General features: G+C 33.2%; 2 protein-coding genes across 2 annotated transcripts in view; both read left to right on the forward strand.

Annotated features, from left to right (window-relative positions):
- Window positions 1-9,536: 9,536 nt before the first annotated feature.
- On the forward strand, window positions 9,537-51,708 carry vri (nuclear factor interleukin-3-regulated vrille). The gene is made up of 2 exons (XM_089649301.1): window positions 9,537-10,199; window positions 49,643-51,708. The coding sequence occupies exons 1-2, from the start codon at window positions 10,152-10,154 to the stop codon at window positions 50,897-50,899; spliced, it is 1,305 nt and encodes a 434-aa protein (XP_089505427.1). The 5' UTR covers window positions 9,537-10,151; the 3' UTR covers window positions 50,900-51,708.
- Window positions 51,709-62,867: 11,159 nt separating this feature from the next.
- Window positions 62,868-72,089, forward strand: part of LOC149409888 (uncharacterized) — a 19,820-nt gene continuing 10,598 nt past the window's right edge. The window contains exon 1 of the mRNA XM_089649215.1: window positions 62,868-63,000. The gene's annotated coding sequence lies outside the window, so the exon portion shown is untranslated. The remainder of the gene's footprint in view (window positions 63,001-72,089) is intronic.

The following is a 72,089-nucleotide window of genomic DNA, read 5'->3' on the forward strand; positions in this document are numbered from 1 at the left end:
ATGTGATTGGTCACAGTGTCTGGATGGTCATTTAGGGAGGTGTCTTGGCCGTTGATGTTTAATTTATTGATTGGTTGTACTGGGTGATCAGTGTTAGATATTTCTTTGACGATATTCCAAATTTGTTTGTTATTATTACCGACTCTGGACAGTTTTTCTTTGTAGTAGTTTTCTTTTGTGGTTTTAATGATATTATTACATATATTTCTGTACTTTTTATAAAATATTTGGGCTTGAATGTCTGGATTATTGAGTAAGTTTTTTTGAAGCTTGTCCCGTTTTTTAATACAAAAAATTAGGCCATCTGTTATCCATGGTTTCAGTTTTTTATTTTTTGAATTATTCACGTGGGATTCTTCAGTGACATCCTCAATATGTTGCAAGAGAGTTTCAGAGAAGGTATTAAAAGCAATGTCTACGTCTGTGGAGTTTAGAGTGGAGAGCCAATTTTCTAAAATAATTTTAGAAGTTAGTTTCTCGAGATTAATGTGTTTCTTTTTTATATTACTACGTGACGTTTCGGTAGTGGATATAGTTTTATACTATATTCTTCTACTTCGTGTGGCGGAGGTCAAAATGGGACGCCAAAGTTGTCTAGCCAGTCGACGACATCGAGAGTCACTTGGTTCAGCACAAATGTGCCTCGGGGAAACTGATGATGACATTGAGGAATATAGATAGAGCTAACATTGTTAAGGATGGGCCACAAGCATCGGTTAATTGTCCGTTGTGAGATTACGGGCATCAGTCGTTTACAAGCGCTCGTCAGGCACAGGTCTCCGGCGATAACTTCAAATATCGAAATGCACGCTGAAATTTTGTAGTCGTAATGGAAAAGACAGGAAAGCAGTGGCGGCTCTTCTAAGAAGATCATTTGGGCAATGACCTCCCAAAAATATGCTGCACTATTAATATTAAAAAAGGATTTAACAAACTATACAATTATTCATTTATTTTTTATTCGTGCAGATTCGTATGTTTTTTTTTCGATTCGTTCCAGTGCCATCTAGCGTCTAAATGAGAAGCTATTGCATGTCTTAGCGTGGGTCGCATTTAATTTTGTCCCAAACCAATCTCCTTTCTTTCTCTTTGCAATAGAGAGAAAGGAGGTAAACACTATCATGTCTGACGTATGCTTAGTTTTATATAACATTTATTTTTAATGTGTTTTCGGACATGACCGTGGTGAGATAGAGATATCTACGACCTAGGATTATTAAGGTATTAGAGGGAGATGTGTAAAAATGTCATTCTAAAGTTCTCATTGCTGACGTAATTTGCATGAAGTAATTTAAAGCGTCAAATTCTGTCGATATCGTATTGAAAGAAATCGAAAAAACCAATTCATTGAATCATGACAAACGTATTCAAATAAAGGGCCAATTATTTAATGTTACAAGAGAGAAAAATAATGAGGTTAAAAACGATATCTTAAAACGAAAAGTTATAATAATTTTTGTCAGTGGTTTTGTGGGTGCAATTAAATGAATGTATAGGTTATTTTGCTTTCATTGTTTACTTTTTAAGTCTACTTATAAACAATGGACTGAGTTTGGAGTTATTGATTTAAAAACTTTAAGGAGGAAAAGATCTTTCAAAGGAAAAAGAAAACATGAATTAGTTATATGTGTAAATTATTAGATAAATAATTTTAAATTAAACAATATTGTACTACCGGCTTCAGAATATGTAAGTACCGGTAATTTAATAACATACCTTGGCGTTTTTATAATATTCAATACGCAAATACATATTAACATTTCATACAAACTAAACTCTAAACCCTAAACCACACACTTCTTTATTTTTTTATGTTGACGAATAAATTTTCTATGACGATATAAAATGTGCTATTTTCGATTTTCCACCAAAGTGAAATGTTTGTTTTTATTCGTCGATTTGGCGGCGTTGACGTTGTGACATCCGTCACACCTTTATGAAGACAAAGTTACAGACCGCAATTTGTGAATTTTTTTATTCATTATTTAATATGAAACGACATAAAGTGAGGTGACGGTTATGTTCTTAATGAATTTTTCTAATAAAATAAGTGTATTTTCTTCTATATATTTTTCGTTATCAATAATTTTTGTTACAAAAAAGTGTGCCATTTCTTTACGTTTGCATTAAAAATTTTAATATTTAAAAAAACATATGTTTATATTGTTTTATCACCTTTCAAAAACAGTTTTTAGTTTTCAGATACGTTCAGAAATATTCCAATTATTTGGATTTTATTGCAAAGCGGAAATTCTCCAACCGTCTGACAGAATATGGCCAAGGCCTAAAGCAGCGTTCACACCAAAGCCTTCCACTAAGTTTTCCACAAGTTGCGGCAATTTGTTGCTTTTTCTACAAAATACAGCAACTTTTTCTGTCTTCCACTTGTGGAGAGACAAATCTTCCATTAAATTTTGGTTTCCCGCGGAGTGTCGGTAAAGATCAAAGAAAGTTGACAACTAAAAGTGGAAAATTTGTTGCTGCGCGCTTTGCGCTAGCAACTTGTAGGAAACTACTGGAGAATTGTTCCCCCTCCAAGCAAACTTACAAACTTCAAAAACAAACAGTGAAATGGTTGATTTTGAGATTTTAAACAAATAACCGAGACTTGTGTACGAATCACCAGTAGCCAAAAAACTTAATGTAACTGCTAGCTTTTCTTGGACAGGTACTGCTTTCCTGTAGTTTGTGTCACGTTTCTTGATTTTATGTCCGATCATTGAAATCAAATACTCAAAGTCACTACTGGTCATTCTCAGAAAGTTTTTGATACTCCCGTCGCACCTCAGCTCACCACTCAACGGATCAACGTCATCTTTTCGGAGATCAGCTATCATGTCACTTCCACTGTACCTATCCCTAGCCTTCAACGCGGGTCTCATCCAATATCTTCGGGGACCTCTTGTACAGTTGCTGGCTATGATGACACTGGCAGCCGCGGCAATAATTGCGTCTTCTTCGTGCGACATTCTTGACACTACTGCCTAATTATTGACACTACTCGCGCCAATTCTTTGGCAATAAGTTTTCCATTTATTGTTCTAAATTTGAGAAGAGCAACTTTTAGTTTTCAACTAAAAGTTGAAAACAATGTTTTTGTCAACTTTTAGTTGTCAACTTTGGTGTAAACGCGGCTTTAGGAGTTACCATAAAATAGGAAAGTTAATTAATAAATGTATTAATCAATAACATGCAGACATTGGAATGATCTATAACATTGTTATGCAACATGACTACGGAGATATGAATAAATCTAAAACTAAAATAGTATAAGTCGCTATCCGCCTCTGTCCGTTTGTACGCTTAGTTCTTCTTCGATTTTGATAAAATTTTCACCATCATTTAGAGAATTTCTTTCGGCAGGTTCACATATACAAAACATGTACATTATATTCATAAAAAGTAGAGAAAAGTCGATGTTTTACAATCAAGTCGTAAAAATATTTTTCGGACACTACTTTGTTAACGCTGGCTTAACCTTATGAGATACATCAAAATAATGTACTACGAAATTATATATATTAAAAAGACCTACAGAAGTACGCGATGGTATATGTCTAAGTCTTAAGGATAACCCCTAGCAATGCCGGGTACACGTCAGCAAGTAAATGAATAAGTAGGTAATGGGAAAGCAGTTTGTTAATTTAGTATGGTGTGTCTCACCCTCCGAATTAGTTGAGTCATGCTCGGTTTGCTTGAATAAACTATTAGACTCCTGTTTGCTATTTCATAACTTAAAAGTCACGTAAGAGGCAATTTGAAATGACGTAATCGACAGTCATTGTTTTAACTGTCAGCAATAATATTTAAAAAATTAGATCATGATTTCCGAGACATAAAATTTTCAAAATTGGTACATAAATCTCTTTCTAACAGTATAAAACGAAGTCGCTGTCCGAGTCTTTCTGTTGTGAGCTTAATTCTTCTAAACTACGCAACGTATTTTGATATGGTTTTCATTACCATTTAGAAAATTTCTTCCGTAAGATTTATATATATATAAAACATGCATATTAAATATGTCGAAAATAGAGGAAAGTCGATGTGTTGTAATCAAGTCGTAAAAAATATTTTCGGCACTTACATTGTTAACGCTGGCTAAACCTATTAAGATACTCACAATTTTTTATTATTATTATTATTTATTTGGTACAATATTTTTTACATTTCAAGTTTTCCAGTAATGTTGGCCTCACTGGGTGGCTTGCCCGTGCTGAGGCCTTCATTTTATAATATGAAAATATAATCTACATAATACATTTAAAGAGAAAATAATACATTTAAAATATAATCTTGTGTGTTTGTGAGTGATGTGTGTTTATATTGGTTTTGTGTGTTACGTGTAGGTTTTATTTTTATTTTATGCTATGACATTTTAGTAATTTTGTCTTTTTTGTTCTTCCATTTTGTAATTTTGTGTGTGAATTTATTTTTATTTTCCTTAATTTTAATTTCTAGTTTTACACTGTTGAAAGCTTTTATAGCATGGTATTGGTAGTGTCTTTGTCCAAAGCTTGAATTTAGTCTGTTAGTGTTATTTTCTGTATGTTGATTTTTTTTTTGTCAAAAATGTAGTTTAGTGGTGTTTTAACGTATAATTGGCGTATATCTAGTACGTCACAGCTGTTGAATATTTGGTCTGTATCAGTCAGTCTATGTATTTTTTAGTATTACCTTTAAGATCGTTTTCTCTGCGGTTTCTATGTAATTGATAGCCGAGTTTGTTGCACCTCTCCAAGCAATAATTCCATATTCTATTATTGATTGGCAAAGAGCAAAATATATTGTTTTCAATTGTTTTATTTTATATATGTTTCTTATGTTTAGGAAAATTTGTATTGTTTTGAGAAGTTTATTTGTGATTTGTTTGATGTGAGGTACCCATCTAAGGTTATAATGTACTACGGAATTTCATATCTTAAAAAGGCATACAGAAAAGTCTGTAGCGGTGTATGTCTATCTACTAAGGATAACACCCATCAAGTAGTCAAATTATTAAAAATCACGGGATTGTTTGTTTTCTTGACAATTTGGAATATGACACAATTATAATTATTTTCGTTTAAAATATTACATTACATGGCCACATTAGAAGCTACTGCACGGATAAAAGTGAATATTGATAATTTATTAAGAATCTCTACAATTTTTTGGGAATTTCGGTTAAAAGTGGGATTGCAGGCCTTACGAATGAATTAATAGGTTTCCTGATAAAATGTTAGTATATTACGAATGGTTCCATGATAACTCAACACAGTGACAATTCAACACACTTTTTAAAAGTGATATAAAGTCATTAGAAACGATGAATTTTTTTTATTTCACTTAACCTAACCTAACCTAACCTACTTAACCCAGTTAGTAAAGTTTTTGTTTCATCACTTTCCATGACTAAATATAACTTTTTAAAGATGTGATGAATTATCATTGTGATGATTGTAATGATCCGCTCACCATTACGAATATATATCAGTTGGAGCACGTGTTCATGCAAATCCGCATATTTTTGCATTACAACGAAAATTCTTCGTATCCTAGTGATACATTATCAAGTCAAAGCGATGCAACATTCTTAAATTGAAGTTTTATTAATAAGTCCTGTTCATTCATCCATGGGAAAAGCAAAAATCGATTTCTCTACGCGTATCACTTGTCTGAATTCTTCACCCAAGCATTACCATTTTTTAATTTAAATACCACACAAGAGTCCCAACTGCTCCCAACCGTCTGGAGCCAGTGAGACTATGGCATCACCAATTGGGATATATTGTGAGGCTGAAGGTAGCGGGGAGGGGAAGGATATGAGAAAGAGGAAGGGAGGGGATTACCTTGCTATTCAGATGTGCTCACCAAGTACGGCTAAAGCCATTTCAATTCTGAATGATGGTCTTACACCAGCGCGATACTGAGAGTATTTTCCACACTTGAACGTGCCGCAAGAATACTATATATTATATTAAATGAATAAACTATGAAATCAAACAAATTAATCAAATAAAATTTACTTGCGCACGCCGGGATTCGAACCCGCTACTTTCGGCTTGATAGTCAAGAACCTTACCCATCAACCACGGAGGCCGTCATTTTAAATACTCTAAACACTAAAATTCAAAGCAAATTTGAGTTCATTGAACCAGATTTTACGCAGGACTTACGCAAAGCATAGATATCCGAAATTAGTACCTATGTTCGATTTTTCCAAATCCAGACAGGCGATAAAATATCTAATTGTTATTTTAAATTATTTCTCATGATTAAGTTACCTATACCATTATTATTTATGTATAAAGGACTTCTTAGGTAAATAAAAATATGTTATCACGACACGACACGCATACGCCTCAGGGATCTTATTTCTACTAGTTTCAGGCTACTTTCGACATTTATTAATCTTCATTGCTATGTTTTCTCTCAGTATCGCCCTGGTAAAATACCACTATTCAGAATCGTTTGATCGCTTGGAGACTCGCTCTGAATAGCCAGGTATATCCCAATTTCCAACCTACCCCTTCCCCTTTCCATCACTTCCACACTCCCTTAATCATTTAAATTTAACCTAATAATTGGAGATGGCATAGCCCAACAACTGACTCTGGAGAATTAGGAGAAGTTGGGACTCTTGTTTGATGCTTAATGGTTGTCTTTTACCAGAACGATACTGAGAGTAAGAATAGCATTGAGGCTTGAAATTGTATGTGAAAGTAGCCTGAAAGTGGTATTAATAAGGTTCCTGAGGCGTGTGTGTGGACATGTGGCAATAATTTTGAATTAAGGTATCTAAACAGGGGGCTACGCAGTCCCAGAGAGAGGTCGAACGTGACGTCATCATTCCAGTAACTTCTGTCTCTTTTGTTTAATAAAAATGTGTAATAAGGAAGAGAATGATCATCGATAATGTACGAAAGACCCTCGGGGACTACAAAACTGCCGTCATAGGCAAAAAAGAAACTGAAAATTTTCAATGGTCACATTCTGATATACGAGACCTTTCATGTTTATCAAATTATTATAGTAAAAAGCATATCAGAATGTGACCAATGACATTTTCACGCTGCTTTTTTGCTTGTGACAGCAGTATAGACTGACTGCGTTAGTAACAAGAGAAAAAAATGTCTAGCATGTTGAAAGTGGAAGAATAATTCGTGGACGCCCCAAAAAAATTTCTGAATTTCGACAGATTTCAACTTCGACATTTTGATGTCATCTTCCATTATTGACATTCAATTTAATGCTGTTTTTCTCATTTTTGTTTGGATAAGGCGGTGAACCAACTGCTGTCCTTACGTTGACCTTATTGACTAGCCACCAACGATTTTAAATACGTAAAAGTTTAAAAAATCATTAAATGTGTAGTAAATATTATTTTCCCCCACCTTCGAAAACAAATCTCAATGAAAATGAAAATGCACAAATGAATATTGCATAACTAATTTTTATAATAATAATAAACAAAATTTGTCGCGTTTATTATTATTTATCAATACATAATACGTAATGCGTCATTTTTAATATAATTCAATTGCGCAACTTCAAAATACGTTACTCATACAAAATTTTAGCAGCACGTTTCAGAGAAAAGTGAATCATAAATACATCGCAAATCGTTCGCGGAAACGTCTAACGGAACTTTGAGAAAAAATTGCGTAAGCTCCGCCACCCAACCGGCGCCACGATCGGCGCACGAATGAGCGATTCACGTTTACGTTATGTGTGGTTATGTTGTGTGTGGTGTCGCAATACAGAACGGTGAACGAAGCTCTGCGCAGTGGGTTGTGCGCAAAGCAAATGAGTGGAGTATGGTCAGGTCTAGACGTTTTAGCGTACTATAGGGCGGCACCACTTTTGAAGCTTTAAAGACAGGAATTGCATTTTATCGATAAGTTAATATTGTCATTAATTACTGCAATCAAAATAATATTTATAATTTCATTGTAAACCTCGGTGATTGATAGAAATGTATTTTACTAACGACATCAGATGCTAATCAGAGTCTAATAAGAATCAAACAAAATTGAATGAAAAATTGAAAAATGTGTATCGTTTTTGGTAAAATTCTTGTAGAGATAGTTAGTTATCAGCGATTCTGAAAGAAAAAAAATACGTATCAGTTGTTTGTGTTCCAATTTTGATGTACCGTTTAAAAATTACAATTTTTCTTCACGAAAAGTACGCTTTATAATGTATATAGTTATTTTAACAATTCTCTTATAATAAATCAATATAGTAAATAATCTTAATTATACGTTTTAAACGTATAATTAATTCAAAAAAATTAGGAAAATAGATTTAAATTTTTTTCACCAAATAAATCTTATTTTGATAGTCATACCAATGACATACGACATTAATAAATTTAATTGTTTAATTCCGATAGTTTCTCATTGGTTTATAAATGAAAATACTAATTTCCAATACTGGTTTCTTTATTGTTTCAAACGTACTTTAAAATTATTTATTTATTTATTTAAATGAGTATATTTTAGACATTATATCTAAAATAATTAACAATGCTTTCTAATTGTTATGCTAATAATGGTTAATTTGAATGTGAGGAAAGTTATCTAAAGTTACCGAAATTAAACATTGCCGATCTGTCAAACGGCATTAAAATTTTGATACTTTAATTCCATCTCCCCCGATGTTAATAGTTAATGTTAACTAGCACTTCATGCAAACTATTATTTATCACTCCGTATACTAGCGCGATTTTACCGAACAACTGCTAATACATATATCTATACAGAATTTTTCAATGTATTTATATCCTCTCCGTTAAAAATCATAAAAAACCAAAATAATTATTTGAAATATAATGATAAAATAATAAGTGAATATGACTGATGTGTTTCTGCATTATTTTTGTAAAATTCTAAGTATTTATTTTATTGATACGTATTATTTGTATGTCTTTAAATGTTTGTAAATTTTCTGTATGTATTGTTTTTGTAAAATCCCCACGAACATTTGATAAATAAAATATAAAACTAAGCGTGTTCAGCTATCCTAAAAGATTAACAAAATTATTGTTGTTTTAAGTGATTTAAAAGTGTTCAAAACATGTTTAATTTTTTTTTCGCTATGATGCCGTTGTCATTGACTCAAGCAATATAAAAATGGACTGGCCCAACTGTTTAATTTGTTTTCGAGAAAATTTGCCAAAATGACTAGGAAAATTAAAAAATATATTAAAATGAGCTGTCCCAAGTGTGTTTGAATTTGAGATACCTCTCTACGAAATTTATCCAAATGATAAACCAGGGGGAAATATTGGAAGGATGATAATAAATAAATAATCAGTAGTCATTAGTAAATTCAAATTGCTATTTGATACAGTGATTTGGTTTTACTTTAACACCGATTTCCAATTTGGTTACAATATCATAAAATGGCGTACGATACCCGCCCACCTAATAACCACTTTTCCTCTTTTGTGGACGAAGCTCTTTATGTGTTGCAGCCTCCGTGGAAAACGTTCCCAACAACACGTTTTCACGCCGACAAGCCGCTCCGGCCACGGCCAGTCTCGTTTCAAACTTCGAACGTTTCGGTCGCTCTGCTGATTCCAAGTTCAAAATAAACAATACCGTATTTAAAAACAGTTCGCCGGTCGCAAGACCTCGAATCTGCAAACAATTTTCAGTCTGTCGCTAGACGCCGCATAGAGCGGACGTGTTTCCGAACTTGTATGAAATATACGCAATCTTCGCTAGCACGTTGTGGATGAAAATTATTACAAGTGTGAAATCATAACTATTATACAATCTTTGTTGTATTTTATTGAAATTGAGTGGAATTCATGCAACTTTTGTGAGAATACATTTCGTGAGTGACAAAAAAAAACATTGTGGATTTTAGTGGAAAAAAAACGTTTTTTCATGGATTATCATTTGTGATTGTGGATCCACCTTAATTTTTGAGTGACTTTACGTGCTGTAACAATTCAAAAAGGATTATTGATTGTTTTACGCTATAACAAATTGTGATTGTGATTTTGAACATTTTTTGCAATTTTGTGACATTTTCATGTGACATTTTTTGTGACAATTCTTAGCAAAAAGTGAGTCACCGGTGATTTTGATTCTGACAATACGAAGATTTAAAGAAATTTTTGTGACTCAACGGAATGCCCGTTGATATTGCGACCAACTTGAATGTGGGAAGGTCTTGATCAATTGGAATATCGCCGATTAGGAGAAGAGGTGAGTCTCCAACTTTTTTAAACTTTTCCCACCCACCAAAATTTTTCAAAATACTGAATTTTTTGCATTTTTCAAAAAATACAATCATTTCATAATCATAATTGACACTTCGCAACATAACACATTTTTCATTGTTGTGTATATTACCAAATAATTAAAAAGTTGTCAAAGTTTGATTTAACCTAAATAAACAATTTATAACAATGTATCAATAAACAATGGCGACGTCAAAATATAATTATATTTACTATTTTAATATAAAAATAATTTGTTATATAACTATTTATTATATGATTTCTTATTTTCACGACTAAAAGTATTACAGACGTTTATTTTAGGGGTATTATGCCGTTATGCTTCTTCCTTCTTTAGCCAGCATTACGGACAGAATTACAGTGTACATGATCAGGGCAGACACTGTAATGCTGTCCGATACCTTGGCTAAAGGAGGAAACGCAACACGGCATAATACCCCAAAAAAAAATCAGTATAAATATACTTAAGGCGAAGCTTAATGCCAAATCACTATTTTGATTAATCTTCATAACGAATTGGTGTATATTATGAATACCAAAAAATATGGTTTAGATAAATTGAAGGTTTTCCTATCGCTTCGCTTGAATAAAAAACAAAAAAAAATAAGTTACCTAATAAAAAATTTAAATGCAACTACTAAAAAAAATGAACGCGTAAAGGAAACAACTTTTAAAAAATACATTATTATAGCCAAGATTATCTATGACAGTTTCACTTGATTAACTTTTTTGCTTTCTTATAAAATTATTTACAAAATAAATAAAAACCACTTTTTTGCTTAAAACCGAACGTTTTTAGACTCATTTTGTCAAGCGATTTCAATGCCTATTACCTACGATATAAGGTATACCAAGAATATACACATTTTTGGCTTGTAGCTTCCTCTAAATGTTTGTACATATTATGTTAGAGCACATTTTGTGATCTAATAAAATTAAGGAACAATTTTTTTTTTAATGTATGTACTATGGAGGTACCTACTATTTGTTTTTAAATTTAAATTTTCACTTTTTTTTAAATTTCTTATAAACACGAACGTACGTGTTTTGTTTGCAATATGCAAAGTCTATCAGCGAAAATATTTACAAAGAACTGGTTTAAGAATAAACGTGTTGATGTTTTAAAATTAAACGCAATGTTTACAAGTCTTAATTTTTTACATATTTTACTGTTCAATTATTTTCTACAAGATAGATTAAAAGTTTTAAATAACTTTTTAAATTAAAAATTAATGCTTAAAACCGTCGCTAGGTACAATATGTTATTTTTTGATAAATATAATATTCTGTTGTTACAATGAAACTTGTTGCCTTATAGCTTCCTGTCATATGCAATGACTTATCAGTTATTTATAACCACCTTGTAGATGGCAAATTGTGGACTAAAAATAAATTTAAAGCTAATCTATTTATAGGAATAATTTGATGTTGTTATCATCACGGAATACATTCAAATTTATTTTATAAATAACGTTGCTTTGTGACACGGCCGAGAGATGGCACTATATTATTAAAAAATAAATATAAATTATTGTAGCTTGCTTAATTTGATCTGTAATCAAATTGCGGGTTGTCGGCAATACAGGAAGTGATTTTATAAGTCCATTGATGAGAAAAAATTAAAACAGATAGTTCATTTTTCCAAAGCAACAAAAGCAATTAAAATGGAATTTGTGATTTTGATTTTCTTTTAAAAATATTTATTGAGGAAGATATAACACAATTTTTATATTGTACTATTTTTTTCTAGAACATTAAAATTTACGCTGTTTTTATCAATACTTAGAATTACAACAAAAAAACAGTGATTTTCGGATTATTCATTTGGGAAGTTGCCCAAATTCTGTGAATTAATTCAACATTCTCAATAATTCCCTCCTTCTAGCACGATTGAGGAAGAGAACATATTTTGAATATTCAAAAAGGAACATGGAACAATGAACTTTTTTTTGTTACATTCTTATTTGGAAATTCTGTGTAAAAAATAATTAACCTACCCGCGTCATCTGATATCTTCGTCATAAATTAGCAAATAATATGTTTGTTTGTTTCAATCGAATCAAATCTCTAGAACAGTGAGCTCTGGCGTAATGAAATTTTTACAGAAATATCTGTAAAAAATTTTCAGATCAACTCAACAGTTTACAGCTCGTTAAATTCATTCCATCACGCGCTGGAGAGCTGCGAATTATGTGTTTTTATATTCGTTTTACCATTTTTATGATTTGTAATTTCTGGTACTTTGTGAAATGCATATAAAAATAGTATGGCAAATGAGGAATATTGCAGATTATTGATAAAAATAATTTTATATAATTTCTTTAATTTTCATTTCAAATATGTAAATATGAACTATTTTCTTGATATAATTTGAAAATTTACATTATAATGTCTTTGTTCGAATTTTCTTAAGCATTTTCACTGTGTTTGAAACACTGAAGTGATAAAACCATTCGAAATGAACACAAATTTTCTTAATTTCTGTTGAAACTGATCAAACATTTTGACTTGTCGAAATTTCGCAATTTCATTGGTCTGTCTGCGACCTAGAGGTCTGACTTGAATTTAAAAAGACGTTTTCTTTCATAATATATTATATCTCAACCTTCATCTCCCCCATCTCCTTAAGCCTTACGAAATATCCCAATTGGGAAGTTGAAACTCTTGCGCGGTGTTCAAATAAAAAATACAGGGAGTCTGGAGGTAAATTAAACAAACTTTGCGAGGTGATTCTAGATGATGGTATTATTTTTTAAACTATCTTAAAACGTTGGAATTTTGAAAAAAATGTACACAGAATCACCTCCTCAAGTTTGTACGCTTTACCCCCAGATACCCTGTAATATAAAAAAATAGCACAGATGATTTTCATTGGGTTATCTGAGGCTTATAAATCGAAATGCTGATATTATATAAATTAACAACAGCCATTTTCTTTCGTATAAAACTTCCATGGATTTTCTGTTCCGTTGTTTGAAAGAAGACCATTTAAACGACGTGTTAAATTTTCTTTGTTTCAATTTTCCTGGATAAACTTTGTTGAAACTTTGCCACGTTTGTCGTCTTAACGCGGAAGCTGAAAACGCTTTGTCTTTACGACGTAACGTCAACGTTAGAAGGTTTGTTAACGTAACGGTGCGTTTTGTGACACAGCACAATTTCATGCAGATAGAAGGCCTGCATTCCAAGTCAACAGTATTTGCGATAATAGGTTAACCTTACTTTGTTATGAGTTTTTACGCGAAACCACACAAGAATCCCAACTGATACCAACCGTCTGGAGCTAGTGAGATCGTGGCATCTCCAATTGGGCATCTTGTGAGTTTGAAGGTATTAGGCAGGAGGAGATGGGAAGAGGAAGGTCGGGAGGTATCTGACTATTTAGATCTAACACTGCCAATGACATTTCAAGCAACGTTTAGTTATGTCTTAATGTTTTTACATGTCAGTATTTTTACTTTGATGACTGTACAGTTTAGGGTTGTTGTAAACAGAAGTGGCGCCCTCTGTGATTCTCAAAAAGAACCGTCGAAGTTTTCAAACCGCGGCAGCGTGTTTTTATTTGCCAGTAATCATAAATACGCTATATTAATTGTATAATATTTTCGTTTAGCCTTCTGGCTTTTGAATAGTAATTTGTACAACTTGGAAATTATTAATAAAACTGTTAATATAAAGCATTTGTAAGACTGACGTCAGAGAATAACGATTTTCTGCGACCAATTTTAACGATAGATGTAAATTAAAAATAAGTTTAATGAAATATTTGTGACAACTGCACCATTAAATTTTTTTATTTTTGAATACCGCACAAGAGTCCAAACTTCCCAACGCCAGTGGCACTGTGGCATCCCTAATAAGGGTATGTTGAAGGGCTAAATGGAATGGGTAGAATAATTAAGTTTCTATGATTTAAGATTTTCACGGCCAAAAGTGTTTTTGTTATTTATTTTTGGGGTGTTATGCCGTGTTGCTCTACCTCCTTCTTTAGCCAACGTTTCGGACAGCATTGCAGTGTCCATCATCATCTCACACATCTGCCCTGATGATGGACACTGCAATGCTGTCCGAAACGTTGGCTAAAGAAGGAGTTAGCTCAACACGGCATAACACCCAAAAAAATAACAAAAAAAAAGTTTCTGATTCTTCAGATCTAGTCACTAAACTTGGCTAAAGCTATTTTAAGCAATGTTTTAATTTTGCATGGCGGTATTTCACTAGGGCGGTACTGAGAGTATTTACCAAATATATTAGTCATTATTCATTAATATTGACGTAATGCATTTGAATATTCTGATGAAATAGTTTGGTTGTGTTATACCTAGTATTATTCTTGAATAATTTGTAATGTAAGAAATACACATAATATAACCTTGACTATCGAAGGAACCAATTTTTTGCTCTATCCGTTGCACAACATAGTTGTTACATAATTCTGTAAATGTTAAATGTGAGCCAGGTGGCCTCGTAGTAACCCAATTGGTTCGTGATTTGTCCCAACTGCTCCCAATAGTGTGGAGCCTGTGACACAAAGGCATACCCAATAATTGGGAAAGGAGAGAATAATTAACATAAATTAATTATATTTAAGATACTTATTACTTTTGATATCTTAATATATATTTAAAGAAAATCAGCTTGCGTATGTTTGTGTTCGCAGCACTCGAAAAGTAGTCGACTGATATCGCAGAAAATTTCAAAGTGTGTTCTCATTAGTGCCAGGAGTGTTTAGAGATTGTTTGAATAATGATAAACACATTACGTACCATGTCTGCACCGGAATGATATACAGACTCGAATTAAAGTCCAGGTAATTACAGTTTTTTAAGGCGATGCACTACGTAGTAATAATCGTGTGTTTTTGGTTTAAAAATTTGGTCGCCTAGAAATGTTTCAGATGCTTTAATTAAATACTGCGAGTAGAATACATCTTGACCTTTGAAACAATCGAGTATTTTTTAGATAAGTCTTTTTATAAGTCCAGAAAAAAATAATGTATAGACCTATGAAAACTGCTTTAAAGTTCAAAATCTCCTACTTACGAACCCATTTTCGGATATGGTTTTATTGTATAATGTGGAAAATTAAGTTATTTATAAAATGATAGAAAAAAGTTTTTAATATTTCTGCCTGAAAATCCACAAAATAAAATAAAAGGCACTTTTTGGCCATGTATTTTTCTTGCATAAATCAAAACAGGCGGATGGTGTGAAGCGGGAATTTAAGCCTTATCGCCATCTACGCAAGGTGTGTTATTGAAAGTGGCTCGATTCAAAATATTACACTACGTAGTGCATCGCCTTAACAGTAATATTGTGGTATACAGTACTGAATGGTGGAAGAAGTTAGAGACGCCTGAGAAAGAATTAACAATAGCGAAGTAAGCCCGGGGTTTTGTATAAGAAAAGTATTTATTGATTTTAAAAAATATTTGTAAGTTAGGTGTGTCAAGCTGTATAAGGTTTTTAACCTTGTCCCTTTCCAGCTAAAACATTGTCTTGTCACGTGACAATCCGTGTTTCCTGGTTGGACGCTTCCCTTCTTCAAACACAGATGTCGTGTTTTGAAAAATAACACAGTAAATTTTCCGGACCTTCGGTGCTACAATGCCACTTCCGCTTCGTAGTCAACTACCTGCCACTTCCGCATTGCGAAGACTGCGCGACTGTATTAATAGAATTATAAATAATAAATATTATTTATTTATAATGAAGCAGGGAAACAATAAAGTTGCGGCTATTTAAAAACAAGGCCGACGCGTCTCTAAAGAGGTAGAAACTAAAATATACAAAGGATAATGTTAAAATCAAGCACAAAATACACATTTTAATGTTAACAGTTCGGTAGCAATGTGGCAAAGGGTAATATCTGCTGTTTACATAATTTTAAAGGAGTACAAAAAATCGGTTGGTTAATTGGACAGGGTATTTATTATCAAAGATAATTTCAAGCTTTATGTATGAAAACATGCGTTATTAACATTCCAACACAACCTCATTATTATTTTTCTTAATCATATTAAGGTTTTATTGTTATTTAATATTTTAAGCAGATACGGCTTTATGCCACATCTAAATTTTTCACAACTCGCATAAAGTTACCTTTTTGCTTCTATTTACATCTATTATTTGGCCACACTAATAAAACATAAAAGTTGGCCAATTAAAATTATTATTTTTGGGTGAGTTCATCAGTTAATATCTGTTAGGGCGAAAATATAGATTTGTTCTTTTGCCGCATGATGTTAAACGCATTTTTGCAAGTGGCATTAAGTGACATCTTTCAATAATTCACAAATATATAATTTTTCAGCTCTAGCCATATTAAATAATATACTGTTTCGAACATTTTCAAGGAAAAAAAATGACCAAAACTGCATCTATAATCCTTTGCCATATGTCTACTGATTTGCAATTAACGGTACAATAGCCCTTATTAGAAAACACAAACTTAAACTGAACCTAAGCTGTGTCTAGGTACAAAGACTTGAGTGGTAGGTAAATACTTTCAGTATCGCTCTGGTTGTATAACACCATTAAAAAACTACAGTTGTTAGTAATGTTTAGTGACTATATCTGAATGGTCAAGTACTTGTCAACCTACCTCTTCGCCATGTCTTTCCCTTCCTATTTCATTCACAGAACAACTATTTTTCATACTGGCCCTGAGCAGTTGAAATTTTGTGCGTAATTTACAATAACACAAACAAATAGGTACCTATAGCACAGACAAAGGATTTGAATTATATTATTATTATTGCTTATAATATTTTCATACCAAATCATTGTAATTAATTACAACGCACATTTTAAGGCGATTCACTACGTCGTGTAATATTTTAAATTGAGCCGCTATCAATAACAACCCTTACTTAAATGGCGATAAGGTTTAAATTCCCGCTTAACACCCATCCGCCTGTTTTGATTTATGCAAGAAAAAAACATGGCCAAAAAGTGCCTTTTATTTTATTTTGTGGATGTTCAGGCATAAATATTTAATTTTTTTTCGATCATTTTATAAATAACTTAATTTTCCACATTATACAATTAAACCATAATCGAAAATGGGTTCGTAAGTAGGAGATTTTGAACTTTAAAGCAGTTTTCATAGGCCTATACATTATTTTTTTCTGGGCTTATAAAAAGACTTATATAAAAAATACTCGATTATTTCAAAGGTCAAGATGTATTCTACTCGCAGTATTTAATTAAAGCATCTGAAACATTTCTAGGCGACCAAATTTTCAAACCAAAAACACATGATTTTGCATTACTACGTATGGCATCGCCTTAATGAGATTATTAAATACCCTTTGTCACTAGATGGCGCCATATTGCAATATGCACTTTTGTTTTTCCCCATCATATACAATAGAAAATAATGCTTGTCACGGATTCAAAACGTTGAATGGATGCCTTCGGGCAACATGCACAACAACAAAAATCAAAGTACCTACTTACCTACGTAAATAATTTTTTTGTTTTATACTTTTTATTTTTACTTCTAGAGGTTTATAAAGAGTTATGACTCTTCTAGTGTTATTGTATACAGTTATGTAAATCAGGAAATGCAGTAGAGGAATTCATCTGTCAAGGTTAGCTTACATCATTCGAGATACAAGCATAGCTTTTTTATTAAATCTGGATCGTAGTAGAAAATATGCTGAATACATTAATTATGTATGCATTACAAAAATATACATCAATTTTACATTACACGAGTACCAACACGGGTGAGCACCCGAAAAAAATTACCATCGTAAATTTATAAAGAATCTCTTCAAGTTATAGGTAATTCTGGTTAAATCGGGATTGAAGACCTTACTAATGAATTAACACGAAACACGTGTTCATGAAAATTCTTTTTTTTTTCATAGTAACGAAAATTCTCGATATATTAATATTAATAAGGCCTGTTAATTTATCATGAGAAAAAAAAATCGATTCTTCTCTGCGTGGGTACCGCAGAAGAGTTCTCAATGATCTCAATTATCTGGAGCCAGTGAGACTATGGGATCCCCAATTGGGATATGTTGAGGCTGAATGTGGTGGGAGGAGAAAGAGACGAGGAAGATGAAGGTAAGGAGAACATATATGTTCAGATCTGACACACGAATAACGTCATTTCAAGTAAAGTTTCGATTCTTATAAATGGTGATTTTTCACCAGGGCGATACTTCCGCTATTGTGCAATGGTGTAGGACTTCGCTAACATTGGAATTGAATTCAGGGCGCCAAGGTGGACCCATGACGCATTTGTCAACTCAGCTACTAACCAGTCAAACTTGTTTTAGTTATTGCGTAATATGGCCATAAACAATGAGAAATGATTCAGAATTAAATTAATGAAGCTTATGATACAAACGTCTGCAATATTACATCATTTGTGTTCGTGTCCATTGACATCAACAAGAACTAACGACCTACGTGATATTTTAACAGCCCAATTTTCAAAAGACGCAGATTCAAAAATAGAACACGGAAGAGAACGAACGTTTTTTTTTAAATTCTGAGTTCGAAATAATAAATCAAATCTTTTGCCAATTTTTTTTTTTCCACAGGACTAATAAATTCTAACAAAAGAGACTTTTATCAATTTTCACGACGCCAGAACTCTTGTCTTGTCTTGTTTAGTAATGTTTCAATTTATGCATTGCTCGTGATGTAATCTAAAACTTTTATTGGCCTATAGTTACATAGATGCGGACGGAAGAGATTTTTTTACAATTTTTTTTCATGACGTCAGAGCTCACAGCAATCAGACGACACAGACAACAAGATCAAGATTTTCAAAAGCATTTTTTTTTAAATCTGGATATCATGCAATAGTCAAACGGAGCAGAACCAGTGGATCTACGTCACCCCTGACATTGTGCTAAGTCGCCAGGTCTTATAACAAGTCATGTTAAATGTATGCAGAATTTTCTCCATATGCGATGTTCATTATTTTGATTCCGAGAATTGGCGCGCAATTCTGACGTTTAATTTCGCGCGCAATTATTCAATCGTTCTGAGAAAAGCGGGAAAAACACGCTTAAATCAAAATGATCCTTCATCCTTCTTGTTATTGTTATTGCACAAATACACAAACAAAATCGCAGGAAGATGACGTAATAACAATATGCAAGTAGATTGTTTTGCTGAGAGATGTTTTACTGCGTTTTGTTTAGCTGGGATTTGTTTTGCTGTTATTGGCGGCCATATTGTATCATTGTAATTGGCAGTTTGCGTAACCAGCGTGGTTATTAAACAATTGTATTATTGATGCCAATACAATCGTGCTATTGTTCCTGAATGCTTTTACCAATATTGTTATATTATCATTATGCCATTCTTCGATTGAAACTTTGTTGAACCAAATTACGGTAACATTGTAAAAAATGATGAGATGCTTATTCGGGTCACCGGATAAATGGATCATATATCAAAACACGATTTTGAATAAAGGATTTTCTTACTTATCCGATATTTCGCTTATGACAACAACTCATCACACGGTTTTTCGGGTCACCGAATAATTGAATCATAAAATAAAATACATAATTGTTAAGAGTATATGACAAAAACCCCTCATATATTCCAATTTTTCTTCACTACGTAACTGTCCTTGAAAAATCAACATGGCATAAAAAAAGTTGTTAAATTTATATATTTTATTTTCTGTTACATGATTATTTATGAGATACTTATAGATACATCGTAAATTATTAAACTTGAAAAACCGGCCCATTCGATATTATGTAATTTCCGGGCTAGATGTAGATATTTACATTTTCGGCAGTGATATTTTGTACACGTACAAGGTATGTGATATTTACAATACTAATATGTTACGTGTTGTATATATTACGCAGTATGTAACATGTAACGTAGTGAGAGATCAATAAAATTATGTAAATTGATTATTAACTCTACAAGGAAGAGAAGAACCTGTTTTATATACTACTGCGGCCTTAACTATATGAGCATATTGGGGCAAGTTGAAACAATAAGTATAAAACGGATAGATTCATAATGAGAGTGAAACGACATATTTGATGTCTAGTCTCTCTCCTGTTCATAATGAAAGTGCAAAGCTTCCAATATATTTTATTCAAGATGAAGATAAAGATGGATATGTATAAAAGTGCTCCATTTTTGACTCCAGGTGTTAATAGGACAGAAAAATTTAAAGGAGTATCTCGTTTCAGGAATGGAATGAATAATTTTCGTTTCCTCCAAAATACATAAAATGAGGTTACTACACATTTAAATATTTTTTTTACATTACTCATCAAATTCCGGTCGGTGGCCGAGTTGCGCTTAGGTCTCACTCGGGCATAGTGTGTTCAATTCCTCGGCTGGCTAAGTCCTCCATCACAACACAAGCAACATTTTCAGCTTACTGTGGTGGTAGTAGGAGATTTTCAAATATTGTCAGGTTATTCGTAACCCAGGAATGTTTGTCTTTCTTTAAAAAAAAAAATGGAATCAATCAATTTGATGAAATACTCTGAAAAATATATTTTTTGCTTACTTAAATATGTATTTTTAACTTTTTTTTGCTTAAGATTGTTGTATCGATTACTACTACCTCATTGTATGTATTTTTTTTAACTCCACTCCAATAACATGAAAAAATATGGTATCAACCAAGGATGTATACATTTTTTATTTTTGCCTCTTCCAATTTGCCCCTTTGCTCTCATTGCCCCACTCTGCCCGGCTGACACATGACCATGGTAATTCTAGTTACGGCATGTTTTGTGCCGCTAACCTTATGCGCCAATTACGGTGACGCCAGTTGTGCGTAATAAAGCAGACGTTCAGTACGTGAGCCCGGAATCGGAACTATTATCTAGCATCATCTATGTCTTCAATAAACAAACAGAATGCATTGAAAAGATCAACAGTATTTTTTAGCATGCCCGCTACCAGAGCTGTGAAGCCAGTTTTAAGAATAAAATTATTAAATAAATCACTTACAGGCCTCACTGTATTGAGAATTTTCATGGTGAGATTCCATAAATAGATAGTTACCCAATTGCGGGTTTACTAGTGTACGGAAGTAATATTAACTATTGATTCTTCATCCCAGTACCTGATAATTCAGATGTCTTCTTCCTGTGCTCCTCCTAAAAGAGATTTACTATCATTAGGGAATTAGCTGTGGCCCAGAATAACTCATCGAAACTGCACTCGTAACTGTCGGTTAGGTTTCGAACCGTGCTTTCTCTTCTTCTATTACGGCTTCCACAAATCTTCCCAGCGATTATCAATTTTTGAGGAACTTTCATTCCTCAACCTATAATCAAGATTTTTCAAGGCATTTACCAAAAATGCCATAAAATTTCATGTACTGGAAAGAAAAAGCATAATCTTTCATGATTTTGCATAAAAAAATATGAAGACAGTTGCGATAGGATCACTGGTAAATAATTAGCGACTAATCAATGTAATATTTAATCACATTAAGCGGCTAATTACATTAACCGGCGCAACCCATACAAACATTAGTTTATTATTGTTTTTTTTGGCAAAATTGTCATTAATTGTGTTGTTTTATAGGTTTATGTATGTATATTGTATACCTACTGACAGAGAAGACAGCAAAGTGATCTTTGGCACAAGGAAGAGTAGATTATAATAGGTTTTATAAAAACACAACCCAGAAATTTATTGGTGATGTTTGCAGAAATAAAATGTCATGGTAACTATTTTATTAACTTTTATTGAAGTAATTTATTTAATCACTCACTAACGCGTCGTAAATTAGGAAAATATATGATAGATTTAAGCCGGAATAATAAAATTAAAATAATAATAAATAATTTGGTATTTGTAAATATTAAATAAAAAGAGACGTCATTGGTGATAATCGTTAAAAAAGAAGAAGGTCAGAAAGTACCTGGATGTTCAGATCCAGTCACTAAAGATAGCTTTGGCAACTTTTGAGACACTTTTCCAATCAGAATATTGTTCTCCTCACTAGGTCGATGTAGAAAGAATATTTCCCACTCGGGAAAATTGTGCAAATTTTCTATTTTTGAAATCTTTATTTAATTCGAACCCGCAACCCCTGTGGCCAGCTTTTCGCTCTAACGTAGATCCGTCTAAGTCTACAATAATTATAAATTTGTCGCAATTGTCTTCTTTTTATAAGTTAACCTAACAAATAATAAAATATACCCACGCCTAATAAATATACGTCATGCGTTCAATTATAATTATTTTCTCGCAACCGTTAAGTATGTCAAAGTATTATACAATGCGATTACGCCGATAACTGTTCTTCATAAATTATTTAGTACATACCACCGAGATGAGACTCGTAATGTAACCGTGAATGTAACTGTTTATAAAAAAAACAACAAAAACTCGTTTTGCCTCATTTGAATGACCTGCTGACTCCAATATTCAATAATAAAGATACAAAATAATATTCTTATATATACTTAAACATACTCGTATGAAGAATACAACGATAGAAGAAGTCGGATACGCCTGAGGAAGATATGAAATGATCAAGTGAATGGAATACTTGAATGGGGCCATGACAAGAGTCAAAATAACAGAAGAGCATGTATGTAAATGAAGCAAGGAATTGTTGGATTGAATTGTTGTTCCAAATGATGATCAAAGAAATATTGATGGGAAGACATGATGAAGGAAGACGCTAGACTTACCGAGATGTTCAGAATTGAAGCCTGGTGGATAAAGGATGCGCCGATGAAATCAAAACTCCTATAAGAGAAGAATCAGTAGCAAAATAAGAAGACCTTAAATTGTTATTGGAAGCTTCTGGATATTGGTTCTTTTGAATGACTCTTAAATTAAGAATAACGCGCAAATTTTTGGCTTATCTTCAACAAATTTAAGACCTAGATTTGCTTCTTATTCTTGTGTTCTCTTTTACCGGGGTTTGGCTTTCATCAAACACTTCACCTTAAAAATATACTTATCTAATAACATCAATTGTTTAACTTTTATCCATGTTTACAAGTAAATAATCCTGATTATTTTGCAACAGTTCGGTTAATATAAGTGCCTAAGGAATTTCTCAAGCCCAGCAGTAGAAGTACCAAGTAGTTTCACACGCGGACCGTATTGCTTATGATTCCCTCTCTTCCCCTTCGCCTTTTCCCCTTCTCCGTCTCCACTATCTCTCTATTCCACAATGTGTTGCGGAACTCTTGCTGGCCTTCGGATATGCTCGGAAAATGAACCATTGAATAACTTAGAACGTGGATAGAAGAACGATGAAATAATTCCTGTAATATCAGAACGATAGATGTGGAAATTACCTGAGTCTAACATTTCCTATTATATTGTGTTTCAACAACCACTGCTGTTGATTGCAACAAAGATTTCATATAAAAAGAGAAGCATTAAAATTAAGAATGAAATTCAAGTTTTTATGTATGAATGTAAATGTAGATAGCAACAAACCCTGAATCGGTGATGGCATAGTCAAATTCTGGCACCAACCACTCAACAATACTCTCACGCAGTAATCATCTTAAAAATATCCTCTCCACCAATCTGTGTGGAGAAACTGCTGTTTATATTGTAAATAATTAACAGTATTATTTTGCTCTTCATCTGCTACTCGTTTTTCCTCCGAAGTCACAGGCCCTAAGTCGCTACCCTGCGTAACGCCGTATTACTTAACTGTTGTAACTAGTATCTTATTGCCAAGAGCGTGGAATGGGAAAGGAAACAGCGGATTTCGAACTTGCAGCATGCAATACTTCTTATCGGAAATATGGCGTAACAATCAACGGAGGTGCCGGGCTTGTCTCCACTTATCTCAGTTTACAAATAGATGCTGTGGTATACGTTAACTCGTAACCTAATTTTGGAAACAAACAATAGATACTAAGACTCTCGAACTTGTAACCGAATCATTTTTATCATAAGGTCATTGGAAAATACAAAGGGTGGGTAGGTCTTTTCTAAACTTTTAGCATGTAATTTTTTATTGGCGCTGCAGAGTCCTTGACGTGTCTTGGACACATCTAAACTCCAGCCGATCTCCTACAGTTTTCAGATCTCTCAACACTCTTTCGTCCTGCAAGTTTATTAAAAAAGAAACCACGTTTGTATTCTGCTATCTTCCACCCTTTCTGCAATCCACATATTATCTTCTCCAAGAGAACAGTCCAATAAATCTTATTATTAACGGCTATTCTAAAACCACTTATTGCTGTTAAGATATCCCGAAATTCCTTCATCTTGCAGTCTTTTTGGCAACAATTAGCGATATCGGTATCAACTCGCTTGTATTTCAATTACGGCTTAGAGTCAATAATATAACAATTATTGCAACTTATCAAAAATACTTAAAATTTTATAATATTAATGAAAATGGGGTGAATTTGCAATAATAATTTGCAACAAATCAACATCTGGGTCGCTGCAAACAGTTGCGAACGCAGCCACGTTAGGCTGCTTGGTTGTGTTGCGAGATGTTGCGAAGTCAGCCCGCTGACCGTGTGCCGGCAACGTTAAGTGACGCAACTGATTGCAACACGGCGCAACTCCAATCTGTGCAGTTGCGCATTGCCTACTATTTGTGCTATTGCGGGTACCTTTAATGCCACACTAATGAAAAATGTCACACGGTGGTTAGGATTTGGTACTGACTGAACTATTATCCACTCAATTTTCTTTGTCTAGACTTTTGCCGAATTCATCTTAAACTAGAAGTTGAGTCAGGTTAGTAACAGTGTGGCGTCTTGTGTTATTTTTTGACAATTTAAAGCTCATGATGAAAATGACTTCAAAAGGTTGTATGAGCAGCAACTTAAAAATTTGAGATAAAAAACTGTTCCATCTTCATTTTCAAACGGTGAGCTCTATTATCTTGAAAATTGAACCGTTGTTTCCTTTTTGAATTTTCAAGCCAATGCAACTATTTTAAGATCGTAGAGTATCATCCATCATGAGCTATAGAGCTTCAAAAATGTTAATTGTTTCAAGGTACATCCCGTGATTTTCGCGTATAACAGGAGCAACTAGTTTATAATAATATGGTGGCGGTGATAATGCACACGCGGTCGTCCCACAGCGTGCGTGGCACACGTGACTGATCATTGGTCACGTTAGCAACGAGCTTGAATGTAGCATTAGCGAGAAAACAGTTTTTAAAATGGCATAATTGATTTCAGATAAATAATCTGTTACATCTCTTACAAAGTAACAATTCAGCAACAATTTAAAGTTTGTTTTTACTTAACCTAACATAAAACAAATTACAAATTATATTATTATTATTGTATTTGACCACTGCCTTGTCTCCTGTATACGTTGAGTATCGCCCTTTTACGAGATTAACAGTCATTTTCTAAATGACACTTCAAATGGCTTTAGCTATATTTTGTCACCAGAGCTGATTAGCCAGGTACTTTCCTACCTTCCACTTTCCGTTCTCCACCCCTCCCTCCCTCTATTCCAGTTGCTTCCTTCAGTGTCACAACATTCATGTTCCACTGACTTCGAGTAGTTAAAAATATAATTATGTGTTAGGAAAAGATGTCAGTATACGTGCAAACATTAGTTTTATCATAAAAGGTATATTATTTCACAGTGGCAACACAGAAATAGGCCTGTTTCATTATGTGGCAATTATTATTATTACAAATGGTTATTATATGCAACAATTCCACGTTATTATGACAAAACCGTTGGGCGCCAATTGCGAAACCTGACATAATAACCAAGCGATTATCACTCTTACGGTTAAGACCAATAGGGTCAAAGTTGTGTTCTATCTATGCGTAAAGGTAGCTGTTTGTTAGGTAAAATGGTAAAAGTCTTATCAAGCGAATTAAGTATTTATTGCAATGGTTATCAGGGTCATAATGGCGTGCATGAAATACTAGTAGTAATATTTTGTCAAGCGATTTTCGTCTTTATTAGAATGTTTATTAAGGTCATAATGGCATGTATGATATAGTGGCGCGCGCGTTAAGGTATTGCACCGAACCTAACCTCAAAAGTTTTGCCTTACGACCGAATTTCGCAATAGATGTCGTTGACTTGTTGCGCAGGAAACGCGCTGCATAAAATTTTCGAGATCGGAAAAACTTTGTGAAATGTACCCAACTAAGTGCAATAGTTGCGAAACATTATGCTTAATATAGTTGTGATTCTTGTATGGGGCGCTTTTGCGAACGGTTTTTTGTTTCAAGATATTTTAGAAAAAAAAACACCACAGTTGCAAATAAAACACACTAAATATCATAAAAAAAACACAGATATTACAATTTCTAGATGTGCCTATGATGGTATCCAAAATTTAAAATATTTAAAATGTAATTATAGATATTGCGAGATATCCTCATAACACCCAGAACAGATACGGTCCCAAATTTTATTGGATAAAGGAGAAAAACATAAACGCTAAACCCGACATTAATATGGAAGATAGATGCATTTGGAAATTGGATATAAGACGCATCCTCAAGATACCCTGGACAGATAGCGTGACTAATTTGGAAGCTTTTTTAACAATAATTGTACTATAAATAAAGAAGGAAACTTCAAAATCTAAGTCACATCATAAGTAGTGACAATTGCAAGATCATCTAACTGACAATCCATGCAAAAATTGATGGAAGACATGGAAGAATAGAGGAAGATGATTTAAATGTGAATACCATAAGAACAGGTTTCCGAAAATCATTAATATTTTAAAAAGGGCTAACTGAACAAAATCGGAGTGACTGAACAAAGGATTCAGATTTGGTTTCGTATTACAAGTTTACAAACATGACACAGTTTCGAAATAAAGCTTGATCGAATACAATTACAAAGCTCGGCTCTCAATGAACATAAATCTTAAATAATAATGGATGGCTTATTTCTACAATAAACAATATTATGACAAGGTGACTGAATAAACTGACTTCATAGTCATTAAAAGGAGAACATGTACAACATTTTTTCGTAAAATCTGTCTGGACAATCATAATGGGAAGTGAACAGACAAATGATTCATAATACTTTAAATAATCTCCAAAGCCTTTTTTTCGTGTCAGGCAATTTGAATCACTTAAAATATGCATCATTGACTATCGTTTGGGTAATCATCACCCTGCAAACAGCAGTCCGAACTTACTATACTTGTACCTGTCACGTAGACTTGATGCCAAACGAGGTTATTTTTGTTATAAGTAGGGTAGATATAAATTATTGACTCATCGTGATGTATCCAACAGGATAATTAGTCACTTATCATATAGGGCTATCTAAATCATTATCAAATGGGTCAATCAAAATACGTCATATATTTGAGGGCTTATCTATTAATCTAAAATAGGCCAAATGAATCATAAAGTTTTGAAAATAATCCAATTATGCATAAGTATTTATAATTTTTGGCTTGCGTCCTTTTAAATCATCAACCATCATTCATCATATGTACATCATCAGCGCTAAAACCCTAGGAAACGTCTTCACTATCTTTGACTAATTCACTCCAGATTTTCTCCAGATCTAAAGCTATGGTGTTTTCCTGCACGCCTTTAAATCAATTAGCTTAGCATCTGAAACATCTCAAAATCATCTTCAATAATCATCATTAGCTTAAAAATGATTCTTATGATGTTTGGCAATACATCATACGTCTTCGGCGGTACAGCTCTTTGTGTCTTGACCACCTCCGGGAGAGTCTTCGGCTCCTTTTTCACTCATATTACATCCTTTTAGTTCCTCACGTCTTACTTAGAGATAGTTCTCTGAATCTTCTTGTATCATCTCGAATCATCAAATTATTATAATCAGCTTTAAAATTATCATTTCCCCATGCTGTTTCTTGCGGCAACCGCCCCGGTCATCGCCTTTTGTCTTCTGGTGCCGTGAATCATACTACGTTATATTATTCTGTTACGTTTAACGATTACACCGACACTCTTACATAACTTAGCACACGGCTTACCGTGACGGTGCCGCCTCCGGGAAACTGGGTTAAGAGCAAAATGTACCGTTGATTACAGCATTCTAGGTGTCGTATTGCGGGAGATTGCCGACGTCGGTAACCGACGGATTGTGAGCTATAAAAATCGGATTTTAACTGTAAATCAGAAATCTGTACAGTACAGTGGTGTTTTAGCAAACACTTTTCCCCCATCCCTTGCATTTCACATTGTGTTTGCTCTTGCTTTTTTCAGGTTACATTTATTTTGATTTTAAATACAATTTTTTCAAAATGCGCCCTTTGTCTTATTTTCGACAGTTTTAGCGTTCATTGCTTAGTTCTAGCGTTGTGAATTTTAAACAGCATTTTCTTTTTGTAATTTATTTGTCAACCCAACTATTTTCAGCTCGCTATAGTATCTAAGTCACGAGCAATAAAGCTTTCAAATAACAATTTAACGATCCAAAAGAAGAGAAGACGCCATATTTATTATTCAAAAATTATTCTAATGGTTTCTGGAAAAACAGTAGTGATGTGGAATTAGAGTCTTATTTTGTATTGTGGCAAAAAAGTAAATTTTTCATGCTTCTGTTCGTATTTTTATTCATCCCCTTCCTTTTCGCACACTTCTGATTTAAAGTGAGGTTATATTGCTTTTTAGCCATGCGATAATACAAAGGTACGCTACCCCTGCTGAAGTGTCTTCTCCACGAAGATGTTGGTACTCTTACATTTAGTATCTCTTTGACACCATTTGCCACCCATTCATTTCAAAACTAGTTCTTTTGCAAGTGGCTGGCTTACTGTAAGCGAGCAAGCCGAGTACCGTACAATGCCGAACTACAGTTGTTGAGTTGTTGAACGATGAGGGCTTATGAAGACAAAAAAACGCACTAATCAGAAATGCAAAACGGTAATATCAACATTTGGAGCATGGGCTGATTGGACCTGATCAAATCAACAGTCACTTTTTTTTGTATTTGCTGTTATTTGTTCGCTTGGTTTCTTACTATTCTTTTTTGGTGTCTTCTACCATAGGAGGTAGGCTATCATCAAATTTTATTTTCCCACTTTTTCCGTGACTTCTATTTCGTTTGTTTGTATTCGATTTTTTTCAGTATCTTCTGCAATCAGATGTTAGTTATCATCAAATAATTTGTCGCTTTACCGTAACTTCTTTCGATTTAAGCCTTTTTAATCCCTGGATTTGTTGAATGAGCTGTTATATTTTGTCTACCTTCAGACCTACCCAAATTAGAAGAGATCTCCTTTTTTCTCTTATCTAAAACTAACCCTCTCGTATCGGAGGTTGATTATCGGGGCAATATTTAACCTGCAACATTCAGCCCGGAAATGCATTTCGCACTAGGATAATTCTTATGTTTGCCGTCTTAATCAAAAGTAATTATTCACTTCTGAGTTCAACCCTGCGGTATTTAGTTTGTGCCATATTAAACCAGCATTATTGTGGTAACCAGAAAACTTTACACAATGAGTGGCGCAAAAATTATGCAAAATATTACGATTTGATTAATTCGTTGCACAAATGACGGTGTCCTAACTGTTCCACCACCGTCTGATATCTCAAATCTAACTGGGTTATATTTTTGAGTTTGTAATGTGGTTTCTTTTTATTCTTTTTACGGTGAATCGTGCGATTTATGATGTAAACTGTTGTATATTGTTACATCGAGTTATATTGCATTGGAAAACGTAATAAGTTCAGTTATGAAATTAGTGTGCCGGCCGCTTTATGGTAGAATGGTTTATAATCAATATGTTTTCGGTATTCTCATTTTATATTATTTAGTTTTCATTAATTTCATTGAGCTTAAATAGTCCTTACATCTGTATTTATTAAACACCGATATTTGATACAGTAAAATAATTGGATTATATCCTAAACATTAATGTAACCTATAAATTAGTAAAGGGCCAACTTTTGATCCCTGAGTCTTTGATGTTTTTTTTTTCATCTCATCGCAGTTATTTAAATTTGATGGAGTTTAAATTTTTTAAACGGCTTTCGTTATTGGCATTGTAAAAATGCAGTCAAATAAATTTATTTTCCCTTTCAAAGGTACCGTTTTGCAGACATCTTTTTGTCAACAAATAATTAATAATAAATATTCAATCAAACTTTACTGCTTTCGTTAATAAAATTAATGTATAATACAATCTAAAGGAATAATTTATAGCTCATTAAAGAAGTTTTTTAATAGCGGAGGACCTAATTCAGATCCTTGCGGAAATCCCGTTTTTAATCTAAATGTTCCGTAGGAATAGTAGCACGTGTTATTCTACTTGGAAACATACTGTCAGTAGGGCAGTCAGCCAATGAGCGGACCTAGCCTCCTGCACCTACTCGCCCTTCCACTCCATTCACCCACCGACACACTAACCACGAACGCTAACTGGCTGACGGAACCGCTATAAGAACCGGATTGCGAACGGAGGAATTCGCTTCGAATCATCTCTCGGGTTAGCTCCGCTTTAACTGAGCGCGTGTTGCTTAACCCCGATATTTCTATTGCACTTAAACTCGAATCACGACTTAATTCACCTAGTTAAGAAATAATTTTGATTTATTTAAAAACGTTGTGATTTGGACATCGTTTTGCATCAAAATAATCTGTTCAATGTTCGATTTTAGTTTGTTTTCTAATATTAATACCTGTAAGAAATGTGAAGTTAATAGTTCGTTAGAAACCCTCATTTTTCTATAGTGTTATTTATTATCCTGCCTTCATGAGAAGCAGGCTCAGATTCCTATAAAGTTGAATACAATGTCTTGGAAGTATGATACATTATGAAACATCCCATGACAACCCCGGTGAACTTAAAAAAGGAACTGGACTACCTGCTTGCTGTCTCAAGAATAAGGACAATGGACCTATGGTATGAGTACTTGCAGAAGACATGCAGATAATCTTTAGCTATGTTTCGATCAGTCAGGTCAAATTTGTTTTGTAAATCTAATAAATAAATCCCATCTCCTGCATTTACGTATCCCATATCTCTTACCGAGTCACGTTAAAAACAAAACTTGTCTTAAAAAAATTATTTGTGGAACAGGATATAACGCAGGCGATATTTTTTCAAGTTATACAAAGCCTACATAGATTTATTCTGCATTTTTTTGCTGCAATACAACTTTATTGACTTCCTCCTCACTAACGGTGCTCATCTATGGTGACTTACTTTTAGATATGAGCGCGCTACCTGCGATAAAACATCGTCTATGCTTTTTATTTGTCCCACATTTTTAATTCTTCAAACATTCCATGAACTTATTTTTTTATCTTTTGTTTGCGCGGGTTGAATCTTCGAGCATTCCTTTGTCTGGGACTCGTCATGCTTTTAAGAAACGAAATTTTAACAGTATTTTAGGCAAAATAACTATTCTCTTTCAACAACTGTATTTTAAGCAAAAAATGCTCCCTTATTAAATGTTTTTTTATTAAAAAGAAATGATAGAATTGTAAGCAAAATAATTCTTGCATTTCAGGCCAAAATAACTATTCTATTTTAATAGCAGTTCTTTGGGCAAAAAGAACTCATTTATTTAAATAGCGTTTGCTTGGTGTAAAGAACCCTTCTACGAGTTTTTCTTAACTGTTTCAGGCCGAAGGAACTGTTCTATTTAAAATCTACCGGAGTCTCTGTCATTCTGTAATTAACAATGATAATATCCACATCTTTTAAAATTGAGTAAATAATGTGCCTATTTAATACTATCAAGCTAATACAATGTGAACTATTTATTGAATAACCTATTACTGGCGTATTGACTCATTTTGCCTACGTGTGGCGATAAGCTGTATTACGACATACGAAACATAGTAGTATCCTGAAAATAGATGATAAGCAACATAATGACTTCTATATATCATTTCATTATGTCATTATTTGATATCAATACTGGTTTTTCTAAATATTGTCTCAACGCCTACCTTTGAACATATATTTCGTTTTGGTGACGTTTTTGAGATTCCCAGAACAAATCAATATCTTTAAAAAATGTTTAATAATATGTTGTATTAGTTTAATTTTATTGGACTTTAAGCAATTATGCAAGTTTAAACATTGCAAACAGATTAATATATACATGTAGCACTCTGATAAAGGTTAAATTGTGTGTATATATATAGGTACCTCGATCTTTTAACCCTTTCAGACTAGAAACCTAAGAGTGGTAAAATAATGGATTTTTGTGTAGTTGTTTTTTTGATAACTTAGAATCTACTATAATTAGAAAGGACTTTAGTTTATTTATATTTAATATCAACGGTATAAAATATACCATATACAGTAAATTATAAACAGTGACAACAGAAAACATACAATTAACAACAGAAACTCTAGATGGATATAAAAAGTTAGAGATACAAGTACATGCAAAACTTATAGGTAGACTGGGTTAGATTAGTATTGATTGAAATATATGATAGTATCTATGATATAATATATTACAATTGCTAAAATGTATGCATTTATTTTCAGGTTTTGGTTGAAAGTAGGTAAGTGCCAATCAAGCTGTTCGTTCACCTTATTGACTATTTTTATTGACCCAGGTTTCCTCAGTTGCCCCAGGCAGTTCATTTTATATACATATTTATTTGAATTTTTACGTAAGTATGAGTAGACTTACATTTTATTGGTCATGATTTAAAAGATATAATATTAAAGCCTTTTTGTACCTAGCTTCTGTGCAGTTAAACAGATTAACTAACTATTAATTCTAAAAATCTGAATAAATAAAATTTCGGCCTTTAATATGTTTGTGCTTGCAAAACTCGAAAGTAGTCGACTGAAATCGATGAAAATTTCATAGTTTGTTTTTATTAGTGCCAGTAGTGTTTGGAGTTGGTTTGAATGATATTCGGGGATGCCCGAGTAATAATAAATCATCTCTTAACCGGAATGAGTTAAATGAGTTTAACCGGAATAGAATTAAAGTCGATGTAACATAGTATTTCAACATAACATTGTGATTTACAATACAAAAATTATGGAAATCGGTTTATTTAAAAATAAACTTACGGTTCAAAGGGGTTAATTTATACAGGTTCTTTTGAAATAATCTTTTGCATACCTCAGATAAAAAATTGCTGAAATTTTGTTTGATTTAGAAATTCCTCTTTTTTGTTTTCGGAAATTAGTTGTGTTTGAGTTGGAAATTCTTCGGGATCATATTGTAAATTCAACAGCATCTAACATAACATGATAAGGAGGTTTGATCAGTTATTTAAATAATGTGTAATCGTACGTAATGTGGAGATGAATCAACATTCTAGAATTTAACAATGAACGCATAACGGACAAAAAATTATCTCATAACAAAGCAGTACCAAGCAATTAAGCTGTATTGTAAAAATGGGCATGTGATATTCGGCTATATATTAACAAAGCAGAAAAATATACGTACATATCAAATATATATTTTACTGTAAGAAGTAGCAAAAACTCTGGAATAGTGTGCTCTAACGTCGAGAAACTTGCACAGCTCATTCTGTTTGAATTTTCTAGTTCAACACAACCAAATTAGAACCTGCTACCTTATTTTAATCATGAGATATGCGCTTTGAAATTTTATTCAGAAAGCTGAGACAATAAGACACCATGACATTGATTTTTCCGATAATTTATAATAATTTTGCTATCGGATAGTAAATGGTGCAATCCAGGCGAATCCATATAGCAACTACTAAACCATATAGTAAGCGTCTGATAAAAAAATCACACTTCTACGTTAGGAGGAAGCTACAAGCCAAAAATGTGTATATTCTTGGTATACCTTATATCGTAGGTAATAGGCATTGAAATCGCTTGACAAACGGAGTCTAGAAACGTTCGATTTTAAAAAAACTGGTTTTTACTTATTTTGTAAATAATTTTATAAGAAAGCAAAAAAAGTTAATCAAGTGAAACTGTCACAGATAATCTTAGCTATAATACTGTATTTTTTAAAAGTTGTTTCCTTTACGCGTTTATACATTTCTATTGAAAAAATATTTTTTGTAGTAGTTTGCATTTATATTTTTTATTGAGTATTTTTTTTTTGTATTCTACTCAAGCGAAGCGATAGGAAAACCTTCAATTTAACTAAAGCATAATTTTTGGTATTCATAATGTACACCAATTCGTTATAAAGATTAATCAAAATAGTGATTTGGCACTAAGCTTCGCCTTAGGCTCCATTTCTGCTGATTTATAACAAATATACTTTACTGGTTTTTAAGATCGTTAAAAAATATATTTGATTTTTTAAAGAAAAGCTCCATATATTAGCCGAGCTAAAAACTTTATTATACGATGTTCCCTTGAAATCGCAAGGTTTGCTCCGAAAATTACAAAAAAAACATCTGGTTTTGTTATATAACTAGAAACATTGAAAAAAAATATTTTTTTTATTTAAATGGTACTTAAGACATTTTCCGAGAGAATTTTTCTCTACTCAAAATAAGTGGTGCTTTATTTAATATTTTCGCTTAAAACTATTAATTATAATTATTTTTATATTAGTGTGCTCCCTCTAACAATCGTACTTATATATCTCCCTTTCAAACCATATTTTCTTTTTGAACGGTTATTACGGATCCTTTCGTTGAGTTAGATTAGGTTACGCCTTGTTACGTTGGGTTAGGTTAGCTTAGGCTTCGTAAGGGTCGGGTTAGGTTAGATCTAACCTAACTTACCGTACAAAGTACTAAGGATAATATGTTGTTTTGTATGCATATTATCAAAAATATAATCCTTAAACAATTTATTATTATGTAAAAAATTCGTACATAAGTTTCTTATCGAAGGTTACCTTCGATTGTCTTATAGAAGGTCACCTGGTTTGTCTCAGTAGCTGTGACCGTCGCCTTGACCTAGGAAGATGGAAACGTGTCCCCGAAACGCCGCGCGTGCAATGGAATTAAGGTCGCCCCCGCTGGCAAGTTCCTATGGACTGAGGCCAATGTTTCGAAAAATACGTGCAATATATTTTACGCACCTACTTGGATTAGAATTTGGATCGGATACAGATTTTTAAAAACATCAAAATATAAAAGAATATTTTTTTAAACTTAAAAATTAAGTTAATTTACTTTATTTTAGAAATTTGGGTAGGTATTTTAAAAAATACTCATTTTATTTTAGTAAGGTACCAATTAGAAGTGAGTTAATCAACCCAACTATGTAAAAACCCACATTTTGCTAAAAGTGTTTTAAATTGACGTGAGTCACGAAGTAGTACTGCACAGAGAAAAATGAGTGGTGATTATTTATTAAAATCAGGTTAAAAACGGGATTGCAAGCCGTTTCCTGTTAAACTTTTAGTACATTCCTGATATTTCGGAACACGTGTTCATGCACCTGCATTTTTTCTGATAATATAAAATGACGAAATGTGAAAATATTATGATTTTTATGAACACGTGTTTGCGATAATACATTCGTTTTTACCAAAAAATTTAACATAAAATCTATTAATTAATTTACTAAAGGCCTGCAGTCCCATTTTTAACTAAATTATATAATATGTCTAGAGAAATGTCACAATCTCAATGACAATTCTTTTTGAAAACTTTATATTGTTTATTCTGATTTGACTGCTCGTAGTAGGAACCACGAACATTTGAAGTCAGGCGGGATAAAAAGGTAGTAGACAACACGGCGACCATCTTAAACCGGAACCGGAACGTCACAAACAGATTTACAAATTAGACCTCGCTACTAACATGGTCAAACAACTAACACTACAAAATTAGTTGAAGAAAAAAGCTTTGCAAAATAATCTGTAGATGGCAGTGTTAAATTATTAATTAATTTGAATTAAAAAGTCATTACAATCAATTTACTTTAACTGTGTGATAATTTAATGTATGATTATGTAACGAACTTAATTTTGTTACGTAAAGTTGCCTACAGATAACTGACGATGGAGGATGGTCTTAAACAATACACATACTACTAATTCTGTTATTCAGTTAGATTACATAGAAATTATCACGTTTTTACCACTACATGGGAATCATCACATGTACACTTTGCAGGCGAGGAACGAGGCACGTGTACATTGCGCAAGGGGGCATAGAGGTCATATCCGCGTGACGCGTTACATAAAAAAATGATAATCATCTGTCCGGATTATGAGGCAATGAAATTATGATGTGATGGATTCATGATGATAGTGGGGCAAGTATAAACGGTTCTAATCAGCTTCATAGTTACAATGGGACAAGTTATTTATTATTTTTTTAAATACATCGAATAAGGAAGTTGAGTCCATTTTTTTTATTTTTTTTTATCAATGTTCGCATTCAAACTTAAATACTGGTATTTTTTTTTTTTTTTAAAGTTTGTTTTCATAGTTAAATTAATTCTCAAAGTTTAAATTTTATTAAGCCCGCCAAAACGAGCGGAATCCGAGCGGTAACAGGCGGGGTGTAGTGTGACGTCATTAGAACTGTGAAAACCGCGTCGCTTAAGCATTATGTATGGAAAAAAATTTAATTCTTCAACAAGGAATTCCAGTAATTTTTTTACCAATGTTAACCGTCTATTATAATTGATGTTATTAAAAAAAAAGAAAATTGATTAAGATTTGATAGTTAAATTAATATTTTAAGTTAGAATATTTGCTTTTCACGCCCGGTACGGTATTGCCGTCGCTACTTGTTGACGTTCCCCGCGCGAATTCAGGACCACCGCGCAGAAAAGTAGAGACCAAAAGTAAAATAACGGTTTACAGCCCAGTTCACTGTGAGACTTTTCTGAGCGGCCAGCGGCCTGAAGTGTATCATATGCTATGTGACATGTATAATAATAAAAACATCCAAGTTATGCAATAAACAACATATTATTATAAAGCACTATACGAATATGTATCTTTAGAAATCCATTTCATATAATAATAATAACAAATACGTACATATATTTGACAAACCCAAATAAACCTTTGGCCTATACACCTCTCTCATCTAAACCGACCATCTCTCATGTAATAGAAAGAGATGCACCATAGGTGTTCCGTTGTACGTACGAGTCACGACACATGTGACGACAGAATTCTTTCGACCAATCGTGGAGCGTATACAGTCTATTGCTATTGAATGCTTTTTCAAGAACGTTTAACTAATTCTAAGAATAATAATATAGAAATATATTTATATATTTAGAATCGATATTTTTTGATCTACATGAACATATTTTTTATAAGTCAAAATATTTTTCACTCAACTTCCTTAATAAGTGTTGTTTTCGGTAACGAATGAATGCAAATCTCAGAAGTGGAAATTAACCCACTTCCCAATATCAGATCAAGCTGAAACTTGGCAGATAGGCTCGTTGTCGACGACAATGCACTATATCAACTTTTGGTGGAACTCATGCACATACGTCCCACCCCCTTTATTCTAAAATTGAGTGACTTTATGTAATATACTAAATAAATTTCGGTCCTACCCGATTGGCATTTGTCGATATTAGTAGAATTTTTAAGATTCAATCCTTACTTCAACCAAATTATTTAAAAAAATAGTACAACATAAAAAATTCGTCCTTCACTCCTGGACACCATTGACCCCCCAGATTCCTCCCCTAATACTTTTTTCCTTCCCAGATCTTCCTCTCCTCCCTTTCCATAAGAAGTCCCTCCACACAGCATCCCCAAAGATGAGATAGGTCCTAAGTGATTTTTTTTCCTCAGAGCCTCCCGGCTAATGTAAAAAAAAACAATTAAATACATACTACGTTACATTAGAGAGTAGACTATATTATAACTTATATTGTACCTAAAAGTGTTATTTATTATCGAAATTCTTACGAAATAGATAAAAATAATCAGTATAATAATTATCGCCGTACAATAAATGTCATGTAAGTGAAATTACGTAAATTAATCAATGAAGTCTTATGTGTAATTTTCTTTGTTTGATAACAACTGTGCAAGTGCTTACGAAATATCCTGGAGCGATTAAAATACAAATACACTTTAATTAGTATATCATTTTATACTATTATATATTACTTTATCGCTCTAGATTTAAATAATTCTAAGAATTTCATTTATTAAAGGGTTTTAAAAAAACAAATCTTAGATATAATAATCAAATAAGTCAAGTACGTTCCTTAACACCCTGTATATTAACTCACGTAAAATGTTTATGAAAAATTATTTTAATTAATTATTCATGCTTACTGTGCAAAGCATTTAAAAAGGGTTTTAAACGGTGAGCTCTGGCTTAGTGAAATTTGCACAATTTTTTTTATCTTTGTAAAATTTCAACATCAATGCCACTGTTTTTTTTCGATGTCATTTCCATCATAAGCTACAAAGTACCAAAAATCATTTATTTCAAAAAAAAAATGTATTTAATTTCAACTGAAAAAATCATTTTTGCTGATCGAAATGCTAACATTGCAAAAGCGGCTATTTTTCTATTTATCCGACGAATTTTAGCATATCTCTTTTTTCATGACTTCCGCAATTTGAACAACGTTTTTAAATTTAAAAACTAAAACCAATTCTTGTCTAAAAATAAATCCCCCTAACACTTCCAATGGCACTAACCCCATGTATATCCCGTTAGTCACCAAACAACACTTTAGAAGAGGAAGCTACATCTATTTATAAACTACAAAAATGAACTAAAATAAACCATTTCTGTAAAGGGGAGTGTCATGTTTATGTTACCATAACATATATTTTTCAACATATGTTTTTAATTTTGGTAGGAACTTTTAAATTTAATGGCATTTAAAATTAAAACGCTTATTGCAATCATTCAATTTCAAAACGGTTATTGCAATCAATCGATTTGAAAACTTGTTTATTAGAATCAAAACATTAAAAAAATTAATGGTCTTAACAATTATCGAAATTATTTTCCATTCACATGAGAATACCTTCTTGACATATAAAAATTCAAAATATCAAAACTCGAAAAGTAGTCAACCGATATCGCTGAAAATTTCAAAGTTTGTTCTTATTAGTGCCAGGAGTGTTTAGAGAGATGTTTTGAATGGTAGAGGACGCTTATGTAGTTTTTTAACATTGAATGGTGGAAGAAGTCAGAGACGCCCGAGAAAGACATACCTGGCTATTCATATTCAGACTGTCTAGTCACCAAACAAACTGATCATTCAAAATGGTTGTCTTTCACTAGAGTGATATTGAGAGTATTTATTATTTGCCACTGGATATTAGAATCAGTGTTTCTTATTAAAATCGAAAGCTTTAATAAGTTATTATTATTTCTTACGTTATCTTCTCGTGACATAATTTAAAATGGCGCTACAAGTCAATTAATTGTATGTTTTTCCGTTCACGTGACAATATTATGGAATAACCTTTGACTAATATATTATATAAACATGTCTACTTATCGCCAGGTTGACCACAATAATAAAACATGACGTTACATAACATGTTATTATGTAATCTGCGAAATATAATAATATGTAATTCTATTTTCTATCCCTTTATCAACTATGTCTTTATCACAAACCATTTGAATATCTTCTTTAAAATAAGCCACGCAATTCAGTAAACTATAAAAATAAAAATGTTCGTTTGTAAAAAATCTTAAATCTCTGAAACTTCTTCACCAATTGCTTTGAAATTTTGACAAAACGTTGCATTCAAATACACTTGTGTTTTTATATACCTATATTATATAAATGTCACCTGTGACAAGCAATAACAGGCTTTATTTAAAAACAGCGCCATCTGTTTGACTTAAAAGCAACACTCACTATTGTTTTTCTATCTGCACAGACAGACTTAGCCACAATTATATGTAATTAATTGCCTTATTTTTTTTAATAATTAAATTTAAAAAATCGTTAATAATTATCACTATTACATATTAATAATCGTGTTTTTTTAATCTATTTAAGAAAAAATATTGAATAGTGTTATTTTATTGATTTGCAATAAAAAAGGTAATCGTTAAAAGTTTTTCTTCCACAAAGCGATTACGTTTTCAAAAGCCATTAAATTTTATATCAAACAAAAAAATTCTTTCTACCGCAAAACCAAATTTAATTCTCAACAGAAAAAAAACAAAGAATTATTCTCGAGTTATTAATTCAAAAAGAAAACTTCGAACAATGTTAATTTTATAAATAGAATTTTTATGACGTTTGAAAAACCTTCGAAAATAAACTGGAAAACATTTTAATTAAAAAAATTTAAAAAAACAAAAGTTATCGTGGTACAATTTTTTTCGAATAATAATTGTTTCCGACGTAACGTGCTTTTGTCCGGAATTCTTGAATATGGTGTCTTACGTCGTCATTGCGTAGGTACTTTCATTACTATTATTATTTCGTTGTATATATCTCGTCGAAAACGTGAATTGAACGGTCTCGCGTCGTACAACGTGACTAAAGCAACCACCCTGTTATGCGCAACGTGGGGTTACTTTGCGTTACAACAAGTTTGCCCCCTACCTACGCAAGCAAACGTCGCGTAATTCGCCCAACCATGTTGTACTTCTGAAAGTGGCTATATAATAAGCCCAGTACTGTAAATTTCTCTGAAAGTGACTATATAATACCACTATGGGGTCTAGTATAGTGAGATTGATAACTATACAATATTGTATCGATAAGCGTAACTACCGATGATTTTATACCGATTTCACGAGCACAGTCGCACTATTGATATCCAGACCGATGCTGATAACGCAATAGAAATGAATCAGAATTCGATTTACGCTGGCAATACTGGCGCATCTCTATATGAATTGACGATCGATTACAAGTAAAAGTAAAAAAAAATACTAATAAATTGACGGTTATTTTTCAACATAAGTTTTAGGTAGGAACTTTTAAATTTAATGGCACAACGCTTATTGCAATCATTCGATTTGAAAACGGTTATTGCGATCAATCAATATTCTAGATTGTTTATTAGAATCAAAACATTTAAAAAAACTAATATTTTTAGCACTTATCGGAATTATTTTCCATTCACGTGAGAATATCTTCTTGATACTCAACAAAACCCGAAAAGCAATCCACCGATATCGCTGAAAATTTGTTCTTATTAGTGCCAGGAGTGTTTAGAGAGTGATTTGAATAGTAGAAGTATTATGGTTGAAATTGAAACATTAACTTTAATATGCATTGGCAGTCCGCATGTACTTTTTGAAACTAAAAAGGGAAGTAATTAGTTCACGAGGTCATTAGTCATAATAACTAAAAACGTTTGTTTCTCTAAACTAAAATGGAATCCGTCGATCATTATCGTATTAATTAAATCGATGGATCGTATATACGGTTTCTTTCAGTTTTAAGAGCTTAGTTAGTTCACCCCCATTCATTAATAAGCCAGTTATTTTGCATAACGAACGATATTATCCAAACAGTTGTGCATATTGACAGCTTATTGACGACACCACGGAGGCCGCGCTAAAAGCAGCGGCTTTTGTCAACCTACTGTCAGAATCGTATTCTGACCGTGCTCGCAAATATCACTAACTCACCATAGATGAAGAGTTACGTCAATATCGTATTGACATGAACTTTATCGATTGTCCGTGCTACATCTCCGTTCTATTGTACTTTTGAAAGTTGATCTCTATTATACCCGCGTCTGTCTGTTTGTGTGCTTAGTTATTTTAATTCGCTTTTAACTATTATTTAGAGAATTTCTCCCGGAATGTTTATATATATATATACAATATTTATAGACAGTAGAGAAAAGTCGATCCACGCCGGGCACATGTCAGTTAGTAATTAATATGACCATTACGGTAGTGCACAAGTCTTGAGTCAGAAATAACTACAAGGTAATAACTTAATACTGTGCTGTGAGTCAATAATTTATTTATAAGTTATAGGTATGACATATTTGAATAAAAAATCCTCGATGAATATTCGTAGCATTGTTACAAATTTTGAGTAATTAACATAGTCAGTAATTAATACGACCATTACGATAGTGTGCAAGTCTTGAGTCAGAAATAACTAAAATGTAATAACTTTACACTGTGCTATGAGTCAATAATTTATTTATAAGTTATAGGTATGACATATTTATACTAAAAAAAATCCTCGATGAATATACGTAGCATTGTTATAAATTTTGAGTCATTAGTCCGTAATTAATAAGTTGTCTAAATACATACAAATGGAAAAATTCTTTCAAAGATAACAAATGTGCACATTTTTTATCAAAAAATATTATTTATCTTCGGGTTTTCGCTATCCGGTCGGCCGTTGAATGACCTCATTTAATCATCAGATTAAAGCCTACTCAATAATCAGATTAAAATCATAAATATTTTAACATATTGTCACCATAACTTCAAAATTACCATCATAATTATAATGCATCAGAATATGTATTAAAAAAATGAAAACTGTGTTTTACAAATGCATGCAAAACTCTCGAACGCTGATCTCTGACGTCGTGAAATTTACGCAGACTTTTCGCTATATAATATCTAAGCCAATACAACTATTTTCAGTTCCCAAAACTGTTTTCATAGTGCTATGAAGCTTTGAAATCTCCGTTAAAATAAACTCTTTGTTGCACGTTCAATAAATGTAATAGTTAAAATCAGGTGTAACCGGTTAGTAATTGCTAGTATGGAGATAAAAACATAAATTGTGCGCACTTCAAAATGTACATATTTCGTTTTGAATTTTAAAACACCATTTTTAGTACGATAAAAACACGTTAATGAAGTCGAAAAAGGTCGTCGAAAAATCTAGGTTAATTTTGACGGCCCCGTTAAAAAAAAGATGAAATCTGGGCTAACTCCGGGTTAACCGTTAACCGGCGGTTAACGAGAATCGTGGGATATATTACCGTTAGCTAGATTCAAGATAGGCTATAGTCACTATGATGCAATACACAATGTTAATTCTAGCAGATAATATTTCATAATTACCGCTGTTTTTCTAAATTTAAAAAGAAAGACAAACGTTCCCGAGTTACGAATAACGTAACAGTTTTTCTATGTGACGCCTCACAAGAGCGTGCCTGTTTGTACAGTGTAAATATAAGGGAACTATATCGCCACGGGTGTTTCGCTCGTTTCCGTCAAGTTAGCTGTTAGCTGCTAGCTCCTTTGAGCAGGTTCTATGAAATACGTGTAGAACAGACTCAGCATTCACACATTAGAGTAGGCAATCGGTATGTTAACAACGGATTGTCAATTGGACGGACCGCCCTCGTTTGCACGGAATCGAGTAGATTTATCTAGGGGCTCTAGCCCAGAGGTGGCTTCCGAATTGAAATGTCGGGCGTAGGTACTTGAGATTTTGACAGAGTTAGCAGCTGGTCGCCATTGAAGAATCTGCTCACCCTATACAAGACAACCAGTTTCCTGGAAGCCAGATTTACACGGGACAGTATTTTCAAAACTCATACAACAATCAAAATTACTTGGTCTCATAAAAATCGTTGTATCTCCCTTTCCGTTATGGTGAAAAATATGATTTAATGACGCTAGAAAGAGAAAATACCACGCTTTATATTCGAATCAAGAAATTTACTACAGAAAAATGTAAATTTGCACTTTTATGAATCCAAAGGTTCCGAACCCAATTGAGTAAAGTGAATTTTTATAAGAAACGACAAAAAAAGAGTTGACGTATTATAATAAAATAATATATTTTTATGTTATCAGTAATCTTAGTAACAAAAAAAGCAAAATTAGCCATTTGTCATTTTTTTTATATTCGCATTCAAAAATTTTTAATAAATCATAAATTATATTTTTATTTTTAATAAAAAAAATTTGGAAGCTAAGTTTATCATCTTTCAAAAGTAGTTTTGAGTTTTCGGATACGTTCAGAAATACTCCACTTATTTGAATAAGGAGCTAGAATCATATCGGAAAGTATTGCTTGTGCAATGGCAACTAACATAAGATTTGAACCCGCGACGTCAAGATGAGAACGTGTAGCTTTGAATCACTCAGTTAGTAATGGGTTTTTGCGCATTGACTTTCATCGAACACCTGAAGTCATAAGCCATTTAATGTACCGCGGGCACTTATCAATGGAAGTTATAAATGCGAATGACGCAAGTAAATTTATTTTGAACTGAAAAGCTATTACAATCGTTGAAGTGTGTGCTTAGGTACTTGCATGAATAAATTTAATAAAATAACTTGATTACTTCAATTCTGACTAATTGATTAATTTTAAGATACTATATTGATAACAGTCCTATAAAATACGGTGATTAAATTCTTACATAAAATTACCTTATTAGGATTTTTTAAATCGACTTCTATGTTCTTACATATTTTAGATTTGTAATTGAACAGATATGTAAAAAACTTAGTTTAAAATAATACATACTATTGTTACTAACTGGTTTTTCACGAATATTTTGAAGAAAACTGCACGGTGTCCGGGGGTAAAGTGCGCTAACTTCGAGAGGTGATTCTACATGAGGTAGATGAAAAAAAGGTCAATAACTTTTATCGAAGTTCCAACTTTTTTCCCATACACACATACCTGTACTATTATGTAGATTCACCCTCCGAAGTTAGCCCACTTTACCCCCGGACAAAATTCAAAGCTTCATAACTGATGATGCGAATAATTTGACGAGCTGAAAAAAATTGCATTGAGCTATAAATTTCACACAGATCTTACTGTACAAATTTAATAACGCTAGAATTCACAGTTCAAAAGTTATTGATTAGTCAAACAAAAAGATTCATAGCTCATGATGGGAACGAAATTGCGAGCTAAAAATAATTGCATTGACCTGGAATTATCAGACAGAACAATCTGTGCAATTTTCATGACACTAAAGCTCACTGTTCAAGAGATTTTTCTACATCAGACATCATACTAATTCATTTTCGCACATTCGCACAGTTTTTCCTCGCCGATTTTCTTTATAGTACTTTTGTTATATTGGTATAGTTTGTACAAATATCTAGTTATGTAGTTTGTTACGTTAGGCAAGTTCACGTTTGGTGACACATGAGTATGACATTACTGAAGCACACTTAAATTATTATGAAATCGAATTACGCAACAGACTATACGTCGTATATGCCAAAGAGTGGGGGGAATCTATTACGATACATAAAATACACACATAAAAACACGATACTATACCAAGTTTAGTTTGGCGATCGGCCGCTAGGAGCTACCGCCACCACAGATAAAATGTTTTCTAGTTCGTTCAATTAATTCAAATTATCCGCCGTGAAACGTCGTGTCGAGCGCTCGCAAATTATTTCAAATTTCGAACATAATAAGTGATAACGAAATATATTTTCGATTACTTTATTTAGCAAAATTGTGATTTATGTGAAGTTTAATGTTTTTAATACTTATGTTAAAGTTTCTGTGATTGTGAAGTATTTTCAACAAATAAGGATTATTGAATTTTTTCAACACTTAATTAAAAAGGTGAGATTTAATTAATAGTTTTAAATATGTTTGCTTTCATTATTCCATAGATTTTAACTTCCTTTAGTAATGTTTTAATTTGTTTCTGCCCATAACTAAATATTTATCAATATGAGGCAAATAATAATTTTGTTGTTATTTTGATAAGAAATCGTGTTATAATTAATTATGGATGATAATTTTATTGAAGTTCAATGAATTCTGGGTACATTTATTTGCATCAAGGTTGTTCATGATTAAACATGATTTATTTTAATCATAATAAATAATATTATGAAATTAAATTAGATTTATTCATTATATAATGTATCAACATTAATTATATAATAAATTCCATATTATATAGTTTTATTTAAATTAAAAAAATATATTGTGTTCACAAGAAAATATTTTGGAAAAAAATTTCAATCGCTTTTCCAGTTAGAATAGGATAGTTTAGGTGTTGACGTTTAGAGTTGATGTTGACGTTAGGTTAGGTAAAAAAACTCTTCAACTTTTAAATGTAAAAAAAAAAAGTTTTTCATAATATAAAAAACATATTTTGTAACATTATTTCTAAATTTAAAAATTGCCAAGTGTAACGCTACGTCATATTACCCGCATATTATGCAAAATAGTGCGCCATATATCAACTACGAACAAGTGAAAATCCGACGCCTTTGTAAATTCGACGCCATTTACGGTATGGCGTCGTACTTTCCTGTATTTACTAATTTAAGGTGTTTATCTCTTGAAGTTAAGCGTAGTTCCGTTAAAACACGTGTAAGTATGGACTCGCCTTAACGTTTGTACATTATTAGAGTATTTGTGCCAAGTTCTACATTCCATAAAACACTATTTATTTATATTACGCAAAGTTTTCAATGAAAATACCTACGTAAATCCAATTCATAAAATGTTTGCTGAAATTTGTATTGGAACATGTTTACGTCATCTAAAACATGTTTTTGGAACATTCCGGAGGCAAATAACGTTAAAAACAATTTCTTAGAATTATTAAGCATCAAACAAAATATATGTTTTTTGTTTTCTTGTACAATTTATCAAACAAAATTTTACATAGGTACTCTTGATAAAAAAAAAAAAAACAAGGTAAAAAAATTCTGTACTTTTTAAGCCGTTCAATTTATTTTCATGCTGATTGTAAAATTTAATCCTTACCCGATATCGTTCAAGTTTAAAATGACAATAAAATTTATTATAAGTGCTGTATCATCCTTCCTCTTGTATAAACCTACGTATCTCCATTTCTATTTATTAGCACGTGTTGTTTCTCTATGTGTTGTGTTATATAAAACGGTCTTCTGTTATGGCCATTAAGCAATCTACGTTGTCGCTATTAGTCGTGATTGGAGGTTAAGCGAATTACATAAGTCGACAGCTAGATATCCTGCTGAAAGATATCTAGTCGTCTACGTGCAACTGACACGTGCCAATATAACAACTAATGTCAGGGTCGATGAAGGAAAAACGTATATGATTCTATTTTTTTTTCTGACAGATATCTTATACTTACTTCTATTTAGCGGCAGGATAACGCTGTGGCAGACAATATCATATTAATCTTCGTAGACCGCTGTTTAATGTAACTTTAAACAAGGATATTATTTTAAATGGTGGATTCAGTTATATGTAATAACCTAACTAAATAGAGGAATTAAATTTGGACCTAACCTAACTTTCAGAGCTTTTATTAACATGATATCAAAGTATGCATCTGTGAAATTAGGTTAGGAGAACGTGCTAGTCGATGGACAAATGAGTCGTGGATACCCTAGGAAGACTTCGTACATTCAGTCAAATGTTAATGAAGCAAGGAATTAGAATTATCTGCAGAAAATTGGGGTAACGTGTAGTTAGGTTAATATCGATACATTGAAATGTCACACTTCAAATGTAAAATAAATTAAGTCAAAAATCGAACGTAATTAATTATTAAAATTGAAATTTTATTGTCATTGCAAGTCGATTTTTTATTTACACGAAATGTTTATGAAAATTTCACGTTATACTATTTTTATGTGTTTATAATCACCCTAAACGGCCTTCTGTTAGTAATTGGTTTACATTACGAATAATAACGTATTATTATTTACATTGATTCTTTATTTGTTATTGCGTAGTTTTCCAATTTTCGTAGGTAATACTACGCATTAATACATTTGCAATTTCTAACAAATGTTCGATAATTTTTTTTGCACACCTAATATTTTTTTTTACGAGCGTGACGTAATTATAATTGGACCATTTCAATCATAAAAACTATAATGACACATTTTACTGCAACGAAGAAAATGGAAAATGACATATTTAAAAAAAATTGCATCACAAATATTATTATTGAATTGCTTTTTTTTATTACCCATTGAATTTATTTTTTAATGTAAATACCATCCAAGAGGGAAGGGATGATATGGGGAAGAGGGGGAGGTTTACCAGGGCGATACTGAGAGTATCAACCACTCTAGATGATGATGATAAAATCGTCAACACTTTATCATAAATTAAGGGTTAAATTTAAAACAAGGCATAAAAACCCTCTAAAACACTGAAAATAGCAACATTTTCTACTATTACAATACCAGGAACACAGAATGTATGAGGAAGTATTCTTCGTATTTTGGATTACGAGGAATTTTATTATAGCAGGTTATTTCTATTGAGGTAAAAAATGTTTTACGAAGCGTATGACGTCATCATCGATCTCGTGGGTCTATTTATAAATCCCGTGTTTAAACATTACGAATTTGTTGAGACACTAGAAAAAATGGATTATATTTTACGTATCTATTTGTAAGGTGTTTGAAATTTATTAGTGTGTTTTTTCAAGCTGAAAAAAATCTTTCAACACAAAATACTTTAGATTTAAAAATGAAAATATCGAATGATAAATCTGTAAAAATGCTGACTATTGTACATCATTTAGGGCTCATATAAAAAAAAAACTTTTATTAGGCTATATATTAATTTCATACTTTAACCATTTACGTAATTTGGTTAAAAAAAACTAGGTTACATAGATTTTTCATCGCTTTTCAAAGTGTATTGAATTGTCATTTTGTTGAATTATCATGGAACCTCGTTTGTCAAGGCTCCACACTATCCAATTCAATAAAGAAGGTTGTTGAATTTCCAATCTATAAAATAATGAATAACTACCTGTTGTCTATAAGGTTCCGTTAGTGCCTGTTAGTTCACCATTTCGCCGCCAGGGAAAGTATTTCGTACGATTATTTTTTTATAATAGTATTATCATTATTTTATGCTCCGTTATGTCTTCAAGTAACTGGATCAAATAATAAACAGATTAAAATGCGGTTCTTTTGATTTATTATTCATCAATTGCATACCGTTATCGCTAGGCGAATAGATCTATTTACCCGTTCCTTGACTAATTACGTCTTACAGACACAAACGGTATAGATAAAATAGTAATAAAAAACATTTTTATTTTGTTGATTCTATCGCTTCATTAAAGGTTTTTTTGGGTATTTGTTTTTTAAATTCCGTTAAACTCGCGGTAAACTCTTTGGGCCTTGCTATAATAACCGTGTTTTAAAATTTACACAGCTGATGAACAACGATTAATGTGGGGTAAATAAATGGTTGTTTTTCAGTTGTGTAAAATCTAATATACGTTTAATTAGTAAGGGGGGTTGACTTTGAATACAGAAGTCGTGGATTCAAAAACTGACGCGGTCAAACACTATAAACATAAATATATGTTTGATTTGAGATTTTCACGTCCAAAATTACTATCGTAATTTATTTTTGAGGTATCATGCCGTGTTGTGCTACTTCCTCATTTAGCCACTCTTGCAGCGTTACAGTGTCTATAATCACGATAAATGAACATTTAAAGTTTCCATGAAACAAATAATCAATATACGCTGTGGACCGATAAACATTAAAAAACTTAACGTTGCTTAAAATGACTTTGGTTATGTATTCCATCCCACACAATCCCCCGATGGGGTGTCAATGATTTTATAATTCCGCTGACCCAGTATTGGATTTTATACAACTCCGTATTCATTGATTATCCATATATTCATCATGTCAATCGTTCTATAATTGAATTAAAATCTCGACAAAATGCTAATAATGTATTTTCGTTTGTTTCAGACAAAGTCGTCTCTGCGCTTCGCGCGGCCCCGTCGCAATATGGTGGCCGAATTCATCATGCATCAACAACAGCAAGCCCCTCTGCACCACGCGCAACCGCCCCTGCAGGCTCCACCGCCCCAGCAGCACGCGCACTACTCCTCGCAAGCCTACAGCCCGCCCCCGAGCTCCCCCCGGGGCCCGCCCTACCCTCAGCACGAGGGATCCGGAGGCCTGGTCAGCATGGGACCCCTCAGCACCGATTCACACAACTCCGACAACTACCCCCCTGGCTTCGACTACAAGAGGAAAGATTTCTTCTCACAAAGGAAGCAACGGGAATTTATCCCTGACAACAAGAAAGATGATGGGTACTGGGATCGAAGAAGGAGAAACAATGAAGCTGCTAAACGATCACGCGAGAAGAGGAGGTTCAACGATATGGTTTTAGAGCAAAGAGTAGTTGAACTATCAAAAGAAAACCATGTATTGAAAGCGCAACTAGATGCCATCAAGGAGAAATATGGCATTTGCGGAGAAGCTTTAGTCAGCATTGAACAAGTCATGGCAACCCTTCCAACGTGTGATCAAGTCTTATGCGTGACAAAAAGATCGAAACTCTCTGGTAATTCTACACCAGTTCTGTTTCCTCCAACGCCGCCTTCTACGTCAGTTAATTCAGTGCCACAGCATCTGAATGCTCCCCCACCAATGTCACCCCCTCCTCCACCCCATCGTAGCCCCATGAGTCAAACACCTTATCCGGAACCTTGTGAATATCCTCCTTACCGTGGACACTTTGAAGCCAGCGCTGGAAGCGTATTGAACCTATCTCGATCAAGGAGAGCGCCGAGTCCTTACGAAGTTTCCAGCCTGTCTGGATCTGGAGATGAACACTGTGATAGCGGTTCGTATGGACAACAAGAATCTAATAACAGTCTGCCTTTGAAATTGAGACACAAATCCCACCTTGGTGACAGGGACGTTGCTGGTGCCTTGCTAGCCCTACAACACATCAAGCAAGAACCTGGACTTAGAGCATCACCACCATGGGACGGGGAGGGTTCAAGCGACGAAAGAGACTCTGGAATCTCCATGAGCCACGACTATCAAGGAAGACCGCCAATGTCTCAAACCTCCATGCCCATGAACCAAGAACCAGAAGAAGATGCCCACCTCAAATCCGAACTGGCCCGTTTGGCAACAGAAGTAGCCACCCTCAAAAACCTAATGAGCCAAAACAAAGCTCGAGCGATGGCTTCGATGCACCAAGATTAATGATTAATTCAAAAAACAAAAAGCTTCATCCGGAGGGAGAACAGAACTGTGATTTTTTTACCGATAAAATGTTATGTTAAATATTTATTTTAAATTTTATACCATAATTATTCATAAAGTAATAACATTGCTGCAATGGACGGTTGAGTTTAAATGAGTTAAATTATAAACCAAATGTATAAAGAAAGAAGTGTGTTGAATGGTTTGATAATTGATTCTATTGAAGTTTGAACAATTTTTAATTGGATTTAGAGTGGAAGTTAATATTGGAATCGCTCGAAATGTTCCTAGATGCGTTAGTAATAAGAAAAATCGAACTTTTTACATATTTTTATATCACTACTTCAGTGTCATAATTATAAGAACATACTAACTGAAACAAAACAACTAAAAAACATTCGAAATTTTGTAATAAATAATATTACGCTTTGTTTCTAGTTATTGTTGCTTTAAAAAGGACATTGGAATTTTTGTACATATTTTTATTCCTATTTGTAAACTAAACTTTTTCACATGTATTAATATCATGTATGTACAATATGATAAAATATGTATTTTTTAAAAATCAGGCATTATTGTATAGCGCGTGCATCTTATTTATGGCTTATTATAAGTACCTAATTCAAAATATTTACACACAAAGTATTTTCATTGTTTATTTTCTTTTGTAAATTATTTTTTTTAAACATGGGCCCATGTTTGAGAAACGAATCTTGATTCATTATTAAATCGTAGTACGGGTTAACTTTTTAGTCAAGCATGACAGAAAACAACTGCTCTCGTTTTAACCTAACCTAACCTAACCAAGCGTCGCTAAGCGAAACTATGTTTTGTAATCATGAGATTTACGCCTTGTTATGCCTCAAAGCGGTCACATATAATAGCGTGTACCGGTACATAATACATTTATAACATGCTACGATTAAAAAGTCGGCTTGTAATAAAAAAATATACCAAAATTTTATTGAAGGTAAAAAATGAATTAATAAGTCATACTGAATATTTTTTGTTGTTGTTTTTTTTATAATTTTTGTATCACTATCGATTGTGTTTAAGTTGTTTTAATTTCGGTTCTTAGTTTACGAATTATATTTTTATTATTTATTAAACTTGTAAAAATGCTTTTGAAGCTTTTAAAAAATATTTTATTTTAGTGTAAAAAATTTTTTTCGAAAGATAAATTTTGGAAAAAATACTGAATTTTATCTACGCTTTGATGTGAAAATATTTATTGTAAAAAATGCCTTTTTGATCGACGGAGTGACTGGAACGAAATAAAATAGCATTCTGGTCGGTTAATTTTTTTGATATTAGAGATACGGTGATAAAACGTCTTATTAAATTTTAAAAAACCTCTATTTATCCAGTACTATTTAAGCGAAAATGTAAAATATTATTTATTTTGTAAAACACTATGTTTAAAACGTATATATAGGTACAGTGTATAAAAGTTATATGTTTTAATAATAATAAATTTTTCAAGTGAAACTTAATCTTTGATTTGTGAACACCTTGTTTATTCCTTTATGATATCAGCAACATCAACCAAACTTATTCACATCTATATATGATGAGTATCGACTTAACTTTAATGGTAGAAAACTTCGGGTACGCCCGAAGTAGACATGGCACGATCAAGTGAATCAAATACTTGATTCGGGTCATGTCTGAAGTCAACACGATTGTATGAATTGGAATGAAACAATGACTGTTTCTTTTTTTACACTCCATAACTGCAGGCCTGAGAAAAACAATTTACCACAGAGCTTATGTCATCTTTGAGGATGCTGTGTGGAGGGTTTTTTTAAAGGTAAGGATGGTGAGGAAGTTCTGTGAAGAATAAAGGGTAAGATGGGGTGGGTAGGAATGTGGGAGTGAATAAATAGTGCAGGGAATAAATATTGCGTGAACACTAACGGTACTGAATGTCTATCAGCCTATAAACACATTATTATCAAATCTGTATGTCAAATATGAACTTGGCAAACATTAAACGGAGTATGTGCGAACTATTTCTACTACTCTGCAAAATATTTTTATACTTTCCTATAATCATTATCATTGATTTGGAGGATTTTGGCAGATTCTCTATTTTTCATCTCAATTATTTATACCTATATTTTATTAACTCGGATATTTTTTATATAACCTATATTTATCATATAAGGTATAAGATCTGTATAATTAAAAAAAAAAAATTATAAATAAATAAAGATGTACATTATTATCTGTAAAAGCCCTATGGGCGTTTAAAAAAATAAATAAATAAAATAATAATAAGTTAGTCATATGGATTCTACACATAATGTCATTAACAAGTAATTGCTTATAGTCCAGTAACCATGTAGGTACATCAGACCTTGCGTCAGATCCGGTCATTCTGATTTTTTTCCTAGTTTATGATGTTGGCCCAATTAATATTCCAAGTTTCCGACCTAGTGCGCTGAACGCTACATTGTCAAAATCCATATAACCTTGAAATTATCTACCTTTCTTCAGTTTTTTGCGATTTAAACCCTAAAGGACTAGTTTTCCACTATGCAAATAACCAAAAACTAATCCTTCAGGACTACCGGATCTAACGCAAGGTACCCACCCTTTCAGGCGACAAGGTTACTGGACTATAGATAGATAGGCGATTTTAAAGAAGCAGAAATCATTTATACTATGCAGATAGGTTATTTATTGATTTTCATTTTGAAAACATGAAATTATTTTGTTTTCAAGAAAGGCAAACATTCTCGGGTTATAAAAATTCAATATTTGAATCCTTTTCCTGCCATAATTACTAGTTTAAAGTGTTCCTTTTGCAATAATGGAGCACTTAGATAAGGCGATGCACTAAGTAGTAATGCAAAATCATTTGTTTTTGGTTTGAAAATTTGGTCGCCTATAAATATTTCAGATGCTTTAATTAAATACTGCGAGTAGAATACATCTTGGCCTTTGAAATAATCGAGCATTTTTAGATAAGTCTATTTATAAGCCCAGAAAAAATAATGTATAAAGCCTATGAAAACTTCTTTAAAGTTCAAAATCTCCTACTTACGAACCCATTTTCGATATGATTTTATTGTATAATGTGGTAAATTAAGTTATTTATAAATGGATCTGAAAAAAAAAATATTTATCCCTGAATATCCACAAAATAAAATAAAAGGCACTTTTTGGGCATGTTTTTTTCTTGCATAAATCAAAACAGGCGGATGGTGTTAAGCGGGAATTTAAACCTTATCGCCATCTACGTAAGGGCTGTTATTGTTAGCGGCTCGATTTAAAATATTACAAGAAGTAGTGCATCGCCTTAATAAAGAATTGAACCCGCGGTGTTACAGTGGGTAGTTCGGATCACTCGGCTACGAAAGTATTGCATGTAGATAACCTAAAAAAAAAAACTAATTTTGAGAGAGTACACACGCGGAACAAGCGGAAATTGGTAACATCTACATCACACAGTATGTCCGGGGCTAAAGTCGCTACCTTCGGGGGGTGATTCTACGTGATAATACCACTAAAAAAATATATAACTTTTTCTAAATTCTAAGGTTTTAAATTTTTTATTTGTAGTTCTTACGTAAAGAAAATAGGAAAATATATATTCTTCTATGGAAAAAAAATTTTTTATGGTAAAATAAACATTGGAATATCAAAAAAAAGTATTTTTTTTACTTCTACCATCATGTAAAATTATCTCCCGAAGTCAGTGCGCTTTACCCCCGGACACCCTGTATAGAGAACTCGGTAAAACTTATTTTTTGTTTGAATTTTTTAAACTCTTTATTTTTATCTGGGCAACTAAAATAATTTATATTCAAAAATCTGTTAATGAAAAAATAAGAAAATACACAGATTTAGGAAATGAAATAAAAAGAATTTGGCATTCTCAGACTATAAAAATATTACCATTCGTTATTTCGGCTACTGGCATTATACCTAGCCCTCTCATTAAAAATTTAGGCGTATTGGATCTATCAAAAAATTTATATATAAAGATGCAAAAGTCGGTCATTTTGAATACGTGTAGGATAACGAAAGAAATTTTTAAATATTTATGTTGAGGGATCAGTAGGATTTATAGGCCCTGTTAGAAGTTCTAGCGAGCCGAACCCTCTGATATGAAAATATCTGGAGTCGGTGAATTATTTTCCCATTTGATCTCTGGTGAGTTGACGTGTTGTTCTTGTATTGTTTTGTATTTATTTTGCTTATATAATGCACTTGCATAATGTTGATTGACTAGATGATCATTTGTGGAAAAGTATGTGGAAGGGTTTAGTTTTTTCTATGGGAAGATTTAACCCGGAAAATAAAATCGGAAGTTGAAAAAAAATAAATATGTAATTTTTTTAAAGATAAAATTTTGGGGTTTTTTCAACTACCATACTAGGCTCATGCACGTATTATGGTAGTTAAAAATCTGACATTAACCCCCCAGTGACCGATTATTTTCAAATTTGACTCGATTTACTCGAAAATGAGCGCTGAAATAAAATACTTATACCTTATCGACTCCAGATGTGAATCGAATCTCCAGTTTCTCGCTTTTACTACGAGTTTCCGGACACCGTGTATAAAATAAAGACAAAGGTAATAAGTAAGAAATGTCCTGCATATAGATTTGAATGTAAAACAACGAAAACAAGAAATATGTTGTGGGTGTGTTTCGTTAGCCAAAAGCCTGGCCAATCGGGCCATAATTTGCCAATACAAAACTATTTCTTTATCTCGATGAAATTTACGCGCATCGATTATTGCGTTCTAATATAGTATAACATGTTTCAACGAGTTATTAGTAAGTAATAGAGCCTCTAATTGTATAGCTCTATGCTCTTGAATGATATGCAAATTGCCATTCATTATATTTTTGTATTTTAATTTGTTTGCGAAATAATTCGTATCACTTATGAATTCAATGATTTAATAAGAACTGATGATACAACCTTTCTGTGCGGTCAATAGTTCTACCCACTGCACAACCGAGGCAATATTCGCCAACTAATCAACCGCAAGCAGACGTGAATCCACTGAATAAAGAATTCCAAGAACTGTGATCTATTCCGTTTTAAAAGAAAACATCTTATCGTCTATTTACATTAGTCATTTCGGCTACAAGGGTCCAGGCCGGCTAAATTGTCTGTCTACCTAAGAAAACATATTTAAAATTTTGAAAATATTTGATAATTTTCAACAATAATAAAGTAAAAATTTACCTTACTTCTGATGCATGGATACGTCCACAAAACACTTCTATTGTTTTGTCTGTTCAATGGATACTAGAACTGGCTGGCAAAAATGATACATACCACAGAAGCGAATAATTCCAGTATTTTTACCATAGAATTATCAGCCCACATATCAGACGATATTCCAGGAATACGATATATTCTTATTATCTTAACTCTGGATAGAATAACATACGTCAAAATAACGAACATCAAATTCAAACTCACTTTTGAATGCTCTGTGAATAGTAGACCTCGCGTCCAAAAATTATGTTTCAAATTTTCCCATGTTAAATAAATCAAAAAAAAAAAAATCTGAAATCATAAGATTTGTAAGTAGGTACATAATTATATGAAAGACAAATAGTACAGAAAAGTATGAGAAAAATAAGAAACAAATAGAGACGCAAGAATTATTAAAGAAACAAGCATTTGTGGAAATATCATCATTCTTCCGGGCACAAATGCAAGACTTGGGTTTGAACTTTTGAAGCCGTTTTCTCAGGATCTTCTCAGTCGAATGGACTGAAATTTTATATACTTGCTAAGAATTATGGTCTGAAGTTGAATCAACGGCAAATATAATAAGTGCAACAATTTTTTTAGCAATAGCATAACATTTTGTATCATAATCATAAATTATCGAAGAAAATGTCTACTTCAGCACACTCTTTTTTATTATATAGTCAACACATTTGGGTCAGAGGGCTAAATTAGGCGGTATTATTTTGAATATATTCAGGTGAAACATGCTTTAGCGTCTTAAACAATGGGAATTGGGAACATTTATTTCAATATTGCTAAGACATAATGAAGTATCAAGATGGCCGTGAATTATTTTATGTTCACATATTAGATCAGTCAGTTGCCTTCTAATTTTAAGTGTATTCATCTTGACGTATTCAAGACGTACGTCGTATGATCTAAGAGATATCGACTATAAAATTGATTGGTCGTAGCAGGAACCACGCCCATGAGAACTCTGGCGGGATAAAAAAGTAATGTCCAACATGGACATCATCTTGAACCAGAAGCCTAACGTAATAAACACATTTACAGACAGATGAAAAGCCAAACGGTATAGTTAAATTATGACTTCGTTACGCTCAATCTATTATTATAGCCCTAACACTCTAATATGTCAACTCAGTGGCCGCTGGACTCCTGGCTAGATGCTTGGCGTTGTTTTAAATCGGTAAGCTATTTTGTTTGTTAGTTTCCTACTTCTGACTGATCTTCATTTTGTCAAATGGTTAATTCAATGGCTTTGGTGGTTTTATTGGTTCTGTTATATTTATCATTGTCATGGTTGATCTTCTCGACGTCAAAGAAAAGAGGCAATTTATAATCCAAATAAAGGTAATGTGCACTAACTTCGGGAGGTGATTCTACACGATGGTAGAAGTAAAAAATATAAATAAAAATTTTCAAAATTCCAATTTTTTTTCTCATACTAAAATATTTTTCCATAGAATAATATTTATTTTCCCATACAAACAATTCAACGTTTTATACCTAAAAACTACCTTAATTCCTTGGAAATTCGAAAAAAGTTATTTATCTTTTCTACTTCTAAAATCGTATAAAATCGTGCAATTTACCCCCGGACACCCTGTAGTTCTGTATTTACTGTTGAATGGAGAAATTTATCTCAAACAGAGTACTACCATTTTGCATATGTGATTTAGTACTCAAAACTGGAAGACCGTTTTGTATTGCGTCTGTCTGTAAATATGTTTTTACGTTCCGTTTCAAGATGGTGTCGGTGTTGGATTCTGAGTATTTATCCCATTTATTTCAAAAGGGAATAATAAATATAATGGTACCTACCTGCAAGGAGAAATTTCGAAAAATAAATTTCATGGATATATCATGAATCATGACGTTCCATTGAACAAATTGTATAATTCGTTATTTAAAGTTTTAAAAAAAGTTTCTTAAAATATTCTTTATTATCAAATGAGTAGCTATTTACCGGAGTGCCTAGTTACAAGCGTTATGATTTCAGAAGAAATTTTTGGTTTTGATTTATTAAATAAAAGAAAATTTCAACGTTATCTTTTGGACGCGAGGTTTACTGTTCAGTGTTGTTAAATTGTTTAACCAACATTTTTCTACTTAAATACAAAAAAAAACAAACACTTATTGAAAAATAGCACATCGGACATGTTCGTCAAAAAGACAAATGGTTAGCTTATTGAGTTGCAATAACAACGTCAGCTATCTAGGGTTAAAATAAGCTTAATTTCTCGGTATCTTTAAAGGTCGTTATTGTCATGTTAATGTCATTTGACACTTTAGTCACGCAATCGCAAAGTTTAGCAATGTTCGTAGATGTCGGTGGGTGATGGATCAGTGATGTGCTTGAAATGGCTTCAGCCGTGTTTGGTAACCAGACCTGAATAGCCAGATACGACCTCTTCCCCGTCTCCTTCCCTTGCCGACTCCCTCCATCCTGTTTACACACCCCAATCAGGGATGTCATTAAGTTGGGACCCTATGGCTGTGTTCTTATGAACCTGGTAGGTTTGCGTATTAGTTTGGATGTGGAATTTTTGTTGGTTGTCTTATATTTTATTTTAAGGCTCTAGAACTCTAGACCAAAGATGCCTGCCAAATTCAACAGTATACGCACCAAATGTGAATACCGCCCAAGAGTTCCAACTGTCCGAGGTCAGTGGAATGACATACTTGAAGGAAGTGAGGAGAAGAAGGAGAAGGATATGGAGAAGTTGAAGGTTAAGAAGTAGCTACTTGGCTAAAGGTGAATACTGCAAAAGAGTTCCGACTACTCTCAACTGTTCGAATCCAATGGGGAAGTTGAAAGGGTAACAGGTATATCAATTTGAGTTAGTTGACCTCATTTAGTATCTGAATCCGATCCTGGACTTAGTATATGGCACAAAGCGATAACAGAACTTATCTGCATTCATACCTACCCATCTTGTTGATATTTTTATATTATTATTTTTCTTGTCCATTTTTATAATAGAGATATAAAATTAGGTCAAGCACTGACGCATTATCATTTAATTAAATTCATCAAAGCTTTCTGCAATAAAAAAATAAAATTATCAGAACTTTGTTTTCTGTAAAATGTGTGCTGTGACAATAGTGGTTTTTTAAATGTACTTTCTCCACAGTTGTCCATAAAAGTAAGAAACCAGAGAAGTAATTTAATTATTAGTAGACCCTCCGAACAAATCAATAGTTGTACATTGCTTCCTTGCCTGTACCTGTTAGGTGTGATTTTTTTTTTGTTCACGTTAACGGCCAATATACCTACTTACATAAATTTCACAAAGCAGGCAATAGGCAAATAAAATTGTGTTGAAATAACGTTTCAGTTTGTTACAACGGTACCAAGTTTACAGAAACAATTTACGTAAAATCAAAATTGCGCAATCCATTATAAATTATTGCTTTATTTACACGTTCTTCAGATTTAAATTATAGCTCGTTATTTTATTACAGATTGCAGTACCATTATTTTGCAAATTGAATTGGAATTTTATTCGATGTTTATAGCGTTTACAGTTGAGTGTTTTTCAAATCTTGGTTTTATTATTGAAAAAATCACACGGTCATTATTACGAATATAAATGTTTATTGGTTATTTCACGTGTTTTGCAATAGATTAAATGTAATGTGTTACTTTAAGGTAAGTTAGGCAACTGAAATATCTTGGGACGGATAAAGTCACTTCCCACTTATGGCGACAAGAATAGGTTGCACGTTTTTTTCTTTCTTTAATGGTTCTGATAAATCGCTTTCCTACAAGTAATTACCACAAATCGAATCTTTTCACACTACGTTTAGTAGCATATCACTTACTTTGGCTACACACAGGAGGCACTGGGGAAAATAATTCCCCACAGGGCCTATGTCATCTGTAGAGGTTCAGTGTGAAGGATCTTTTTAGGAAAGGAGGGGAAGGACGTTCTGGGAAGGAAAAGACTGTAAGGTGTGGGTGGGTATTTGAGGGTCAGTTTGTTCAGGAGTGAAGGAGGTATGAATCCATCCATCCCTCCCACTGCGATGCAAGCAGAGATGTGCTTTATTTCAAATAAATCCATTTCAAATGGAAATGCAAAATGGGTATTTTCCATTTTGCATTTTAAATGCTTTTCTAAAAACCATTTTGCATTTTGCATTTTAAATGCTTTTCTCAATGCATTTTCCATTTTAAATGCTTTTTTGCAACATTCTTCCTACTATCTCCACTCATCTTTTTTTCATAAGACCCAAATATCAGTCGGTCCTCAACCTCGCTATGAGAGATAATTTACATTTGTCAAGTTGCTCCCTGGTAGGAGCCCTGGCAATTGAGTGATACCATTACAAAAAATACTGATTCAAATACTGAACATGGGGCCTTGACGTTGTAATATTAAATGTTAGATAGCAGCTTCTATGTTTTTACGTTGGCAACATTAGTCCCGCGCAAATTTTTTGTGGTTTGTGTAATATGTTTGTTCTACATTGATGTCCCTTATTAAATGACAAAAAAAATTTAAAATTCTATAATTATTTTAATTGTTTGACCTGAGAAACAATTTTGCATTTTCAATGCATTTTGAAAATAGGTATTTTGCATTTTGCATTTGAAATACTTTTCTAAAACCCATTTTGCATTTTCAAATGGAAAAGTTTTGACCCATTTCCATTTTGCATTTCAAATGGTTTTGGGTACCCATTTTGCACATCTCTGGATGCAAGGCGATGTTCCGAGAGAGTCTTGGTGAGGAGGTCAAAATGTATCCCTTAACCAGTCTCTACCGATCGGCATGCCTTCGCGGCAGACGCATCTGTAGCCAAGACCCGAACAAATTCAGGCGACCCTGCTAAGTCAATAAACACATTGAGCCACTGCGTTTATTGACTTAGCAGTGAGCTATCTCAGAGATTTTGATAATCCAATAAATAGTTCCTGGGTTGGCCATACCTCCCAAATTGAATTATCATAATTCATTTTTTGACTAAGCGTAGCGAAGTCGTATTTTAACTCGAGCATTTTACAATTCATCTATCTTTAATTTGATTGAACGTTACGGTTCCAGTTCCGGTTTCAAGATGGTCGCCATTTTAATTGTTTAGTAAAGATTCTTTATTCAAACATGAAGTCGTTGTGTTTGTTTGGACTTTCTTATTAATATTTTTACAATATTATGGTACCTACGTGTTTTAAAATAGTTTGAAAAAAGAATTGTGGTTGAGATAGTGACGTTTCTTTGGATAATTTGTGTAATTCCTATTTCGTAGCGAAGTTCTGTTTTTACTCGACCTGTATTTCTATAATTTTGTTTGTAAGTTCCGTTTCCGTTTCAAGATGGTCGCCATTTGAATAAATCAGTACGGATTAATTTGTTCGAATCGTCGTTTTGATTTGGACTTGATACTTGATTCTTATTCGAATTTTAACAATATTATGGTATGTCAAAAGAAAGTTTTTAAAAATGTCATTGAGATAGTGACGTTTCTTTGGACAAGTTGTATAATTCTTTATTTGAACAAAAAAACAAGTTTGAAGCATGCTGTATACAAACAAAGCATCTGTGTTAGCACTGTGTAGTGTGTTCGACTCATCTCTGATTGCGATAATTATAACAAAGATTTGACTTCTTTAATCGGCTCAAATGGCAACTTCAGACCCGGATAACTGAGTTAACCCAATGACACACTGGTCGCATTTACGCCTCTGCCTCGGGTAAATGTAGGCACTGTTTCAACGCACGACATAGTAGGCAGTATGCGAGAGTTCTCTTGGCGGCAGGTAACAATACATCCTGCTACCGATGGAGGCCCGGATCTGGTACATTTCCAAGGCGTTTCCCAACCTTCCTCTTTTGCATCTCATTCTCCTGCACACTTTCTTTAGCCTCACAAGTTAGACTATCGGAAGAATAAATAAACCACGCACTAGTTAAGATGCTCTGAGGAACTAGCGTCATTGATCCCTTCGGCACCGGTGCGTAGTCGGGATACACGCCAAACGCGCGCCCAACATTTGTACACAGTTGACACTTGTCACATGAGAACGGGTCGCTTCTATGATTCGTTCTTAAGTTCAACAGCTCGGCTGTGGAACGAACTGCCGGCCTCTGTGTTTCCTCCCTCCTACAACATGGGACTCTTCAAGACCCATGTTCACTCCTTCCTCTCCACAAAAAGAACCTCCACACAGCATCCCCAAAGATGACATAGGCCCTGAGGGAAATTATTTTCATCAGGGCCTCCTGTGTGGAGTAAATATAAAAAAAAAAAAAAAAAAAAAAAAGTTCGATATCTTCGGGAATTTTGTATGAAACAAATTGGTCAAAAAAACCATAGATATGCCAATATATAGACAGTTCAATTCTCATTCGGAGCCTACTTATTATACAATCCACCAATGAAAAACTCTGAAAGTTTATTCCATAGACTTTCAGAGTTTTTCATTGGTGGATATAGTTAGGCAATCATATGACGTCACAATATTTTGGTTCCTATTTTCGATCGGAGTTTTGTCCCCCTGATCGGGAGTAATTGGGACTGCTGTACGGTTTTCACGTAATAATATTGAAATATAATATATTAAAGTTCGTTAATAATTAGAGACATCTCTGTCCACAAGTCCAAAGCTTATGCACAACGGATACTGAATAAAGTTCTTTACCTTTAATCATGTCAAAATAGTTTGTATAAAATACCATAGGTGGTGAACGCTGTCAGATTAAATGTCAAAACAAAGAAATTTTATTTGCAGTGCAAATTTATGGACGGTTTATTTATGTTATGGACCAAGTAACCTCATTATATGACGTTTATATTGTGTATTATATATTTATCATTGCGTTCAGTGGGTTCCGGTAGGACATCAAAACATTTCCTTCTAAACTTGTAAGTAGATGTTATACTTTGGTATAATGATAATTATATTGCAGTTGAAAACTATTGCTAAGTGGGTATCTACTTGTTTTATCAGCAAGCGTAATAGCTGTTTCTCTATTCTCGATAATGATAGTTAGATTACAACTTGTTTCTAATAGTCCAATACAAAATAGTTTTGACAGATGATTCAGGTCAAAAGTCAATTTCCCAGTAGAATTTTTTTTCTTGTTTCATTGCTAGTAAACAAATCATATTTAAAACCAGAGTTAAAACTGTTTTATACAGGGTGTTAAAAGACGTACTTGACTTTCTTTAACTAAATCCCTGATATTATTTGGAGTAAAAATTTTAAATTGAATTTAGGTCTCCGATGACTTATGATGTGTTTTTTTTTTTAAATTTATTTATTTAAAAAATTTTATATTAGAATTCTCCCACGTGCCATCATTGGTCTTTTTAATTGCTAATCAAAAATTGTATTTAGAACCATAGAGATAACTATTCTATATAGATATAAAAACTAAGCCCGTCATGCCACATGTTGGTAAGCAATTGACATAAACCAAATGCTGTAAGAACCTGCGCAGAAAAGTTCTACATTCAATATTCAGGGACAGTATTTGGTCTTGTGGTCAACGATTGCCCGCTCCATTCATTCCCCGGCGGGATTGATGAGGTTCACATGGCGACGCCTGAGGCCCTAGTATGGCTCGCAGACCTAGATGTCCCCCTCTGACCCCCCCACAATACGAAAGAAAAAGGAAGAAGAAAGTTCCACACTGAACTGCACTGCAGACCATTACCTTACTATATTGAACATAATTTTCTGCGCAGGTTCTTGCAGAATTCAGTTTGTGTCGATTGCTTTCCGACACATGGAACGACGGGCTTATTTGTATGAGTAGATAAGTACCCACTTTCATAAATGTTACGATTTTATAGTGTACTACCATAAATGAACCACTCACTAGATCGATATCTTCGGGCTTTTTGTATGAAACACATTGGTCCTAAAAAAACATAGATATGCCAATATATTGACAGTACAATTCTCATTCGGAGCCTACTTATTATACTATACACCAGGGGTTCCCAACCTTTTTGTACTCTAGAGCAGTGCTCCGCAACCTTTTCTCACCTACGACACACCAAATTTCTTCCTAGAATTCCGCGGCACACCAAAAGTTAAAATATATAGATATTAAATTGATACACAAATTTTACAATAATATCTTGTTTTTTATTTGAAAAGTATACATACATACATACAAATATAAAATATTTATTTTTACGCAATCTTAATAATTATTATAAAATTATATGTAATACATTAATGAGCGATTAATTGTTAAATTAACCTGCGCTTGTTTCAATGAACACAAAAGTTTTATATTCGGCTCGATTTTTGACAGCGCAACCTGAAATTCTTTGTCAAGACCTTTTAAGCATGACCGCTTATCATTTTTAATTAATACAAGCGTTGAAAAACTTTGCTCACATAAATATGTCGTTGAAAATGGAAGTAGTGTTAAGAATGCTTTGACAGAAATGTGAGGATATTCTTTTTTAACCTAAATCCAGAAAACATCTAATTGATCTTCGGAGAAGTGAAGTTTTAATGTCATGTCATTATTTAAATCTGTAAATTCCACTCGAATTTGCACAAGCAGTGCTTCCGTAGAATTTATTGTATTGGTTGCAAAAGGATTTCGAATCCAATCGTATTGTTCCGTATTAATGGAATAAAAATAATGACCTTATTTCTGCTGAAGCATACTTAAATGTTGTTGGGTCAGATCCACAGTTAATTGTTTGTTTTCAATTGTACTATGGACTTAGTGATGTATAAATTCCCGGGAATTTATTTCTGGGGAATATTCCCGGAAATATTCCCCTGGACGGGGAATTTTGGGAATTTTGTTTTTAACAACATAATACCTCAAAAAGAATAATATTTATTAAATAAAAATAAAATATACACACATATGGTACATATAGAGCAGGATAGATCCATAAAAACTATTCCCATATATATAGGAATAGGATACAAGAGAAAAATAACAAAAAACAACGATCAAAATTATTTTAAAGTGAGTAGTATCTCTATATAATTGTATACTGTACAGTATTAGTAGCCCATATATACACTTTATGCTAGTACCTAACCGGTACATATAAAAAATCAATCGTAAAACTGTAAAAATGACACAACTTCACAGATCGTTACAGTTCATCTGATGATACCGATTGGACACTGACACTATCAACTTCGCTTCCACTTTCACCTTCATATTCTTCTTCTTCTTCTTCTTCATCCGACCCGGACGAAATTTTTGCCGACTCAGGATTATCTACGTTTTCTTCTTCCTCAGCACAGTCAATTGGATGTTTGCGTTTGCGAGTACCAGATAGATTTGAAACGTTATAATGCGAAGCAATCTGCTCATCCGTGGAAGAAAGGGTTTTCTTGGGAGCAACTTGAGAACCTCTTTCAGAGGAAAGAAGTTTCCAATTGTGTGCCACAAATGTTATTTTCCCTGCTCTTTGAGTTGTTACACGATTCCTCAGTGTTGTATAAATGCGACTAAACGTGTTAAAAGAACTCTCAGTGGCTGCTGAAGTAATGGGAGCAGTCAATATTCTTATGGCAACCTGTGACAAATCAGAACATCCGCACATCCCCTTCCACCAGGTCACTGGCGTGATTTTATCGACACACTTCCATAGGAATGTCTTGCTTCATGATTCTTCTTTAGCCCTATAATTGGCTAAATCAATAAGAACATTTGCACTATCAACAGTCTCCATATGACTTGCTATTGGTCAATGAATTCAAGTGTTTCAAGTTGCTGTGCGTGGCTTAGCAGATGTCCTTGGGAACCTGGATCTAGTAGGGCAGCAGCCAGATGTATCGGAGCAATAGCAAATTCTTTGCGCTGCGTCGCCTTTTCCAGTATTTGCTTCTCTTCGGCATGTGACAGTAGAGACGCTGGAAGAGTTTTACTTAGACTGCTCTCAATATCCTTAAAGGGGGGGGGCATAAGTGGTAGGGAAGTCCCTAGATCAGGGGATGTCGTCTTAGATAACTGCTAACACTCAATAAAGCATCCAAGAGAAGTGTTGAAACCATTTTATTAAAAATAAAATAAATTCCCCGTTTTCGGGAATTTATTTCAGGTCGGGGAATATTCCCGGGAATATTCCTGTTCCCGGGAATATTCCCCGGGGAATATTCCCCGGGGAATATTCCCGGGTCTACATCACTAACTATGGTAGATCCTTTGGTACATTTCCAAACATCCTTTTTGCAACTCTTTCTGCCAAAGTTCGTTTCTAAGTTCATTCAAATGCTCGAATATATCAGCCATGTATGCAAGTTTGGCTATCCAGTAATTATCATCGAGGTGCTGATATAGTTTGGGCATATTTTGATTTAAAAGAAACTCACACATCTCGTGACGAAGCTAAAACAATCTAGCCAAAACTTTGCCTCGGGGTAGCCAACGAATTTCAGTATAAAACAATAAGGATTCATATTCGGCTCCCATTTCTGCACAGAGTATTCCAAAGATTCGCGAGTTGAGGGCTCTTGATTTTATGTTTACGATTTTAATGCATTCATTTATGGTGTTCAAAAGTTCCCCCGGTAAATTTTTGACTATTAATGCTTCTCGATGTATGCAGCAGTGTGTAAATTGTAACGTTGGATTTTTTTGTTTTACACGAGAGACTAGCCCTTTTTACTACCCGTCATTGCCGCAGCGCCATCCGTGAAAACAGCAATGCAATTGCTCCATTTAATATTATATATTTTGAAGAAATCATCGGTTACTTGAAAAAAATCTTCACCGGTAGTTCGCTCTGGAACCTCCTTACAAAATAAATAATTTTCTTTAATAAAGTCCTCGTCAACGAAAAGTACAATACTGTGCTTTATTTTTAATATCGGTTGTTTCGTTGATCTGAAGTGCAAATTTTTCAGCCAATAACAGTTTTCTAATCAGTGTTTCTAATATATTGTGAATACGTCTTTTAACAGTACCTGCAGACAATGAAAAATAGACAATATTATGAAAAATATTTTGTTATTGTGTATTAAATACATAAAGAAATATTGTAAAATGTCAAATACATTGAATTTGACCGCGGCACACCTGTGTCCGGCTCACGGCACACCAGTGTGCCACGGCACACCGGTTGCGGAGCACTGCTCTAGAGCACATTCTAAAATATCGGTAGGGTGGCGGGCACCACCTATTTTTAATCGACAAACTCGGGGCAGCAATCGCAATCAAAATGACAACAACGCGGTTCCAGGTGGGGAATGCCATTTGCACATCACTCCTTGTACACGCCGAAAACCCGAAGTGAGCCGATGATCGCCAAACCGATCGGGACGGTACGAGCACGTGACTACTGTCAGTTTGGCTGTCGGGGCCATGCTTATTGCTTTCACTGACAGACAGAACTGGCAGAGTAATGTGCCATGTGTTTTGGCGCATTCGGCGTTCATCGGCTCAGTTCGTGGCGTTCGTTCACTTCGGGTTTTCTGCGTGTACAAGGAGTGATGTGCAAATAGAACTCTCCATTCCAGGCAAGCGTGAAGAGTGCAGTATGGCTCGCCGCTAGACAGGTTGCGACAAGTACTGTCAGCAAAGGAACCACTCATACATACAATATTGCAGACATACGAACCTAGGCACTCAAAAAATTAAAATTCCAACAAATAAATAAAAATAATTCACATTTTTAATCAATGTTTATGAAAACATTATTTCACTGTCAAACAGTGGCGGGCACATACGAATCGTTCCACGGGCGCCATGGTGCCCCCGGGCACGGGGTTGGGAACCCCTGCTATACACCAATGAAAAACTGCGAAAGTTTTATTGGTGGATATAGCTAAGCAATCATATGACATCACAATATTTCAGTTCCAATTTTCAATCGGAGTTATACCCCTCTGTTAACTACTATTTTCCATTTTGACAGCTTAAGCTGTTAAATTTTTGCTAGGTTCATGACCTCTCGATCTATTAGTTTCATTACTTCCAAAGGTGTCAGTAATCATTAACCGCAGGGGTAGGCAGAGAGGATGGGCTGTCACTCAACTGTCTTGTCACACACTATTTGCTTCATTCACATTCTCTTATGTTAATATGACTTTTGATTGAATTTGTTATGCCATTTCAAAAAGTTTGATTCTGAATTGTGGTTTTCACCAAGGCGATACTGAGAGAATATCAGTATCTGCCAATCTGACCTGTTTTTACCCATTCAGTATTGTGTAATGATTGTTGGCAAGAACATTAAATGATTGTTTGTTCTGTTTTTTTTTTATTTACATCTCTTTTATCTCAATCTGCTGTTATCTGAAAGAATAATAAACGCTGAAAAAATTACAAGGATGAGTGACTAGGAAAATTTTTTTTTAAACTTAATTTAATTATTAAAAAAAAACACTTATGCCTTAAAATATTAAGATGAATTATTTGTTTGCCTCTGTACATAATTTTTGAATATGAATAAATAGTTTTGTTTGTATAAAAACTAAATAATCTCTAGAATGGCATAAAAATATATTATTGGATTGAATCACCTGTACAATATTGTATTTGTATGTCTTTCTTGAAAGAATTGAGTTTTTATACGGACAAAACGATTTATTCATATTGGTATTGCGTATGTACGGCCGCAAACGAATAATTCATCTTAATATTTTAAGCATAACTTGCAAAGAGTGTATTTTGATAAAATTATGAAATTAACACCATATACGAATGCATAGATTACAACGTACGCTACTTTTATATTGAAAATAATAATATTTGGATGAATTGCATAGCACGGTTTTTGTGCAAAATAATCTCAAGGGCGCTGTGCAAATATATAATATATTTCTACAATGATATTTGTTATTAGTTATTACTAACTATAGACTAGTCAAAACAGATTGCATCCACCAGTTTGTCGATCACTAATACAAAGCCATATGTACAATGCATTTGGTTGATGAATGTGATGCTAGAATGTATATATTATGTATAAGCAGATAATATACAGTACCATTCTTACCTGTTAAGTCACATGAGATTAACACTGTTTATTAGAGAAATTTAGATACTGTTCGCAAGCACAGGTAATAATTGGAAAATTGGACATAATTGGAATTTCTCACATTTATTTTGATAATACATATATATTTATGTTCTTTAATGAGCGTATTTAGGAAAGGAAATGCAAATTTTATGCTCGGCGTTGCTACTAAAGATCTGAATTCTGATCAATGTTTTGATCAGAATTCACTTTCCTAAATGTGATTCATCCCTCGGTATAAGACAGATTTCGAATAATGTAAATACAAAAAGAAAAGTGTGATTGGGATGTATTATAGGCAATACAAGAATGGTACTCTCAGGAATGGTATATTTAATTTAAGGGTATGACAGCTTAAAAAGGTAAGTTTTTAGTTTATTCCAAGCGTTTAACCTTAATTGTTTATTTATAATTTGACCCATTTAATAATGTTATGATTTAAGAATTAATTTGGGACAGAGATTGTGAGTTTGATTCTCTTGCGAAACAAAAATGCTCAGTACTCTCGAGTACTGAGCATTTAACCAAGTAGTGAAATATAAAAAAATGTAACGAATGTAATAAAACTTGTAAAGTTGTAAGTAATCCACCGCTCGGTTATTTTAATTTTTTTTTATTTTAGTTTATATAGGAAACATACAGTTTTACAAAAAAAAATTATTGAACATAAAATATAGAACATGATTTAAACCAGTTAAGTTCCATTTATAATATTTATAAAAGCTAGAAATTAATTAAAAGTAATAAAGTACATAGTGTGTGTGAAAAATGATTAAAAAGAGGATACTAAACAATACAGAAGTAATATTTTTAACTTAGGTACATAGTAAGGTTAATTTGCAAAGATATTAGAAGAACGAGATATGCTATGTTGTCCGTCGGACCGTAGGCGGAGTACTACCTAATTAGGGTACTTTGAACGGTATCGGGACGTGTACGCACAGAAATCTGTTCTATGTATTAGTGCGGCTACCTTAGCGTAAGCGAAGGTGTGCAGTAGTATTGGTGAACAAAACCGGCGACACTCGGCAAAACAATTCCACACAGTACGAACTGCTCATAGCACATCTCGTTCTTTTAATATCTTTGTTAATTTGATTTTAAACGATTTAAGGGTACAGTGGAAAATGTCAATATCACTTAAGGCATTATAAGATTTGCAGATACGCCCGAGCAAGGAGTTTTGTGCGTATTTCGATTTGAAATGTTGTTTATAAAATAAGGTATTTGATGTGGTATTACGTTCAGGACAATGAAATGCAATCCTTTCTAACAGGGCTGGGGAATCAATAAGGCAGTTCACAATTTTGTACAGAAACAGTACGTCAAAAATTTTTCTTCGTTTGTAAAGAATAATAGGATTACATTGATGATTTTCAAAACGACACGACAGGTGTTTCAGGAATTTTGTTTGAATATTTTCAATTCGGTTAATATAAGTTTGGTATTGTGGATTCCAAATGACAGATGCAAATTCGAGATGAGATCTTACGTATGCCATATAAAGTAGTTCAAGTGTAAAAGGTTTATTGAATGGTTTTGTGATTCGTAGAATGAAGCCCATTTCAGCGACAACTACTATAATCTGCCACTATTTTTACTAGTTAAAAGCACAACTCAAGCTCTATAATTGGCCAGTATTCATATGTCAAATTCAGTAGTACGCCGCGTGCCTAGACTCGTGCGCTAAGTTTTGTACACCGACGGGTTAGATTAGCTTACTTTTACATACTCATTTACTATACCGCCATCTATCTTGCTCTTGCTGACAATTTTACCAGTCACCGAGGTTAATTATTATTGTTTTATAGCATTTAGATTAGTCTTCTAAACATTCTAGCAACTGTTGGATGTGTTTCTGTTTGTTTCATTCTGCCACATTTTTTTAAAAATTTACAAATGGAGTTTTCTCGCAAGTGTAAACATGATACCTTTATTTTTAATCAAAAAATAGAAATTATTCAACATCGATAGCGGTGTTTGTTTGTTTTTTACAAAATACCTGTTTTCATTTTTAGCATATTTGTATGTACTAGCAAAGAAAAACCCCGCTGCCTCAGTTTGAAAACTTCAATGGTTTTTTTTTTAAATAACAGAGGGCGCCACTTCGGTTTACAACAGTCTTAAACTATGGACGTTGGGGGTTCAAATCTTGTCATGTGCAAGTAAATTTTATCTGATTGATTTGCATTATTTCACAATTCAATAATCTTCTATAGACATAAAAATGTAAATGTTCGTTTGTTCAAAATCTTAAATCTCGGAAAGTTCTCCGATGTAAAAGCAACATGCGCTATTTTTTCTCTATCTGCACAGACAGACTGAGCCATAGCAACGCGTGGCGGGGTGCAGCTAGTTAAAAATAATATAAGGTGTATTTGCGACATGTTCCAGAGTGGAAGATACTCTCAGTATCGCCCTGGTGTAATACCACCATTCAGAATTAGAACGTTGCTTGAAATGGCTTTAGCCGTGTTTGGTGTCCAGATCTGAATAGCCAGGTACTTCCCCATCTTCCTCTTTCCTTTCCCACTACCTTCATCGTCTCAACATAACCCGATTGGAGATTCCATAGTCTCACTGGCTCCAGGAGGTTAACAGCATTTGGGAGTCTTGTGTCGGTTTTCACATAAAAAAAAATAACTGTATCTTTTGGTTGTCACCTTGAGTTCTCCAAAAAGTGTATTTAAGTTTTGTAATGTCATTGCAAGTAGGTATGTTAAGACTCTGGTAAACATTACAGGCATCTAATCTTAATATACCTATTTGTTTTTTGTAGCCAGTGTAACAAATAATGATATCACACCCAGTCACTTCAGTGATGGTATGTTTGGGAAGAAGTTCCCATATATGGGGGATTTTAAATTTCAAAGGGAGAAAGGAAGTTTTTTTGTAAAAAATGTAAGAAATCTGTGGGATTTTGTGTAATCATGCATTTTATTCAGTGGCCATCTGTGAGCAATGTGTTAATTGCTGATGTGAAGAAACGTAGTTTGTCTGAA

The sequence above is a fragment of the Hesperophylax consimilis genome, chromosome 29 (genome assembly GCF_061612785.1).
Source record: "Hesperophylax consimilis isolate HC1 chromosome 29, BYU_Hcon_1.0, whole genome shotgun sequence".
NCBI classification, from domain to species: domain Eukaryota; kingdom Metazoa; phylum Arthropoda; class Insecta; order Trichoptera; family Limnephilidae; genus Hesperophylax; species Hesperophylax consimilis.

What these genes read in the sequence shown, in the direction of transcription:
- vri (XM_089649301.1), top strand. Translation starts at nt 10,152, where the DNA reads ATGTGGGAAGGTCTTGATCAATTGGAATATCGCCGATTAGGAGAAGAG. An exon ending in ATCGCCGATTAGGAGAAGAG is followed by an intron (nt 10,200 to 49,642) that starts GTGAGTCTCCAA and finishes CGTTTGTTTCAG; the next exon opens with ACAAAGTCGTCTCTGCGCTT.